Raw genomic sequence first — 72089 nt, forward strand, 5'->3', positions numbered from 1 at the left:
AACAGAGGAGAAAATTCACCCCAAAATCTGTAACGCAGGTTCTCCTGAGTACAACGGTACCTCATATGTGAGCATAAACCACTGTATGGGCACACAGCAGGGCTCAGAAGGAAGGGAGCGCCAATTAGCATTTTCAGTGCAGATTTTGCTGAAGAAGTTTCTGAGCGCCAGGTGCGTTTGCAGCGCCCCTGTAGCGCAAGCGGAGTAAAAAAAAACCCCATAAGTCCCGCCATTTTAGAAAGTGCACCCTTCAAAGAAGTCATCTTGGGGTGTGGTGAGCATTTTGACCCCACAGGTATTAGAGGAAAGTATTCAAAATTGGCCATTAAAAATGAAAAACTCGAATTTTTCCAATAATATGTTTGTTTAGTTTAAAATTTCTAAATTTCACGAGGAATAGGAGAAAAAAAAAATCACCCCAAAATCTGTAACGCAGATTCTCCTGAGTAGAACGGTACCCCATATGTGGGCATAAACCACTGTATGGGCACACAGCAGGGCTCAGAAGGAAGGGAGCGCCAAGAATAGCGCAGTTACTAAAATACAATAAAAAAATGAGATTACAGGTAATGCAGGGTGGTTTACGGGCAACCTGGGGTGGTGATGGGCAACGTGCGGTGGTCAGAGGCAACGTGGGGTGGTCATGGGCAACGTGCAGTGGTCAGAGGCGACGTGCGGTGGTAAGAGGCGACGTGCGGTGGTTAGAGGCGAGGTGCGGTGGTTAGAGGCAAGGTGCTGTCGTCAGAGGCAACGTGCGGTGGTTAGAGGCAACGTGCGGTGGTCAGAGGCAACGTGCGGTGGTCAGAGGCAAGGTGCGGTGGTTAGAGGCAACGTGCGGTGGTTAGAGGCGACATGCGGTGGTTAGAGGCGACGTGCAGTGGTTAGAGGCAGTGTGTGGTCGTTACGGTCAACGTGTGGTGATTACGGGCAACGTGCAGTGGTTGCCTGCAATCTGGGGCGGTTACGTGCAATCTGGCGTGATTACGGACAACCTGGGGCGGTTACAGGCAACCTGGGGCGGTTACGGGTAATCTGGGGGGTTAGGGGTAATCTGGGAGTAAACTGCAGTTATTACTATAATAAAAAAAAAGTGTGTTTTATTTTTTTGTGTGTTTGTCACTTTTTGTACTTTTAGACATTTGTTTCACTGTATTACTATGATTACTGTGATATTTTCTATCACAGTAATCATAGTTCAGTGACAGAGACCAAATTGGTCTCTGTCACTTTAAATTTTCAGAGTTGGCTGGTTGTGAAGCGCATGCGCACTTCATAACCAGCCAGGACGTCGAGGAGGAAGGAGCTCCAGGATCAGGTAACGTATAAGAGGTAGGGGGGGGGGGGTGACTGGGGGACAGGGGTGACAGGGGGGGTGGGGGGCGACTTGGGGGGTGGGGGGACATCACTTTTTATCCCCTGTCACCAATGATTTATGGTGACAGGGGATAAAAAGTGCTTCTTTGCACTTGGAACAGGCGATCGGCGGTATATAGTATATACCACCGATCGCCTGCTCCAGGACCACACAGGGGGGTCCCCGATCACTGCCCCATGCCCTCCGCTACCTCCGGTGGTGGAGAGCATGGGGCTTTGATCATTATGGATGGTGGTAACCATCTTGGATCTGATGGCCGCCCGGGTACGGTGATCTGGGGTCTGATCGGGGGGCTGATCTGGGGTCTGAGGGGACATTTTTCATCTCCCCCCACCGTGGATTCACGGTGGGGGGAGATGAAAGCTCTCGGCGGCGCCGGTAATTCCCGGTACCGGAGATCACCGCTATAACGGTAATAGCGGTGATCTCCGGTATCGGGGGACGAGGGGAGGGGGGTCGGGGGACATACTAGTTGTGGCGGTGGGGGGAGGCAACGTGCTGCAGCCTCCCCCCGCCGCCCGATTGCCGGCATATGACAAATCTCCCCATAGACGCTGCGGTCGCACTGACCGCGGCGTTTATGGGGTTAACTGCCCGGGGGGAGCGCGGCTCCCCTCCAGGCAGAGGCAGCAGGGGGATGCTGTGTGACACAGCCTCCTCCTGCTGCCCGATCTTACATAGGGACAGCGGGGGGAGGCATTCCTGGAACGTCATGTTGCGGGAACTACCTGCTTTACATGACGTTCCAGGAACGTCATTTTGCGGCAAGGGGTTAATCAACACCGCCTCTGAGTTGGCTAGATTTAGGCCTGCCTACATGGAAAATGGGACTCAAACGGGGCCATGACCTATCGGAACCTTGTCATACCCCCCGTCTGTTCATCAATGATTGGCAAAAAGGTTAAGCAAAGATTTTCAACTTTTTGCCAATCTATGCCAGGCACAGGGATGACAAATTCTCCCCATAATGTTTAAATATACCATATGAAAAAAACATTTACTAAAAAGTAAAAGAGATGATAATATGTACAGTAATTTCCTGCGTATAAGACTACTTTTTAAACCAGGAAAATCTTCACAAAAGTAAGGGGTCGTCTTATACGCTGCGTGTCGTCTTATAGGGCAGGTGCTAAAAAACTTCAGAACCGGACTGGAGAATCTGTGGTCACCGCATATGGCAGGGGGAGCTCACAAATGGCCGCATCCTCACTGCATGAAGCAACCTTATGAAGGGCAGAGTAAAATACAGGCGTCTAGGGTATGGAAAAGAAAGATACAGTGGGGCTGGGCCCAGAAAAACACACTACTTTCACCCATCTGGCCCACTCTTGTATCCTATCAGTATTACTGTACCTCCTTCTCTGCCTCTCAAATCTCGCTGCTGTTTGATGTTTTTTTATTAATTTTTATTTGGTGTGCGATGGAAGAGGGGTAGTCCTATATAGCGAGTGTATCCCAAACTCTGTATTTCAACTGGAAAAGTTGTGGGTTGTCTTATACCCCCAGTCATCTTATAAGCCGGAAAATACGGTAAGTCATTGTTCCCATCTGTGTCCGAAATTCTGTTTGGAGCTCCCATTGCAGAATGCATTTATATAGTTTTAATTTTGTCGTCCCATTAGAATCTTGTAAAATAATAAACATAAGTGGAAAACCCAATGGACATCATTAAAGTCAATGACAGAATAAGTGGCCGGACGCAATCTCTCTCCGGCTACATCTTCTCATCAGAGCGATGACATATCAAAAGTTATTTCTAGTGACATGTATGCTTTAAAGGAGCTATCCAGTGTTAAAAAAAACATGGCAATTTTCTTTTTGAGAAAAAAACACTCTGGTCTTAAGTTTGGGTGGGGTTTTGCAACCCAGTTCTATTAAAATGAATAGAGATTAATTGCAAACCAGAAAAGAGTTGTGTTGTCTCTGGGAAAAAAAAAAAGCCCTGTTTTTCTATTGCTGGATAACCCCTTTACGTTCTGTCTGTCTCCACTGCACAGCTGGCTGGCTGGCTCTGTATGCTAGCACCAAATGGAATGTACAATGTGTCAAATGGCGCCTCCTACACAGATATGAACCTAACCTGAGCCCATGCCCATAGCAATGTTTTAATTTTTTTTATTTTGCAGCCTACACCACAAAGATCTCTCACTTCTCGCCCAGAATCTTAAAGAATTTAACTGTGGTTTACTATATAAATATTTATTTTAGCATGTGCAGTCTATCTATAACCTGGACATAACATACACATATGAAATATAAATACAATAGCTATGATAGGAACAACTGATACATCAAGTTTGAGGCACCCTAGATATATTTATATATGCCAAACATTAGATTTTACATATAAAATGGCTTTTCTCACCTTTTATGTCTCCGTTCACATTACTGTAATGGCTGTTGTTCTTAGTGGGTCTGCCACTGGTATGACATATAATGGTTTGTTTTTTTGTTGACTCCAATGTGATGGATCTCATAGGGAATATTAGGTTTCATGTGTTCTTGACGGCAATAATAATGCTATTTTTACCATTAACAGTGGAAACCTGGCAGAACAGGACATAACACCAATGTGAACTGAACCTACATCTTACACAGCCAAAAATAAGTTTGTTACCTGGTTGGTTGAATGGTACATTCTACTCGTAATAAACCAGGGTCACAGAACTAATGAATATCTGTTTCAATAAACGGTGACAATTGACAACCTTAGCTCCAGTCTAAATGTCATTGTACATAATATTTCACATATATATGTTGCTGTAGGACAAATATATATATTTTTTGTAATAACACTTTTGTATATTTCTGTAGTAAAATGTTTTATTTTATTTGCTTTATTGTTATTATAAAGAATCTTGAATATAGAAAACACCCAAAGGCTGACATTCTGACAAATGGGCCAGTGATGCAAATCTACATTGAGTAAATATGAAATGTAGCAAAAATACATTTTTTTATCATGCAGTTCATTTAATTTCTATGTAAAGAAATTAAAGTCTATGGTAGCTAGCAAAGAGATCTCTAATTTATTATATACTCTGCATTTCAAGTCTGCTTGTTTGAAGCACAATTGTTTGCATGCCATTATTAAAATACTGCAAGAGATTAAGAAAAATAAAAAAAGAAAAAAAAATTAACAAAAATACATTTTGGTGCATGTGATATAGTTAAATGTAAACATTTCTTAAAAGATTTTTTTTTTATTATAATTATTAATGCTGTCAGTAGCTTTGTAACCATAACACCCAATATAACATTGTATTACAGGAGGTTCAAAATATTTGAAAATAAAAATCTGAATAAATCTAACAGTCCCACAATTTAAATCTGTCCATCGTCCGTCTTTAAATGAATATTCTCTCAACAAAACAATGATAAAACTTCTAAAATAGCTTCTCCAAAAATAAAATAATTCAGTTAATCCAGTAAGTAGACAGACTTGCTGCCTAAGCGTTTGAGTAAGCCAAACTAAATTGCCATAACCAAGCAATTACAGTACTGACATGCCATCAGCAGGAATAAGGATCTACCATAGCCAAAAATGAAGTGCACAGCTATTGTATATATATGTAAAAAAAAATAAAAATCTCATTTCATAAGATGGGCTATTTCAAAGTTTACTAATACAGTTTGGTTTCAATCATACATACAGTTACAATCAGATGTTTGTGACGGTTATCAATACGCATGACAACTGTTGACACTGCAGATCTTTGGATATTTGGCAAGCTCCATGTAAAACAGCATATTCCGGAACTTTGTGTGAATAAATCTCAGAGTGGATTTTTGCTATAAATTCATTTGTGCCTTAAATACTTGTGTTATCTAAATCCTCTTCTTCAGACTTAGCGAGTGACCTGGAGAGCATCAACAGTTTTTCTTTATTAGTGTACTGCTTTTGAAGATGTACTACATGTTCTGTGCTGGTATCCTCCAGGGGAATGTCTATGTCTATAGTCTTGGCATCTTCACAGTCCTCCTGGGTTTTATTGGCTGAGGTGTCTATAGACTCAAAGGAGGTTCCTGCCTCCTCCAGATGAACATAGCCCTTATTGCTTGATTGGTCAGACCCTGAGCTCTGTGAATCTCTTCGTATTAACGGTGCTGTTGTAAGAGAATCTACAAGAACTGCGGGTTTTGTTTTGCCATATGGAGAGGCTCTCACCAAAAGGCTACAGTCTAAATCTGTGCTACTTAAAGACTGGCTACCTAAGTCTGACAGTGGACCAGGTGACATAGGTCTCCTAAAGTCTGGCAGACAACTTGTGCTCTGGCGCCTTAAGGGTAGTTTTCTGTGGGTTTTGGGAATTTCCCAATTTAAGTCTACATGGCTAAATGTTTTCAAACTTAATTCAATTTCTCCTTTCTGTACTTCTTTGGCACTTTTACCTTCCCCACATTCTTCCTTCTTCTCCAAGAGACAGTTATCTAACTTCACAATGGGCAATGTAAATGCACTAAGGGAATGGCCAACAATTGAATTTGTGCTGTTTCTACCCCACCTCAAATCAGGAGATCCCGAAAGAGACTCATTCCCCCTCCCAGAAATTCTATCAAATGGCAAAGCAGAGTTAGACCTCTCCCTGTAAATACTGTATACTGCTTCATTCATGTTGAAGTTCTCTGCTGCATGACGATGGTCCTTTGGAGAAGACGTCCGTGTTTCCCTAGGATTTGGAGGAGAGAATGAAATTGTGCCACCAAGAGCAGAGTGCCAAGAGCTCTTGGCTAACATTGCAGCCCCAAAAGGATCTCCACCTTTCCCATCCATGCTCCGTGATTGCACATAATTTACAAAGCCATTGAGTGGAGCTCCATCCTTACATTTCATGCCATGAACATCAATCACTGTAGAGTATAGATCCCTCAGGTTGATAATCTTAGTTTTCTTGTCTCTGTTTTCATGAAGGACTGCATTTGCACAAATAAATAGAAATATTCCAATGCCCATTATTAGAGGACCAAAGACTTTAAGATTATCCGAGTGTAAGTATCCAGAGAAAAAACCTGCAAGAAAGCCAGAAGACCCAGTAGATGTTTTTTGCTGACGGCTTCTCAAATTTGTGTCATTTACTTTGAAGGTATTAGCTCCATGACTGTTGTGATGGCTCCAAGATAGGTTTTTATTAGCACTACTTATATTTGTATCCCCTGATGAAAATTTGGCTTTATTTGTCCCTAGATTTCCATGATAAACAGAATAACTTTTTGGCCAATATCCCATAACAGCCATGGCAACTCCAACAAGAAGTACTAAAATTCCACATAGCGCAATTAATCCAGAAATGGAACAAAGTTTAAGTTTGCCTTTTACTACCACCACATCATTCTTGCGCTTCTTTTTTGCTTTCCGCTTACGTTTTGGAGGTTGGCTTTTTGTTCTGAGAGGATCCTGTTTTCTTGCAGAGATCCTCAGCAGACCTCCAGTGGCGATCATGCCGACCTCAGATCTCCTGATTTGTTACTCCAGCTCCTATGGATCAAAAACATATATACAGTCATTAAACTTGGAAAATATAAAATGGCGCATGTAATATATTCTTGGAAAGTGTATTATAATACATATACATAGATTTTTGAATGCTACCTATATTGTACCAAGATCAAAAAGGCCAGAAACATTCCGCTCTGCCTTACCCATATGCTTTACTCTACTAAGCCAATATCCTATTAATATAGAGTAGCTCATTTCTTTAGGTTCTTCTTTATTTTTCTTATTTATTACAATTTCGTGCATGTGCATAGAGCCAGTGCTACTTGATTTTACTACTGGAGCCGTCTGTCTATAATTATTATTCTATTATTGTACATTGATCGACACATATTAAAGCTACAACAAACTATTGACTTGTTAGACAATATTGAACTAAATAGAAACTAATTGTTACTGTAAGTACTGTAGGATCTAAGACAGGGGTGGGGAACCTCCGGCCTAAAGGCCACATTAGGCCCCTGAGACCACCCGATGCGGCCTGCGGCTCCCTTGTGACATGCAGAGCTCTGGTGGGGCAGGAGCTGGCATACACAGCATCTGTGACGGTTGCCAGACACAGGAGGATGCTGTGAGTGCCATCCCCTGCCCCACCAGAGCGCCGCATGTCTTCCTTCTCCTGCAAGCCCCGCACGATGACGTCATTTCATCGCGCGTCGCCTGCAGTAGAAGACAGGCACAGACTAGAGGAGAGAGAAGAGGACCTGGGCAGCGTGGGAAGGTGAGTGGGATGTTTATTATTTTATTTGGGACAGGCACGGGGGTTAACTAGGCTACCAGGGACAGGTACTGGGGTTAACTAGGCTACCAGTGACAGGCACTGGGGTTAACTAGGTTACCAGGTACAGCCACTGGGGTTAACTAGGCTACCAGTGACAGGCACTGGGGTTAACTAGGCTACCAGGGACAGGTTCTGGGGTTAACTAGGCTACCAGTGACAGGCACTGGGGTTAACTAGGTTACCAGGGACAGGCACTGGGGTTAACTAGGCTACCAGGGACAGGCACTGGGGTTAACTTGGCTACCAGGGACAGGCACTGGGTGTTAACTAGGCTACCAGGGACAGGCACTGGGGTTAACTAGGCTACCAGGGACAGGCACTGGGGTTAACTAGGCTACCAGGGACAGGCACTGGGGTTAACTAGGCTACCAGGGACAGGCACTGGGGTTAACTAGGCTACCAGGGACAGGCACTGGGGGTTAACTAGGCTACCAGTGACAGGCACTGGGGTTAAACTAGGCTACCAGGGACATGAATGGGGGGGGGGGGGATAACTACTGTACCAGGGACATGACTGTGGGGGGTTAACTAGGCCTACCAGAAGCATCACTAGGGGTTAACTAGACTACAAGGGGCGTCACAGGGGGGGGGGGTAACTAGACTACCAGGGACATCAGTAAGGGGTTAACTACAGCTACCGGGGGTATCACTGGAGGTTAACTAAGGATTCACATCAGGTACAAGGGGCATCAAAGAGGGTTAACTACAATAGCAGGGGCACTAGGGGAATAATATTTTGCCTTGCCCCGGGTGCTGCAAACCCATGCTACTAACTGCCACGCACGGTATGCGGCCCTCGAATGATTTTATTAATACACGACCGGCTCTCGACATGGAAAAGGTTCCTCACCCCTGATCTAAGGCAATGACACCGGTGTCATGGAGACATATAACATGAGTTGTCAGTCCTAGCTGCCAGACAAATTTATTAATATCTAAAGGCCCTATTCCAAGGAACGATTATCGTTCATAAACTCGCTCCAACGACCGCTCGTTAACGATAATCGTTCTGTCGTTCGTAAAAAGGTTTTTTAAAAAAGTAGGTGTGTCATATGGTCATGATCACCCCGGCGAATGTTTTAAACGACCATGTGACAACCACAAAATAATCGTTACACTACAAATATTGATATAAATAAGATATAAAAGCTGAGTTGCCTCACACCCTCCACCATTTTTGTAGCCCGTCTTTGGACCCGTTCTATTTTATCAATGTCCTTTTTTAGGTGAGGTCTCCAGAACTGGACACAGTATTCCAGATGTGGCCTCACCAGAGCTCAATACAGCGGGATCACAATCTTCCGCTTTCTACTGGTTATACCTCTAGCTATACACCCCAGTATACGATTTGCTTTCCCCACCGCCTGGTTGCACTGGTGACTCATTTTAAGGCTGTCGGATATCACTACCCCTAAATCCTTCCCTTCTGAAGGATTTTCCAACACAGTACTGCCGATGTGATACTCGGGTAGAGGATTCCTCCTCCCCAAGTGCATTATTTTACATTTGGAAACGTTGAATTTCAATTTCCACTGTTTGGACCACTTATCTAGCAAAGCTAAATCGTTTTCCATATTACTGACACCTCCAGGAATATCAACCCTACTGCACACTTTTGTGTCGTCAGCAAACAGACAAACTTTACCTATCAACCCTTCTCCTATGTCACCTACAAACATATTAAAAAGAATAGGACCCAGAACAGACCCTTGTGGCACACCACTTGTAACCAGTCTCTGCTCGGAATATACACCATTAACAACAACCCTCTGATATCTATCCTTCAGCCAACCACAAATCCACTAAACTATCCAGGGATTAAGTCCAATCTTCTCCAACTTCTCTATCAGCTCTTTATGGGGAACTGTATCAAAAGCTTTGCTGAAGTCCAGATAGGTAATATCCACAGCACCACCTTCATCCAGCACTTTTGTGGCATAATCAAAGAAATCAATGAGATTAGTCTGACATGATCGGCTCTCAGTAAAGCCATGCTGGTTTGGATCCATCAAATTGTTGATTCTTAGTTGATCCATTATCTTCTTTTTTAGAAGAGTTTCCATCATTTTCACTACTACAGATGTCAGGCTCACTGGCCTGTAGTTACTGGGCTCTTCTCTACTCCCCTTCTTGTGGATTGGTATAACATTGGCCGTTCTCCAATCATCAGGGACATCTCCTGTTAGGATCACCTCCCCTAATATCGCGGCACTCCTGTCCCCGGTTCCCGGCCGCTTCCTGGTGCCTGACGCGGGCTTGAGACGTAACGTCTCAGTCCGCTCAGCCAGTCAGTGACAGAGGCGGGATCCGTTTCAAGTCTGCTCAGACCCCGCCTCTGTCACTGACTGGCTGAGCGGACTTGAGACGTCACGTCTCGAGCCCGCGTCAGACATCAGGAATCAGCTGGAAACCGAGGACCAGAGCGCATCGATGTGGACCCGCCGCTGGATCTGGGAAGGTGAGTGGACGTCTTTTCTCTCAGCTACCTCCTCCACGGCTAGATCCCAAAATAGGCCCCACACTGGAGTACCCCTTTAATAGGTGCAAATTTACTATTGCTAATGTGCTAGAATTGTGACAATTTGATAAAAAAAAATATATTACATCACGTGTACCACATCCCTTCAATAAGGAAATGGGGGGGGGGGTACGTTTAGATGTAACACTCTGCACCAAAATGCACAAGAATTCTCCAGCAAAAAGTTTCAAAAATCAAGCTACTAGGAATACACAATACACAGACTTTCCCAGACTCTTCATTTATGTTCCCCATCATCTAGAGCCGAGTTTGTTCCAATGTCACAATTCTCTTTAGTATTTTAGAAATTTACGATGGCTCCTGTGACATTTTAATAAATAAGACACAGACATAACTGAGATTGTTATAGAGTGCCAGAACTTGTCCCTGCAACATTGTAGAAAAATCTGTCATACTGTCTATAGTTGTACTGCCAACGCCTTTATATGAGCCAACAAGCAAAAATGAATGCTTTAGCAGTTATCTCACTGTCACTTCTATAGGAAAACTAATATCATCACATACCTATGCCCTGTGCCTTATTTGTGCTGCCATAGACACTTAGACAACATACATTAGGGCGATTGTACACTTTTTCTAAGAGTTTTTTCTTGTAGATCAGTCACAAACCACATGTAACACAAGGGTTTTTTGCAGGTCTATTTTTTTTTAACTCACTTAAGTTCTACCCCTTTAACACTGACACCCTATATACAGTTGTTCAGGTGCCTAGTAGCAAATATGGCCCAGTCTAGTGGTCAATTTCATACAAATGCTGTCTTGGAATTGAACAGCCTATTACTCCTAAGTTGCCTGTTAATGAAGATGGAAGATCATGGTAGGGGCCATATTAGATGGCACTAGCTGTGCTGTAAATGAGTGCTGATCCTGCAGATCGATTCTTGTTTACAGAGCCTTTTAAACAGCTTGGTCATGCCGGAATGATCACTAGATTGTTCATGTGGCCCTTTGCTGCCATTACTCATCACCCACACAGCCCCTTATAAATGTGAAATATGCATCCAAGTAGAGATGAGTGAACCTCGAGCATGCTCGAGTCCATCCGAACCCGATTGTTCGGCATTTGATTAGCGGTGGCGGCTGAAGTTGGATAAAGCTCTAAGGTTGTCTGGAAAACATGGATACAGCCAATGACTATATCCATGTTTTCCACATAGCCTTAGGGCTTTATCCAAGTTCAGCAGCCACCGCTAATCAAATGCTTGTGCACCATCTGACTGTTGGCAATAGTACAATATTGGTTTGTTTGGCCAATAAGCGCTCCACCCAATAGTTCCCTAAGTTACCGTCATTATTAAGAGAGATTTTCCACAATGCCCAATGAAAAGTTTTCTATTCCAGTAAAATCATTATTTGGCACCAGGGGAGTCTTTAGGTTACAAGCCATATTTTCTAGTCAGTTGCTTGATATTTGTTGATACATTATAATATTTGTGGTTAGCTTTAGGTTTCATTGTTGGGCTTTTAACAGCCATCCTTTCCCTGGTTGCCATAGCAACTAGAATCGACCTTTATATAAGTTCAAAAGCATCCAAAGTACATTACCGCTTAGTGTATTGTCTGTTTACAGCCTTCAGTTCTCTTTATTTTTGTTCGGTTACCAGATCTTGATCTGCTCTTAGCTTTAAATTCAAACTAACCATATTAAAATACCATTGTCTGCCGTGACCTTTATAAACTTTGCTGCTTTAAAAGAGAGTGAAAAGCTACCGAAAATTCTGTACATAACAACAACCAGAAAATATATGGTGTCTGACAGATATTACACAGTGAAATGTCACATAAAAGCTGCTATTCAAAGCAACAAATAAAGATACAAATAATAAAGCAACAAATTATTATTGCTGGCAAAACCCAAATATAAGAAGTATTGTGTCAGACAAAGAGCACAAATATATGTGGTTGTAGCACATGGCCATAACAGGGCTGCCACAGAGCTGAGTGAGGCCTCTCCTGAATCTCCATAGAATCATATATTATGTCATATGCACACACAGAAAGGCACAGATTTTCAGGGGGAGGCCTCTCTAAGACACAAAGTTAGCTTGGCATTTATTTATTTAAATGCCACAAATAAAGCCACAAAAATTGCCAGCACAGATCTGATATTAGGGATTTGAACAGTCGCAAAATTAGGTGGAAGCAGGGGGGGCTGCCACTCCGGGCCCACCCTGGCAGGGGGCCCACTGAGGTCTCCGGAGGTTATTGGCTATAGTGGCCCCCCTGCACCGTCCACCCCTGCACAGTGAGCGTTCATGCAAATATTATATGCATGACCGCTCACTGAACTACAGGAGCAGAGAGATCAGACATAGACTGATGCCTCTGCTCCTGTGTGCATATTCCGGGGCGTGCTACACTAATAGCGTACTGCTCATGGAATATACGTTCAGAAGCAGGGACTCTGGACTGATGCCGGACTCCCTGCTCTGCACTGCTCAGGCTCAGAGCAGAGGGACATCAGCTGTCTGCTCTGTGCCATTCACTTCTACAGCAGCGTGGGAACGATTGGTGAGGTGAGTAGCTGTTTTTTTTTTTTTTTACTTTACTTTAACTTTCCTAAAGAAATGTCCATCCAGGAGGAGGGGAATATGAGGTTATGGGGATATAGGGGGAATATGAGGTTATGGGGGATATAGGGGGAATATGAGGTGATGGGGATACAGGGGGAATATGGAGAGATGGGGACACAGGGGGGAAAATGAGGAGATGAAGGACATAGGAGGAGATTATAAAGTGATGGGGACACAGGAAGAGATTATGAGGTGAGGGGGATAGAGGGGGGATTATGAGGTGAAGGGGACACAGGGGGGAATATGAGGAGATGGGGGACACAGGAGCGAGGATTATGAAGAGATTGGGAGACACAGGTGGAGAGGATTATGAAGTGATAGGGCACACAGGAGGGGGATTATGAGGTCATAGGGCACACAGGGGGTGTTATGAGGAGATCGGGACACAGGGGGATTGGGGGACATAGGAGAAGGGGATTATGAGAAGATTGAGGGACACTGGAGGGATTATGAGAAGATGGGGACAGGGAGATTATGGGGGGACACAGGGAATTATGAAGAGATTAGGGACACAGGTGAGGGATTATGACTACATAGGGGCACAGGATGGAGGATTATGACAACATTACGAGACGGGGAGTTTATGAGGGGATGGGGGACAGGTTGGAATATGAGGAGATTAGGGATACAACCGGGGGGATTATGAGGAGATGGGGGACACAGGAAGGGGATTAGGACTACATCGGGGCATAGGATGGGGGACTATGACATGATGAGACAGGGGGATTATTACTTTACATCCTGGCAGGTAGTTCCTAATACCTAATCAACCCTAATCTTCTTCTCCTAGGTGTCCTAACCCACGTTCTAACAAATTCTAAGGCAGAATATACATTCCACTTGCAATAATACCTAATGAAGACCAGTAGTAGATAAGGCAGGGGGGATGACCAAGGTGGTATGACAAACATTGCTGCAATACAGAGTAGCTGTACTAACTCTGCTACTCCTGCTCTGTCAAGTTTGCCTCAGGTGGTGGAATTTGAAAATCACACCTGGAATAGAATGGGGCGTACAGCCATTTTTGTGCCAAATCCCTAAAATCTCCATTAGGGTGCCTCCACACGTACAGTATTGCATCGGATTTCACTCTGCCATTTCCATAGCAAAACCTGCTGTGATACTCTGTAGTGTCGTTCCTTATGGCTCTACATTCTTCACTGCGAGAATGTTGCCCCTGCCCACTTAACCCACCCGCTGCCAGGCTAATACATTACCTGTCTGCTCTCCAGTCTCCTTCTTTTGCTCCCGGGTCACTGGCGGCCCGCTCAGCCAATCAGTGGCTACAGCAGAACAGCGTACTGATTCGCTGAGTGAGGCACAGACAGGTAATGTATTAGTCCAGCAGCTGGTGGGTTAAGTGGCCAGGGGCTACATGAAAATCCACTTCAAGAATGTACAACCATAGGGAATGGCACTACATGCTGCGATTTTCTCTCAGTGAGATCCGTGCAAAACTAATTTCAAAGTGGCGCTCTAGTGGATTATAGATGTGTACAAATTAACTACTTATCTCCCAACATTATGCTTATCTGTTTCCGTTCCACTGGCGCACTCCTGCCTGCTTCTCTGGGTCCCCACACACTGACAGCCCACTCAGCCAATCGCTGCACTGTCCTGCCACCCCAGTGATTGGCTGAGAAGGTCATCACTGAGCAGGGACCTAGAGAAGCATGCGGGAGCGCACTGGTTGACTGTTAAGCATGATGTTAGGAGCTAAGCAGTTAATCTTTAGAAGGGTCATAGACTATAATGAAATCCGCTGCAAACTAGTTACATGTGAATGCATCGTTGACATAGGAAAATCCACCAGTATAAACAGAAGGGGAATAAGAGTTACCTACATAGGGGCAGCCACGTATACTGTTCTGTATAAAAAGTAGATCAATGATTGTGGAGACAAATGCATAGTCACGGCATCTATTTTTCCTAGGAAGAACATATGTAGACCTAGGTGCAGCCAGAGTTATATCTAAAGAATTCATTTAATTGATTCAATGCCTGTAGATGGAATGGCATGACGTTAAGTGAAGGTTAGAAGGGAAACAAGAATGCATTTGTCCTATAGCTTTCATTTAAAGATGACATCTGACATTGAGAGATATTGAACAATCTTTCAGCGCCTATAAACAATCTATAAATAGTCAGGAAGGTTAGGAAATAGTCACAGCCATAGTTACGCAAACATCATTCCTTCCTGACTAGTTAAATCCACTTTCCTTCATATTATAAATATAAATGCATGTTGTGGAGTCACCGCACTCCCCACCTCACTGCAGTCAAATGGATTCGGCTCACCTGGACACCTCCCGTGGTGGTGTTCAGCATACAGTACACAGAGAAAAGAGTTCATCATACGCCTGCAAGAATACATATGATGCGGCACTCGCTTTAATTCCACTTCACTTTATTGAGCCATACATGATACAACAATGCACATGACTAGAGTAGCCTACTGTACTCTATTCATGTGCATCGTTGTATCATGTAAGGCTAAATAAAGTGAAGTGGAATTAAAGCGAGTGCCGCATCATATGTATTCTTGCAGACGTATATTATAAATTATTTGTTTCTCTGAAAAAAAATATAAATGATTGCATCTGTGCAAAAATAAAATAAACCGTATTTAACTAATAAAGAAGAAAAACACATACATAATAAAGAGTACTGTGTCCTGACTAGAGAATAGTATAGGGAGGCTTACAGCAGGTTAGAGGAATCTAATCTACTGTTATATTTCCATAGGGGCAAGAGACACTGAGAAAAAAGGTAGTTTTATTACCATTTTATTTAAATCACTTCATATTCACTAATACATGTATCCAGGCCTTTTTTGAACTCTTATTGTGTTCCCCATGACCACTTCCTCTGGCAAAGAATTCCATGGTTTCAATACTCTCTTTTTAACTTTAAAATTCCAATCCCTTCTCAGCTCCACCATGTGTTATTGTACACTGGGGTCCAAACCTGTACACAATATTTTATGGGGCCTATGTATCATTCTTTCTGCACCATTATTCTGGCATATTTGTGTTTTTGTGCAGGGTGTAATATTTTGCCCATTATTTATAAAGCACTTTGCACTATTTTTTGAGCATTTTACGCCGGCTGTGGCATTTCTTTTTGTTTTTATTTTATTAGAGGGGCGTGGTTTAAGTAAGATATTTTTTAGTCAGATTTATCGTGCAGGATTTTTTATTTTGTGCAAAAACTACTGTTCAGCAGTAAAGGGGTTGTCCAGGCAGCAGACCCTTTAGCCATATGCCCCACTGACTGCATTGTACAGCTCCATTCGTACTGTTCTGCCTCCTCAGGGTTCTGGGGTCGTGCATGTCAGCAGCTGAAGCAGTGGTGTCCAGCCTCAGACGGTGATTGGCTGAGGGGCCTGCAATGTCACAACACAGAAGTAACTACACAGCAGAGACGGAATGGTACAAAATTGGAAGCAGTGCAGGAGCCTCCTCCTTCTCCTGACTTGCTTCCTCCTCCTGATATGCCGAGTTAAGGCCCTATTACACAAAGTAATTATCGGCCTTACGGATGATAATTATCTTGTGTAATAGAAGACAACGATCAGCCAACACGCACAATCTCGGCTCATCGTTGTCTTTTAATATGTTGAAACATCAGCGATCTAGATAGCAGCGATCTGCTGCTGCTTCTCCATGTAATAAGAGCAGCGGCAGCAGAGCACCACTATCTTCTATGGGCTGCTCGGCCGATCCAGCAATCACCTGGGAACCCCAGCTCCCTGTGGCCCTCCGGCTCTTACAGCAGGGAATGAGGAGCAAGCAAGCGCTGACGTGACAGGTGGGCACTCGTTTGCATCTCTGATTCACCCTGTGTAATAGGGGCTTTAGAGTGGTGGTTGGTAACCTAGACAGTGAGCAACCAACAAGGGGGGGGGGGGAAGCAGCATATGAGGAGAAGGAGGCAAGTTTGCTAATGGGCCTTAGAAGTATAAATATATTAGTTGAGATAGTAACACCCCTATAATTGTATGTTACAATGTGAGGCTGGGTTCACACACTGTAAGAACATCACAAAGGTACTGCAGTACCGTCCGGATGAACTTTATTTGTGCTGTATTGTGATGTGGACGCATCCGTGTGCGCCCGCACCCCAATTCACTATAGCACACAATGGAAAGCACACAATGCTGAAGGCAGCATTATGCCTGCGGCCACAAGAGGCTGCTTTCTCCCTCAGGGCCCCAAGCAGGAAGAAGAAGAGAAGCTCAAGGAGAGCAGTGCTGCAGCCAGGCTGCAGGTAAGCTTATTCCACGACTGAATATTCAAATGAGTAGGGTTCTCGGACATTGTTAACACTTCTTGATCACTATTTCCTGGTAGTAAAAACGGACACAGAACTGTGCATGACGCCTCACACATCAATGGCCTATGGATTGAACTTCTGTTTTCCACAAAACCTGAATATTAAATCTGAATCAATGTTGTCTCATTAAATAATTATTAAGCAACCTTCAAGTTAATCTAAATCCTCATCCTGTTTGGATTTCCCTAGATTGTGAATGTAAAACTATAAGAAAAATTATGCTAAAAACTAGAAATAAACCTACAGTACAGCAATGAAGTAGTTAAAAGAAAAACTGTAGAATGCAAATGTAACAAATATCACAAGTTTCTTGTGTTTATGTATATAATTACAATATTTGGCTGTTTCTATGTAGCTTCCTGTGTTTCACTCGATAACACATTACATTATATTAAGACCTCAATATGTTACCAGATACTTTAAATTACATTACAGCTTATTAAGAACAAATAGAGCTGCAAAAACATCTGCAGACCTATGAAATGCGTTGTGTACAGGCTAGAGATGGATTCCTGTCTGCACAACAAATTAGCAAGGTAAACATAGATACAATTGGTTATTACAGTAACAATATAAAGAATTTGTTTCTTTACAGCAAATGTGTTTCCAACACCAATGTTCTTAATGTCAGAAAACGACATTATTCTCCCTGCCCCACTTCTGTATAAAAGGGTAAAAGCTGCCAAAACAGAAAATGTGTGCTCTTGGATCCTTATGTAGAGTAACTGTCTGCAGTCCTTCTTTAGTTAGATCAGCCAAGTAGAAGCTTCCTGGCAGCCATATTAGCTCTCATGAGGCTCTAGCAAACAATAATTGTGACACAACCATCTTCCTCCTATTCCTCTATCTATGAAAAACATACCTCACAGTATCTACTGAAGGACCATGTAAAAGGAAGTATGATCATGCATCTTATTGTATTCATAGGGTACAAGGCTAAATAGGTATGACTGCAAGATGCCATAAAGATGAACTCAGCACCACTTTCTCTATGTTAGCAGAGACACCATTCATTACCCGAAATCCAAGAAGGTAGAAGGCAAATACCACACTTCACTTTAAAGACGACCTGTCACTTTTCCTGACATGTCACATAGCAAATGATAAATGTATTCTCCGTGGTATAGCAATTCTGAAGCAGCTTTTCTTAGAACTGTGTGCTGTTCAATGAACCATCTGCTGGTACATGCTTGGCAGTCCATGACTACTTTAAAGGGGTTATCTAGAGTTAGAAAAGAAATAGCAGCTTTCTTCCAGAAATGGCACCACACTTGCCCTCAGTTTGAAAGTGGTATTGCAGCTCTGTTCCTTTGAAGATAATAGAGCTGGTTTGTAATACCACACACAACATTAGGACTGATGTGGAGCCATTATAAACAAAAGTTCATCCTGCCTAACCCCCTTATGCCTTCTAGCCCTTTTATTGTGGAAATCTGTGTTCTAGGGTTATACCCCACTGGGTATTTAAAAAGCAAATTCAAACAAGAAATACAATACTCCCCAGGATCATAGCAGAAGAAGATAGGGGTCATCTCTTTATATTGGCAGCCGCACATAACGATCATGATCGTTATTAGTGGCCGTCAATATTAATAGATGGCTATGACCCCGTAGTGGCAATACAGCCTCTCTCTGTAATGTATCATTTCCATCCACATTGTCAACATACAAATTGCCAAACTGCTAACAGCTTTCCCTTTGCTGCTGCAGCATTTTGTGTAATAAGTACCATAATCGCTTCTTAGATATTTCTGGGAGGTAAGATACAACCGCTATATGAGTGTGGATTTATTATTGTTATTATTATTATTATTATTATTATGTTAATAGTATATGAGCAACATATACAATTTTAATCTGTGTTTTAACAACACAGACCTCAGCTTTTATGCTTGTTAAGCAGAACAATGTCTACCTTGCTATTAGTGGTATATATTGGTATAAGCTGAAATAAGTGGGACTGACAGGATGATATGAAAATAATACAGACATCATTTTGTTTCATTTCTGTCAATGTCACCAATAGAAAATATTACATAGCATATAGATCAGTAGCTCTTCAATCTGTACTATTTATTGATCATTTCAAATTAGAACACAGCAGGAACAGAAACTTATTAACTATGATATTTTTATTCAGGTGAGCTATTTCTAGAAAATCAATATACTCCACACTATACTCAGCATTAGTTACTACATGTTATTGTACACATAAAGAGTCCAGCCGGACTTACTTTTGGGGGGTGCCTTACTTTCAGGGGGTGCCTTAGTTTAGGGTGGCGGTGCCTTATTTTAGGCTTGTTGGTATGTTAGCTGGGGTGTCTTATTTTAGGAGGATGTCTTATTTTTGGGGAAACATGCAAGTAAACTCTTCTGCTGTGCCATTAGTCAGAGCAGAGGGGAAAGGGTTTCATATAACTGCTGAAAGCTCAGGACTAGGGATGGTCCGAACCCGCCGAGGTTCGGGTTCGGCTGAACCCGAACGCTCGGCATCGGATTCCCGCTGTCTGCCCACTCCGTGCAGCGGGCGGATACAGCGGGAGGACCGCCTGGAAAACTGGGATACAGCCTATGGCTATGGCTGTATCCCAGTTTTTCAGGCGTTCCTCCCGCTGGATCCGCCCGCTGCTCGGAGCGGGCAGACAGCGGTAATCATTACGGAGGGTTTGGGTTCGTGCGAACCCCGTCCGAACCAGGTTCGGACCATCCCTACTCAGGACATTTCACTGGTTAAGGAAACTTGTGTTGACTAGTTTTACTTATTACTTATTTATTTATTTATTTATCTAATTTAATTAAATGTAATAATGTTTTCTTTAAGAATGTCAACAGTTCTTAAATTGCCACAATAACACTATAGTATATTACCATACTATATTACTGTATAACCGCACTAAAAATCTTTGTCAGAAAAATAGAGTGTGGCTTTTAGGTTGTGTTCTATGCATTTTTGTGACCACTTTTTTTTTTATAACAGTGGCAGTGGCCTATACCAGGTACAACCTGTCACAGGCATCATAAGCTAGCACCAAATTGCTTAGTAAGAACATGCTCTTCTGTATATATCAGTAACATTACATGCTGATCTGTGCTGTTCACTACACTGAATCAGGCTTTTATGAAGTTTCTTTTCCTTGCTCCATGGAGAGACTGATCACTCCCTGCTGGTTGGAAAGCCCAGCATTTTAGTTAATATAGCATAACATGATTCAATGGCCATGAGTCATTATACTTTGCAGACCAGTGTAATTGGTCGGAGAGCTGGTGGAACACATAAAATACATAAAATGTTGCTTCTGAATTGTCTTACCATAATTAACCTTTTACACAGAAAAGGACTACCTAATAATAGGAAAGACTATCAGCACCTCTCATCTGCTGGTGTGTTGGTAAATGCAGGAGCAGTGGCACTCTATGGGCTATGTGTCTAGTATTGCATCAAAGCCCAATTTAAAGCGCACATGTCATTGAAACAAACTTCTGACTTACTGTATAATGGAGCCTATGGAACGTCTGGGAATTGTGTCTACCGGACGTTTCATAGGTTGCCACTATAATTTCATCCATTGCTTCATTAGCAGTGAAGATAAAGGGCCAGAGTGCGCTGCTGCTAAGTGCATCTGCCCCTTCGTTTTAGTTATCAGCGGGGGCCTCAGCACCCGGACCTCCACTGATACAAACTTGTAACATGTCAGAAGTTTGTTCAAATGATAGATTTTAAGTGACTGCTAGCTAGATGGCAGATCCTTTTTTATCATTTAGGATTCCAAGTTAATTTGCAAAGGGGATTACTTTACAACCCCCTACTCTAACAAAAAAATGTACTTGTGTCACTTTAATAAACATTTGTTATTGCCATGATGTTGTACATGCAATTATCTTTTGTACACCCATTACCTTTGTGCACCAATTAGCCTTTTGGTGTTATGGGCTGGTGGACTACACTATGTTACAGCCCTGCTGTATTGTGTTGCTGAGCGACTGTAGGGAGTGGGATGGTACGGTATCTCACAAAAGTGCATACACCCCTCACATTTTTGTAAATATTGTATTATATATTTTCATTGGACAACACTGAAGATGTGACACTTTGATACAATGTAAAGTAGTTAGCGTCTATAACAGTGTAAATGTAGGTGAGCCCTTAAAACAACTAAACAGATAGCCATAAATGTATAAACCCATGGCAACAAAAGTGAGTACACTCATAAGTGAAAATGGCCAAATAGAGCCCAATAAGCCATTTTCCCTCCCTGGTGCCTCGGGTGTGGATGGAGAGCAGTGTGGTATCACACTCTCTAATAGTAATGAGCGAATAGTGAGATATTCGATTATTCGATATTCGTACGAATATTCTGCGAATATTTGAATATTTGATCGAATATTCGATCCCATTAAAGTCTATGGGAACAAGTATTCGATTAGTGAAAAACATCTATTTGACCATTTGGAGGGTAAAACCGGAAGCTGGGGGATTTGAACGCTTATTGAATATTTATCGAATATGCGCGGGTTATTCGTACGAATTTCGAATATTCGAATATCTCACTATTCGATCGAACAGTATTCGCTCATCACTACTCTCTAATACTGGTCACTGGAAGTTCAACATGGCAAAGAACTTTCTGAGCACCTGAAAAAAAAGAAATTGTTGCTCTACACACAGATGGCCTAGGCTATAAGATAACAAACATCATGAAACTATGATGCAGCATGGTGGCCAAGACCATACAGCCATTTAAAGGGGTTGTCCGGCGATAAAAAATTATTCACAGAATAACACACATTACAAAGTTATACAACTTTGTAATGTATGTTATGTCTGTGAATGGCCCCCTTCCTCGTGTCCCACCACCCCCACCAGTGTACCCGGAAGTGTGGTGCGCTATACATTACCTGTCACGTGCCGACCACGGTCTCCGATCCTCAGCAGTGACGTCTTCTTCGGGAGGCCAGCGGATCTTCCCGAGTGCCGGCCGCCCTCTGCAGCGTCATCCGAAGCTCAGCCGCGATTGGCTGAGCATAACTGTGCTCAGCCAATCGCGGCTGAGCAGCTGATGACGTGGCCGCGTCATCAGCCGCTCAGCCGCGATTGGCTGAGCACAGTTATGCTCAGCCAATCGCGGCTGAGCTTCGGATGACGCTGCAGAGGGCGGCCGGCACTCGGGAAGATCCGCCGGACTCACGAAGAAGACGTCACTGCTGACGATCGGAGACCGTGGACGACACGACATGCGGTGAGTATAATGCACCACACTTCCGGGTCTAGCGTGGGTGGGGGGAAACACGGGGAAGGGGGCCATTCACAGACATAACATACATTCTGTGAATAATTTTTTATTGCCGGACAACCCCTTTAACAAGACTGATTTCACTCAGAACAGGCCTTGCCATGGTTTCAAAGAGTAGGAGAGCATGTGCTCAGCATCATATCCAAAAGTTGTATAAGTGCTGCTGGCATTGCTGCAGGGGTTAAAGGGGTGGGAGAGGGGGTTAGCAAACTACATCAAGGCTGTCATTCCAGAAGGAAGCCTCCTCAAAAGATAATGCATGCCATAAACATGCCATTATAAAGCCATAAACTATTTGCTATAGACAGGCAGAATAAGGACATGTAATACTGGAACAAGACAAGTGAGACTTGCCTAATAGTCAAGCATGGTGGTGGCAGTGTCATGGTTTAGAGCTGCATGAGTGCATATCCCAACATGTTAACCACGCCAAACACACCTCCGTGACCCCCACTGCCTTGCTAGAAAAACTAAGGGTAAAGGTGCAGTACTGACAAAGCATGTCTCCAGAACTAAGCCCTATTAAGCATTTGAGGGGCATCCTCAAACAGAAGGTAGAGAAGCACAGGGCCTCCAACATCCACCAGCTCTGATGTTGTCATGGAGGAGTAGAGAATGCCAGACATAGTGTATGACACACTATTGGACATAATGTATGACACACTATTGAAGCATACTTTAGCTTTGTGAGTAAAGTAGCTCCAGGTCCATTCAATGAGTAGGGCTGGGTAGAAACAAATATCTGAGAGCTTATGAAAAGGTGTTCAGCAAAGTCATGACATAAACTATGAGACTGGATTTGTGGGCTATAGACATTAACCCAAAGAGGGAAGGGTCAGAAAGGAACATCAATAAAGGGATCCTGGCGATCAGCTCTTGGTAACACAGTACTTTGGCTTGTGTAATAGGGCCCTAAATGCTAATGTAAAAAGTAACAGAGCAATAAAGAGAACAAATATCTATACAGGCCATAAATAATAGTGCTGTAAGGTGCTCTTGTAGTGTTCACTCCAAACACTTATCCATACAAGTATAAATGTGCAAACTCACATATACTCACAAGCTTCATACCCACTGCAGAGCAATATACTCATAGAAGTATCCATCAGCCACTTTAGAAAGCTCTGATGACTCCCAATACTTGCACATTATGATATGTAATAGTAGAACGTCTTCCTATATATGCAATTTCCAGAAGCAGTCAGGCCCATTTGTTAAAAGTGATTAATGGATCCTATTACCAGTTGGAATATGTTGTGGATGGGAATGGGATGAAGATGAGGATGATTAGAACTTGTGTTATTGTGAACCAAGGCTACCTTCTTTTCTTTCACTCATGTGTCATCTATATAATTTCAGTTTTTGATTTTTTTTTTATGTTTAATATAGACACATTAATAAAAAGACACTGAATGATGGTGTTCAACATAAAACAACTGTAAGCAACAAAGCAGGACATGATCTTAAATATTCAAACATTCAGCAGGTGTGAAACTAGGGATACACAATCATGCTTTATATAACCTTATTCCCCAGGCACTGAATCAAGAAGAAAGGCACCGTTCATAATAACAGGGTATTTAATATTATTCTATAACAATAATCAAACAAGGAAATTAAATTGTTCTATAGAGGTCTTACATTTCCATTAACAGCTAAATTATATACTCTTGACTTTTGTATTTGGCTGAAAAATAAATGTTTTCAGTATGAAACAGAGATCACAAGCAACTTTTTTTCTGAATAACCAGAAGCAATGTTAGGTTTTATCTTCTAATATCCTTAATACCTAGATGTTAAATTGCTAACAAGTAATTACAAAAAGGGTCAATATAATCCCACACATGTAGAACAGTAAACCCTCAGGATATATTACTAAGCAAGTAAAGATGGAGCCACATTGTGGTAGCAATAAAGTAAAAGACTATCACGCTGAAGCTTGCTATTAATAATATGTCATGGCTATAAAAACAAAGTTAATTCCTTAACGACCCATGACGTATCTTAAACGTCATGACAGCTGCAGTTAAAAGTCCTACATAGCGATCACTAGGTGTCTAGTGGCTGGATCTCCCTCCACCCCCGCACGCGAGCAATGCGATTGCGGAGGGGGGATCCCTTACCGGCCTGGGACTCTGCGTTAGAATGACTCTGATTCCAGCTCTGTATTCTATTGAGCACTGATATCTATGACCAGATGCAAATATTTTATTCGCAAAACGCGTCCATTTGCGAATAAATTTATTCGCATCTGGCCATTTTCCGCCGAAAAACACGCATTATTAACTTGATAAATGCCCCCCCCATGACTTTACTTTATCTAATCCAATTAACACAGTTACAGCCCTAATACCTGGGAGATTATCTGCCAAATCTGACAGATATCGGACCGTGTAATAGGCCAACGATCAGCCGATGAGCGAGCAAATGCTTAATTGTCAGCTGATCACTGTCTTTTAACGTGTGAAAAAATAAACCTGCAGCTGGCCACACATCTCTCTGTGTAATAAGAGATAGTCAGCTGACGGCTGATTACAGCAAAGGGCCTATTATCGGCCGTATTCGGCCAATGCTGACGGTTATGGCCAATAATCGCGTTGTGTAATAGAAGACAACGATCCGCCGACATGCATGATATCGGCTGATCGTTGTCTTTTAACACGTTGGCACTCACTTACTCCCTCTCATCGCTCAGTGTAATAGGGGCTTAAGGGGCTGCATGTACATCGCTAGTGATGTTCACACTGCAAATCTGTAGCAATTTACAGTGCAATGCAAATGCATTTTATGCAGATTTTCACTTTGCAGCTAAATCTGTGAACGAGTCCATGTCATCCATGCAGATCTTGTCACAGCTTCATGGCAAAATCCACGGTGCAATTATCAGCCATGCCTGGACTTACTCTAAGTGCACTAGTATAATACAAAGGGTTAAGTGCACTTATTTTTTTCTGACAGACGTCTACAAGATTGTTTTTAGAGCCTGCAGGCAGGAAGTCTTGCAGACCTATAAATCTAACAAACACATTAGATTTCTGTTGTTTTTATTTGTTTGTTTGTTTCATTCATTTCTAGATTTATGCTCCCTATAAATGTGCCACATATCTTTATTTTACATTTAACATTGATGATTTCCAAGACGCGCAGATCTATAAAATACAATAGATCATATAGCAAGTTGGTTGCAATAAATTACCAACAGTTTTTGTTTTCTATAGTATCTGGGGGGAAAAAACACTCCACATGAACAAGGAAATAGGAAACCAAGAAAATCAATAAAACACATCACCGCACCTAACAATACATTTCAATTATCTGATGTTAAATCTATAAAAAACACAAGCAGTGGGTCTAGAAAACCACTTTGCTGGTGATTGCTTCCTTTCATATTTTTGATCAGCCTAGGATAAATTATCAATTCGATCAACAGTAAACCCAAGTAACCATTGTTGCAGCTCTTTAACCCTTAAGAGACAGGGTTACTGGCATATTTTGGCATCCGGTTTATGCAAATAACGGACACAGTTTGAGCCAAAATGGCGGCAATATAACAAAAAACAGCTGTAAAAGCCCCCCAAAAAAGACATTGTGTTAACATAGCCTTAATATTCTCTGCATCAGTGTGGCAGAGCTGCAAGTCACTTAGAATACATGCAGTAATATGTCTGTGCACAGAAAATATACATCATTTATTAGCAACTGACATGCAAAAGTTCCATACAGGCCATAGATTCATACAGATAATGTCTAGGTGGAATAAAATTCTAATGCAACAGCAAAATTACAAAAATGAAGTAGGACGTTGCTTGATTTTGGATTACAACTGAGCGCTGCATAATTACCACGAATAGGAAGAGTTTACACTGTTTCTCTATCCAAATCGATGCTTAATGAACAGCGCCACAGATCTAGTTCTGGGCACTGTACCAACGCCAACAGTCCATTCACAGCTGAAACAAAGAAGCAGATGGTACCCATTCTCCCAAGTGTTTTGCAATCAATATCAAAACCACAAGTGGCTGGTCAGTTATCAGAACAGATTTGATGAAGGAAAATATACAAATGCAATTTCTTTTCTGATCTGACACAATCGTACATCACAATTTCTCCATATTCTTTGCATCATGCTAATTATAATTATTGATCACAATAAGAGGAAAAACAAAACTCGGTTCTGTTGTAGCCTTCTGTGTTCAGTTTCAGGATAGTTCAGTAACAATCTTTCTAAGACAATAATGATAACCAGTAACAACAGGGATCATGTGGATATAAGGGTCCTATTCCATGGGCCGGTGGGGGCCCGATCAATAATGCAAACGAGCGCTGATCTGCTAGATTGGCGCTCGTTTACTGGGCCTATTACACGGCCCGATAATCGTTTAATGAGGGCTGCAGGGACATCGTTAAGAACTGGGAACTAGAAATATACAATGAGTACTGGCTTTAAAAGCACAGTGCATGCATTCATAATCAGCAATAGGATAACAGAGGTAGTCATACACATTAAGACAGCTCCCAATTTCTATCCCCATTTGATACATTGATTGCCTTTTGGCAAAGTAGGTTGTCATTTTTCCTTTTTTTATTAGAAATGTTTTGCATTTTATAATCACAATAGGTTGGAAAAGGTTCAGATCAGGACATTCTAACTTCTCAGATAGTTGGCCATACATAGTGCATTATTTGCTCTATTATGGCATCAGGCAGGAATATTACACTGCATCTGGATAGCTATTTACTGGCTTTGCCTGAAAATGTATTTTCTTACAAAGTTCACTCTTCAAAAAAAAAAAAGGCTAGAAAAATGAAAATACTATGTCAGCTCCATTTTCAAACCACTCTATGGCTTAGTCACTAGTCTTTACAGCATTAAAAATTCAGTATCTGCTTTCCCTTGCTATTGTAATTTTAGATATCAGACTCTGTGTTTTCCCAGCATGATAAAAATTCATTAAAAAGGGTCTGTAATATGCAATAAGTATATATTACCGACACAGCATATACACAACTGTCTTAATAATTGTTTCTAGTCACGGCATGCACCTGAAAACACACTTAAGCTACATACTTATTATCCTGTACGCCCCGCTATGTTATCACTTAGTGTAACATTATTATTTTCTACAGTGACAAAGCGTTCACAAAGCATGCCGCTCCTCCCCAGATGCTGGGAAAAGATGGATCCAGTCCTGGGAAGCTGGGAGAAGTCTCCCAGCACCCGGGGAGGAGCGGCATGGAGCGGAGCAGACTTCAAAGCCTGCAGCCTGATGAGAAGAATGCAGATAGGAATGAATTTAAATTTAGTGCTCTGTCCATTAAGGCCATTTGGACCCCTGCCATCCCTTATACCTCCTCACCCTGCTCCATACAGTTTCCGTGCTTGTAAGTTGATCTTTGAGATAGTTATAGAAAGGAACTGAGCTGATGAGTGGAAGATACATTAGCTGAAGGCTTGATAACAGGAGAGGGGAGCCTTTTTGTCTGGTAAGATATATTGCATTCATTGGTGCTATATTCATTGGTGCCATTGCTCTATGCAAAGTTTGTTAAAACAACATTGCTCTTTTACAACATAAGACAGATCATGAAACACAGACACAAGAGAAAAAAATGGAAAGCCCACTGGTCACTTAACCTAATTTGCATACTAAAAAGACTTTTATTTTGTTAATAGAAAGGACTGGTGACATAACAAAGATGAGTCTGGAATCATAGTAGTTAGCTCTATCCAGCCAAGTGCATCCCTGTTTTACTACTGACAGGTCCACTTTAAATTTAATGTATTTTTATCTATAAACAGCCATTTTAGACTGGGAGAGGCTTGTTTCATTGCACATATTACAAATTTATGAGTAGTGATGAGCGAACATGTTCGTAAATGTTCGTATGTTCATGCAAACAGGACGCTAATTGTTTGTGTTCGCCGTTTACGAACAATTTGTTCAATTTTTAGAATGGTTATAAGGATTATTTTCGAACATATCTGAATAATGATTTTTTATGTTCGTCTTCAGATCTCGATGTTCGCTTATCACTAATTGTGAGACTGTACACTGCTATTGCAACTTTCATTGCACCTTTTTTAACTGGCAATATTTCTCAGCAGCATGTAATCGGCAGGGTAATGTTCACAGAATTTTTCAATTTTTTTATAATTTTTTTACATTAGTATACCAAGCTGCATACTGCTATATTACAGTATTCTACACGGTCAGATGCCAAATCACATTCAGAGCCACCATGTGAGGATTACAGGATTAGCATTTAGCAGCAACATAAAATAAAATAAATGGATCAAAAGCATCCCGGTACAAACAGAGAAAATATTCCTGTCAGTAATGCATGTTATATTTCTTATGATGAATACTTTTACTGTGCAATTCATCAATATTCATTTTCCACATAAAAGAACCATTATTATTTAAATAGCTAAATACAGAATGTGCCCTTCCAAATCTGAGGTCGGGGATTTAATATGCAATGAATGTAAACAAGGCGCAAATTGATCAACAAACTATCAACACTGTTTTTAATAGTCCTTTATTTTGTTGTCAAACTCGTAAAGTCAACTAACTTATAGGGCTGGGCGGTATACCGTAAAAATACAGATACCCTATCTGCGGTATTCCCCCCCTCCTCACCCGGCGGCCGCATGCTCTGCTCCCCTCAGTTAATCTTCCTCACGTCCCTGCTCCTATGCTGCCCGGCCAACTATTCTGCTGTCTGGAGGGGGAGGGGGTGACACTCGGTCCAGGACTAGTTAGCATCACTCTCACATTTCTACCTGCTACAACCACACTGAGCGCAGAGCACTGAGGATTCTGGTGCAGGGAAAGAGAGGGGTGCCAGGTGGAGAGGTGAGAGCTGGAAAGCTGATCCTCCGATTCACCTCCCGATCCCAACCAGGACGCACATATACTGGTTCAGGGCAAGGGATGGGATCCTGCTGCGGGGGGGCTTAAGAGGAAGGCTGGAGATGTGACAGGCTGCATCCAGGCGGCAGCTCCCCCTCCAGTGTGTGCTCAGCGCTGCTGCTGCCGGGCAGCTCACTCACTTCTAGCTTCTCTGGAAGCTGCACGGTGTGCCCTGCCCCCCTCTCCCACACACACAGTGGCTGCAGGGGGAGAGGTATAGGTCGGCACATCCTCTCTCCACTGGAGACCACACTGTGTACTGCACAGGAATCCTCGGCACCCGTTATCTTTTGTCAGTGCTGGAAGCAGCCAGGACGCAGATATATGTGCAACACCGACACTGAGTGACAGGGGCAGAGGATTCCTGTGTGGGAGAGAGAGGGGTGCCCGGTGGAGCTGACCCCAACTGTATGTGCGGGGAAGGGGGGCAGAAAAGCATGTGAAAGAGTGACTGGGGGTAGATTTTAGATAGATAGATAGATAGATAGATAGATAGATAGATAGATAGATAGATAGGAGATAGATAGATAAATAGATAGATAGATAGATAGATAGATAGATAGATAGATAGATAATAGATAGATAGATAATGTCCACAATAGAGCGCACTCCCAGTTTCAGTGCTGGAGTGCCTAGCAACGGAGATTGGATTAAATCTCTAACTAAATAAATCCAAGAATTTTGCGGCACATCCGTATAGTGAAAAAAGTTGTGATATTTATTGGTACATCAAAAAGCAAGTGCAACGTTTCAGTCTCATCTCGAGACCTTTCTCGAGACTATACGGATGTGCCGCAAAATTCTTGGATTGATTTAGATAGATAGATAGATAGATAGATAGATAGGAGATAGGAGTAAAAAATACTGTGCAGCACTCTGATGGTAATACAAACGGGGATTTATTCCATATAACAATGTGCAGCAAACTTCACAAGTAATATACGATGTTTCAGCGTCTCCTACTCCATTTACAAGTGGCATTTGAAAATGGCATAGGAGATGACAAAACGTTGTGTATTATTTGTGAAGTTTGCTGCACATTGTTATATGGAATAAATTCACGTTTGTATTACCATCAGAAAATGGGGTTTTCAAAAGGGGTGTGGCTTTTAAAAGGGGCATGTCATAATGATCAATTTATCGTTACCGCGGCTACATGTACGATAAACCGCGATATTGATTTCGGCCAATATCGCCCAGCCCTACTAACTAAAGGGATGTTCAACATGCAAAAGGGGAATTTGGTTGATTTAACAGATAACAATGAGTAGTGGTGGTGATAGTCATGGGGAATAGCAGAGCTATATGATGATTCAAGACCCCCTGTAATTGCAAATAATACACAAACATCCCAATAATGTATTATTACAATGGATATAGAATGGTGGGTTACATTGTTCTCCTAATGTCTTTCTGCAATCTTCTGTTCTCCTCCTTACAAAAATGGCTAGGTCTCTTTATTCTTTAAGAAGGCCGCCCGCTCCATAGTGTACACTGACAGGGTTTTCTGCAGCCGCTATTCAATGAATAGCAGCCACAGAAAACTGACATGTCAGTCGTTTGCGGCGCCGCTAGGGATCCCGGCAGGAGTGTATACTATGTATAAAAAGAAAAGTCTTAAAAGAAAAGATTTGGTTGTACATCTGCATTGTATCATTGATAGTCAAGAGGACGTGAACTAAGACTGATAATCTCTACATCTTGGAGGATTGGGTGCAGTGTAGCAGCAAAATAAAAGCAGCAAAGAAATCATGTATCAGGCCAACATAAAATATTTTTACAAAGTAAAAAAAAAGATTGTTTAAACTGACTACAGGTCTTTTTTAAACCTGTATCAGTAGTACATTGCATGTTTTTAGTCCTGTTTTTTTTTCTATATGATGTTTTTTTTTCATATGATGTAATATGTAAATCCTGTAATAACTTAAGATTCATTCTCTGATCCCTGCTTTGGATTTTTACACTGAATTAATAGCATTCACATTTGGATGTACTTGCATTTTATATTCTATTCATGTTTTTTTTTGGCAACTTATTTCTTCAAATTGCTTTCTGGTATATAACTATGGTATGTAATATATTTATTGTAACACCATGTATCCCATGATTCCTCTTCAATTTGTTGCTGTTTTCATCTATAGTTATCCTGATCTTCATGAATAATAAACATTATTTTTTTTTAGATTTAGTATGTTTACTGATATGCATTGGCAGTGTCCCCTATATCTCGCTGGCATCTGTGATTACTTTTTTTTTTTATGTTTTGGTTGTTTACACTCTTGCTGCTATTTTTGTGTATATACTTCTTATCAGTGACAGCAGCTGCAAAGAGTAGCTTTTGCTATGGTACTCTTGGTGTGACAATGTACAGTAATACAAAAAGCAAAGCGTGCACACCCAATGTTTTCCTGGAAAAAACAACTGATGTTTTTAGTACTTAGACTCACATTGATTATCTGCTAGAAACTCTCAAGTATAAACTGTTTCATCTATTATTCTGTCAATAAGCATCAATTGGAAGTGCCTTTTTGATAGCTGTATACACATGGATCAATGATTGTCATGAACACAGTTCATAAAGTTGCCATGAGTACAAATGAGTACAACTCGGATGGTGTGTCACTTCGACAAAACAATAAAACAAAGTTTATAGTTGAAATAACAAAAATATATTGCCCCCATCCCTTAACCAGCATACAGCCCATCCCCCTGCCCAGTCTCTTCACCAGCACACCACCCCAGTCCCCCTGCCCCTTTCCTAAACCAACACAAACACCACAGTGCCCCAGAACCCATCCCTTCACCAGCATACACCCCGAGTCCCCTTGCCCCCTTCCCTTCACTAGAACATACTCCCTGTCACCCTGTCCCCATCCCTTCACTAGAACATACTCCCCAGTCCCCCGTCCCCATCCCTTCACCAGCAAACACACCCCTGTCCCTCTGCCCCCCCATCCCTTCATCCCGAAACCTCTCCCCCACCCCCGCATACTGACTGACTTGTAGAAAGGTCTCGTCTAATCCATTCTTTAGGATGGAACGCTCTGCTTGTGTACGCGTGCACGAGTGTGGCACCGCTGTTCCGTACACAACCAATCGGTGAATAGTGACGGGTGACGCAGAGCACGTGTCCAGGGGTATGTGGGGCAAGCCACGCCAGGGAACACTGCCAGAGGCTGCAGCTGCTGTCACTGTGGCGCCGCCAGGGCTGTGGTAGAGTCCTTCTTGGCACGTTGCAACATACTTTTGGCACAGTTCTGACACGTATCATAGGTTCGCATCACGGATCTAAGTGAATTTAGTTCAGCTATTGGGGCTGTCAAACTTGTCCTGCCCATGTTTTAAGGGAAATTAGCAATAAAAAAATGTCTTTTATGGCGTTTGGGGAAGCACAATGTAAAAAATAAAAACTTTAAAAGACCTATATAAGAACTATATAAGAAAAAAACGAAATAAAATGATCAAAGGCACCATTAGCTCACACCATTGCTTCTAGCCAATCCCATGTATACATTCCCTATATAAAAATAACTGTAATGGGAAGGGGACACAATTCAAAAATGTATTGTTAGGGGAACCCAGCAACTTGCTATGATGTTAACAGGGCTGGATGTGAGCGGGATACAGGACAGACCTCCCAATTGGAGTGCAGACACCAGGCTAATCAGACCCGGCGCCCATTTCCCAACTCTCTATTTAAAATAGCAGTTGGATCTTACCTATGCCCTTGATAGGTCTTACAAGTCTTCACTAGCATTTCCCTAATAAGAATTTCCCTGGATCCTGGCTGTCTGCCTCATTTTCTGACCCTGCCTGCTGAATTGGACCTGACCTGGTTTGACTGTTTACTGGCACTGATTTTGAACACTGGTTTTGTACTATTATGGTTCTCCTGGTTTTGACCCTCTGTTTGTTTTCTGACTACACTCTTAGGGTACTATTACAGGGGTTGATGAAGGCCCGATCAGTATTATATTCTGATCCTATTACACGGCCCAATAATCGTTTAGGATTGTTAGCGATGTCAGTGCAGCCCTAGTTGACTCTATTACATGGAGCAACAATCGCCTCAATTCGGCTGATCATCGCTCCATGTTATAGGGCCCTTAGGACTCTTTCTGTCTCTAATGTGTCTGTCTGGTTTGACCCAGTCTGTCTGACTTTACCTGTACAGTGTAAGCCCTATGCACCTAGTCAGTGTAGGTTCTATGCCCAGTTGGGGGCGGCCAATTAGCACATTGTCCAACTAGTCAGGGACAGTGGTTGAAGTGAGAGCAGTGCTGCACTGTTCTCTTACCTATCGTGACAGAATCACAGAAAAGGATGCATAAATGATTTAATATCACGCCCCCACCTTAATCTATGTGCGGTTCTCCACACCATCCACAGGCCTAAATGCTGTGAACAATATATACCTGTACATACCTGTGTCTTGTTTCTGCTCTAAAGTCGCTTCATTACATCAGTGGACAGTGTCCCCTAGGTGGAGCTCTGCAGCAATTAGGCCTCCCCTCCCCAGCCAGAAGATTGGGGCCCAACTGTAGTGAAGCCCCACCTGGGTGACACTGTCCACCAATGAAATGAAGCAAAAGTAAGGGTGGGGTGACAATATCACTTAAAAAATGTGTCTGGTCATAAATGGTCTGGTCTTGAACTTAAAAGGGTTATCTGGAAAGCCGAAAAGGTCCTACCTGTTCTGTTGCTATATTTATTCCGACCTGCCCCCTCCCCGTCTCATCTCAAAAGTTATCACGCAAAACAGCCAGAGGGAGGAAGTGCAGTTCAGGAGAGAGCAGAACAGGTAGGACCTTTTCGGCTCTCCAGGTAACCCCTTTAAGGACTAAGTTGTGTTAACTGTACAGTATGCTTTGCAGTTATCAGTTATGTAGCATTTGACTGAATCTGGTCAGAAAGCATAGCTATATACACAGAATTCATCCTGCTAGATGTTGTTGGCAATTAAACAATGGCCATTCTTGCCTTAAAATAGTGCACTGCATTGAAGTGTAAAAGGAACAACGGTTGTTGTTCACACACTGTATTGAAAAATGGCCGGTTTAAAACAGCCGCGAAAAAAATTGACATTTCGTGTATAATAACTAATGACGAGCGTGCAGTTTGGCAACAGTCTCCAAACCTGAATGCTCAGCATTTGACTCCCAGTGGCTGGAGAAGTTGGATGCCGCCCTAGGGAGTCCTGGAAAACATGAATACTGCAATAGGCTGCAGTCCTTTGCCTCTTTTATTCATTGGCGGCTGAATGAGGATTTGTAAACAGGTCTTATTCGTCGGCTTACCCTGTGTAATATTGCCTTACCTGGCATCTATATTAGGCTGTTTGTCTCCTGTATTTTCTGATGAAAAGTGAGTCTAAGCCCCCTAGTGCCCGTCATATTGTGCTCCCTCACTGCTAAGCTTCTCACATGAGTTCCTAGTTCCCATCCTTAGCTGCTAACCAGGGCCGGGACAAGAAGTTTTGGTGCCCTAGGCAGAGAAGGCAAATGGCGCCCCCCCCCCCCCGATCCCAGTGTTATCAGAATTGGTGCGCCACAGACAGTATAATGCCCTGAAAGTGCCCCCACACTGTATTATGAGCCCCAATACACACAGTAGTATTTGCAGTGGGTATCCAGAACCTGTAACCTTGGTGTCTGAACACCTTAATACAACCTGACAGTTCTCCCCCCGATTTTCTGAAAGCAATGTTCCAGCACCGAACAAAACTTCAGAGGGAAATGTGTTTCGAATACCAAGGTGTTACTCTATATACAAGAGCATAGTCACATATATTACTGTATATACAATAGCAGTCACCTATATTACTGTATATACAATAGCATAGTCACCTATATAACTGTATATACACTAGCATAGTCACCTATATTACTGTATATACAATAGCATAGTCACCTAATATAGGTGACTGTGCTACTATTGTATATACAGTAATAAGTGACTATGCTATTGTATATACAGTAATAAGTGACCATGCTATTGTATATACAGTAATATAGGTGACTGCTATTGTATAAACAGTAATATAGGTGACTATGCTATTGTATATACACTAATATAGGTGACTATGCTATTGTATATACATTAATATAGGTGACTATGCTAGTGTATATACAGTAGCATATATGACTATGCTATTGTATATACACTTTATATACAGTAGCATAGTCACTTATTACTGTACATACAATAGCATAGTCACCTATATTACTGTATATACAATAGTAGCACAGTCACCTATATTACTGTATATACACTAGCATAGTCACCTACGCTTTTCTATTCAAACTGTGAAACATTGAACACAAAATGCAGTGTGAACCTGAGCTTATACATACCTTCCAGTAATATACATAGACAAAAAACTACATACTGTATACAGACATGTTTATGTATATACACACAGACACACACATTTATGTATACACACTTATGTATGCGCATACATTTATGCATATACATACACTTTTATGTACAGTATATATACACACACAGGCACACATATATGTATACAGACAGGCAGTATATATACATGTATACAGGCACACACTTATGTATATACACACACACACAGATACACACATTTATGTACAATATATATTTATATATATATATATACACACACACACACACACACACACACACACACACACAAAACAGCTACCTCCCATCTTGGTGTGTGGCGCTTGCACCTTCTTCCCATTCTGGGACTGTCATGGAGGGGTCTGCTGGTGATGAAGACAACAATGCAGATGAGAGGCCCAGGACAGACAGAGCTGCAGACACTTCCTGGTCACCATGTGCTGTGTCTGCAGGCTGCCATTCTTCACCTCCTCCTCTCTGGCCCGACAGCTGAGCAGCTCCCACAGGCAGGCGGATGTGCAGCAGGGGATGAGCAATGCTGCACATTCCCCCATGCTGCCCTCCTGCACCAGGTCAGACGCCTCCTGGGAGTGGGAGCTCAGCCACAGCAGTGTCCTCAGCAGGAGGCCGCCCCTCCCCCCTCCTATGTACATCAGCAGCAGCTGAAGACTCACACAGGCTGTGAATCTCCCGGCAGGGGGCTGATGTAATCAGCTCCTGTATACTGCTTCCGGGTTCGGCCTGGTGGCGCCCCCTGCTGTTTGGCGCCCTAGGCCATCGCCTACCCCTGCCTACTCTTTGTCCCAGCCCTGCTGCTAACACCTTATTCCCTATAACTTCTAGTGCTGCCTTTGAGCATACCCAACTGTAGGCAACTAAATCTAAACAAAATCACATTTTGGGCCAGTAAGTGGTGAGTAATTGTGTGATTTAAATGATTTAAAGGCAAAACGACTGGCAAAAACGACTAATGCATGATGCTGCGGAGGACATAACAGTGTCATATACTTATCTCTACCATTCCACCAGTTCCCTGAACGCTGTCATTTTTTTAACAAAATCTGCTGATATCTTTTTCACAACATCTGTTCCCACAGGAAACGGACACTCAGCATAGACTATGCTATGCACTGTGCTGGGCGTCTATATCCTTAGGGAACAGCATGACAGTGGATGTTGTGAAAAGATGAAAGCAGTGGACAGTGGGCAGCCCAGGAAAAGGTACGCATTCAGCAATGTTATTTCCCCCACATCCCTGGCAGCATCTTACATTAGTCGTTTATGCCAGGCAACCCCTTTAACAGATTGAGCATTTAACTTTATGCTACTTTATACTACGTACCTTTGAAGGGAATCTGGCAGGAAGGAGTTAAATACCAGTGGATTTAAACATGGATATACATACAGTAAGGTCCATTATCTGTATTTAATTTTTATGCTTTGGGCTGTTTCCCTATTAACCCAAATAGGCTTGCAGGCTATGAAGCACAAGATATGGCACTCCTGTGGCTAGAATTATTCCAATGCCAATACTTGGCCTCTTTGTGTACCATATCAAGCATTACACTGCTAGAGAGCAGGGATCCTGGTCACCTATTTCCGCATAACAGATTTATATTTCTTACACAGTACACAATATATTTTGTCAATGCAGCAGAACATTATAATGTACCAAAACAGGGCTCAGCACAATTACATACGCTCAATGTGATGAAGGAGATCGCCCATGTTCTACTATGGCTGCCTGGTTTTTATGAGCGTTTCTTCTGTCAGTGTTGTAATTTTACTCAGTAATTAGAAATCCCTTGCCTTTACTGGTACACAGGGAACGTGAACAGACTGGAGGATCATATAAGGAGCAACATATGAAGAATATGCAATATGATGCCTGGGAAAATATCCCCTCTATTGGCCAGAAACTGCAGGTAATAGAGCAGTGACTCCATTCAGTTGTGTGTAAACTGCCCTATAAATTCAATAATAATAAGCATTGATCCTATGGTCATTAACTATATAGGTTATGTCTATTAAATCCAATCCAATTGCTTCTTATCAATGAAAATTTGCTCCATGATATAATCCAAACCTTATAAATGCACAACAGCAGATATAACAGGGTTTATCATTTGCATATCTACATGCAGTAGTACTTTATGTATAAATCACATTATGAATGAGCACAGCACTTCACAGATCATGTATCATCTGTACATTTTTTTTCTGTTAAAAACCAAATCCCCAACAGAAGCATGGATAAGCAGACACCGCATGCAGACATGTGTATGACCATCTGTATACCACATTTTGTGCCAAAACTATAACAGGTTAGACCAGTCTTCCCCAACCAGCGGCTCACAAGCCACACATGGCACAGTTCTTGGGTCCCCTACATGTGGCTTCCAGCTGGTGGTAGTTCTAAATACCAATTATGGAAACAGGGATGTCATTTTATTACTGAAACTTTCCCTTAAGGTCAAAATCCTATTACTGCCGTAAGAGCTATTAATACATTTTCCCTTTTAAGACCATGTTAGCAACCATTCTTCCAGACTCATTTTGAGTCATCAATGGTTGACATTGTACCAAATACAGAAAGTTTTTTTTCCCCTTTTGTGAAGTCTTTTCAGCCATTTGTATCTCAAAATAAGGCTCATAAATGGTGTGTGAACACAGCCTGAGACCACTTTTATATGGCAGTATTTCAGTTGGTATTGTCAATCAATATTTGTAAAAGAGGCCTTTTGTCAGGACAGAGATAAAAATGTGCAGGGTCAGTACTAGGAGGTCTCATCAAGTCAGTGTAAATCAGTACACAGATGGATGTTAGAAGTGTTCATTTAACTCCAACTTGCAAGACAGAAGGGGTAATCTGGGTCACAAGCAAGGTATGAAAAACAGAGCAATCTATGCAGAACGCTCACAGGTGGTTGTCACCAGCAGCCACCTGTTTAAATAACCCACCTTCAGTTGGCTGGCCCTGCTCCCTGATAGGCTGACCCTGCTCCCTGATAGGCTGGCCCTGCTCCCTGATAGGCTGGCCCTGCTCCCTGATAGGCTGACCCTGCTCCCTGATAGGCTGGCCCTGCTCCCTGATAGGCTGACCCTGCTCCCTGATAGGCTGACCCTGCTCCCTGATAGGCTGGCCCTGCTCCCTGATAGGCTGGCCCTGCTCCCTGATAGGCTGGCCCTGCTCCCTGATAGGCTGACTTTGCTCCCTGATAGGCTGGCCCTGCTCCCTGATAGGCTGACCCTGCTCCCTGATAGGCTGGCCCTGCTCCCTGATAGGCTGGCCCTGCTCCCTGATAGGCTGACCCTGCTCCCTGATAGGCTGGCCCTGCTCCCTGATAGGCTGACCCTGCTCCCTGATAGGCTGGCCCTGCTCCCTGATAGGCTGACCCTGCTCCCTGATAGGCTGACCCTGCTCCCTGATAGGCTGGCCCTGCTCCCTAATAGGCTGGCCCTGCTCCCTGATAGGCTGGCCCTGCTCCCTGATAGGCTGGCCCTGCTCCCTGATAGGCTGACTTTGCTCCCTGATAGGCTGGCCCTGCTCCCTGATAGGCTGACCCTGCTCCCTGATAGGCTGGCCCTGCTCCCTGATAGGCTGGCCCTGCTCCCTGATAGGCTGACCCTGCTCCCTGATAGGCTGACCCTGCTCCCTGATAGGCTGGCCCTGCTCCCTGATAGGCTGACTTTGCTCCCTGATAGGTTGACCCTGCTCCCTGCTCGTCTGACCCCGGCCCCACTCTTAGAAGGGTCAATCACCACAGCACGAGGGATGCTAACAATGCTGCCACAGAGAAGCCGAGCTCACCACAATAAAAGTGTTAGGGTACATGTACATACAGTATTTTGATCCTTCCAGAGGTAGCAAGGTTACCAATCACCATCATGCTGTAATACCCTGATATCATAGCGTACCATGCAATTAGAGCATTGTACGTTACTAATATTATAACCTTGAAACTTTCTGTCCAAAACGTAGATAAAGGTGCTATTTTTCAATTATCGTTTTTCTTTGTCAGTTCCACTCCTGGTTTGGTCCCCCCCAAAATTACCAAAATATTCTGTGTGGATATATCCTTAAATGACGTCTCGGGTACACATACAAAATGTGCGCATGTGCGGTCATGATACTTATAAAATTGTATATAACACTTTGATGACAAAAACCAATATAATTTGTTTGATAATATTATTCAGATTGATACGTTCTAAATTATATTTCAAAAACACAAGTAAACTCCAATATACAGTATAAGGCTTACAGAGATCCATGTCCTTGCCACAAAAACAACCTTATTAAGATGAATGAAACAACAGCCCTGTGTGAATATATACCCTAAATATTATCCCTGTCATTCAGCGACACGACACAACAGACACCTAGAGATTGAACACTGCTGGAAAAACTCACTGGGCCACATGGAGCTTGTGTGCACGTGGAGGTCTGTGTGTGCTGATTGTGAAGATACAGTAGATTAATACATTTAACCCTTACATGGCATAAGGGACAATACCCTTACCAATACCTGACAGAACACAGAAGCATGCAGTCATTGGATATAACATACATTTCACATGTATTACATTTATCTTATTGTAGGTCAGAATTTAATTACTGGTGTTAATATACATTACAGCCAGAAGTATAGTGGTAATCAATGGAGCCAGTCATTGACCTTTTCTAGTCACTAAAGCATTGACTGCTTACACGTTAGTACAATACAGCAGAGGGTGGTGAGGAATGGTGTTTACATAGTAGAGCCCATAAAATGACCCTGCCTGTCTGCTTCATGTCTTAGATGGGAAACAGTTCCATAGGAGCGATTACACCAGCACTTGTCACCCTTATATAACACATCTGTCAGTACTAACAACATGCCTAGAAAGATGCCTATGTAGTATATGCTATGAATCCGTGCTTCAATGCACATCCATTACCAAATGAAAGGGAAACAGAAAGCTATTTATTGAATCATTATTACACGTTTCTATGTCTCTTCTAATCGGAAAATCACAATGTAGCTGAGCGGCTAATACCAAGAATGCATGAAAGAATACCCTAAGGTTAGGAAGCAGGATGCAGACTATGGTCCCTGGCACTGCCCCCGCTATTACCGCGCCAGCTAAGCCTACTCACCCCTAGTGACATAGTCTCCCAGTCCTTGAAACTCGCAGGAGCACATCAGAAGCTCTGGAACCTGCAGAACTGCTCCCAGCTGCAAGCCTCTGTGTATATGTCACGTGGGCTCATCTACGCGTTGCCATAGTGATTCTACATAGATACAAATGTATTCATGCAGCAGAAGAGCCCCGGCTCAATGAGAGCGCTCAGATGTCACTGAGACAAACACAGTGCATGGAGGAATAGAGCGACCTCCAGCATACAGCCACTTGGTGCACTTACCACATGCATCTTGGTGCCCCCTGCAGGCTGGGTATATACAATATGCCCAAACACATAGAGGAACCCTTGATGCTATTAGTATATCCAAAAAAGCATGAACAAGCATGTAGCGGGCATCTCTCCCATCAATGGCAAATTAATATAGAGCTAGAACTTGTCCTTGAAGCATTATCTATAAATCTGCTCCAGAATGCATTACACTCAACAGTCCCAGAGGCTTGCAATCTATTTTCCTACATTGTGGGGAATTTCTTGGAAAACCAATTAACCTTGAGTGTAGCAGCCATTTCAGGCTGGGGAGAAGCTGACTACATTTTTACTGACTATAAGGATTTATTGACAAGAAGTCCAGAAAAAAGCATCTGCCCCCCCCCATCACTGATTATATCCAGCTCTAGAAACCTTCATATACACAGGTGTATGTATCAGTTGTAGATGTTTTTTACTTTTCTCACCCTGGCACTTTTGATTTGCTACACCTTTAAATAGAAGACAATAACAAAAGACCATTGTAGCCTATTTATGGTCAGCCTTTGATACAAAAGGGTTTAGGTGGAATCCTTAAGGGGGCTCTGCCATTAAAGCTATCATTAGGACACAAAGTGTTCATCTATGTATTTTACATAGGAAGCAAACTCCAACCTTTGTGCTGAAGCTCTTAAGACTAGAAGCTGTACAAAAAGCCAGTCCTGATCCTCCCCAGACTGGGATCAATGGTACAGGGAGTGATGCCAGAACAGCAGCACATTCACTGACAGGCTGGAATTGTGGGGCTTCTATCTCCACTACTATGCAAGTAACATTTTGACTTTGGGATAAAAAAGCTATTTTTTTGCAGTAGCAGCAGCTGATGGAGGAGACAACATGTTCTGGCTGATGGGAGAGAAATCCATTATTGCACTCACCAGTTTGCTGTGCAGAGAATTAATGCCTGGTGACAGCACAGGCACTAGATCCTGAGACCTTCCTGGAATCGGATGTTCATCATGTTCCTCCATTGAGCGCCTCCTGGCACTATCGATCCGGCTCACATGCTTGTGGGGCTGTCGCCTGGGCTGATGCTCTGCCTGGAGCTTCCTTCCTTCCTTCTGTCGGCTGCTCAGTGCTGCGACGAGCCCAGGCTGGAGAATGTCTCTGCCTGCAGTACTCCTCTCCTGCCTGCAGGGGCCGCCACTGAGCTTTCTGCTTCATCCACATTCTATTCTTACCTGAGCTACACCAGCTTAGTACAAAGGATTCTTCCCAGACACAACTTTTATACAATAGATGAACCACAATAATCTGCTTTGATCACTTACACAGATTTCACACTTTTTCAGTTTGTATAAGCATTTTATTTACTCATGCAGCAACAGCAACATGAAACCGAGGGGGTTAAAGTAGCCCCCAGTATGTCAGTATCACATATGAAAAGGGGTCTCTTTGCTATGTATGTGTATACATGTAACATATTTAAAGGGTAACCCCAATAAGTAATAGATTAGGAGTGTCAAACTCATTTCCATGGAGTCCGCATCATCCTTATGGTTTCCTTAAAAGGACTGCCTGCAAATCTATAACTGTATTAGGCCGATCTTTGAGGGTAAGACATTGGGCGATATCAGCCTGTTCTGCCAATTATACCCAGTGCCTAAAATTTTAACAGGTCTTGAAAGTCTGCAGCTTTTAGGGCCTGCTGGGACTTGTAGTTCTTTCACACAGGGACAGAGGAAAGCAGTGTTGAGAATTGGATATGTATGGATTGTATATGTGACCATATGACAATATTAATACTGTTTATTTTGGAGCTGGTTGGGGTGGGTGGACTGAGACATGCTGCACTGCTGGAAAGTCATGACTGACGAAGATCTGGGCAAATTCTGTCTGTCTAGATGTGGTGGGAGGTGTGTGTGTGTGTGTGTGTGTGTTTGTGTTTTATATTGGATTTCTTGGAATTCTGACCTCTTTTCCCATCCTATTCACTTTTGCCTGCTGTTTTTGTACTATTTTGCTATCTCTATTTTGACCTGTATCTGCCTGACAATTCTTTATAGCATTTATCACCTTACCCAGCATAGGGACCGATGCCAAGGTTTCGCCTGCGGCCTGGCGCAAGACTGGAAAGTAAGCAGGGACAGTACTGGAGGGTCCTAGTGCTAGGGTTTACACTGTCTTTCTGACCTTGTCTACTATCCAGGTCCTGGGGGTCCCTAACAACTTTCCCCAGCGTGCTGGTTAAGTTGCGACTAAGCCAGAATACCCCGCTGAACCTTTTCTCAATCTCCTTGGGTAATCTTGAGGGATTAGCTCCACCCGGATTTCCAAGCCTTGGACCCTGGTATTCTAATGTCTTCCGGCAAGATGTGGTGTATATACCAAACTACTAGTACAGGTATTCTCCTTATCAAAAATCTGTACTGTCTAGACAGGTTCCTAGGTAGCCCCCTTGTCACCAGTATAAGTCAACCTACCCCCCAAAAAAAACAACTAAGACACTAAAGTATCCTCATCTAAAGCCTTAACTATTAAGCCACTATCACCAGTCTATCTACTAAAACACTGGCAATCATTCTAGAGTGTAAAAGGTTGTATCTGAACTTGTGCCTAAGATCCGAACTGTAAGATCCGAACTGTAATGTCAATTCGAAAACTTTTCAGGCAAAGTTATTAAAGTGTTTAAGAACCTGGACTCTGTGCTTATTCAAACGCACCACACTATAAGGGACACCAGGGACTACAATTGCTCCTATACCTATAAAGGGCATGGGGGAGGGGATATATCATTCAGAGCCCTGTGACAAATGCCGCAGTAGTATTGCCACACCTGCCCTTGCAAGCAACACCTAGCACCCCTGGGATACCACACGATACACTGTATTACTGAGCTATTCTCTCATAGAGGCAATGTTGTTAGAGAAGACAATTTCCTGAGGATCTGAGGAGCACGAAACATGAGGTAATTGTCACAATCACAGGACAATATAACTCAATCAACACAATCAAATTTATCTAACACTTTAAGAGGCGCTGTTACTTGAATGTTTCTGGAATATATAACGATAACAAAAGTATGTGTACATATAAATCTAACTCATACAAACAGGAATAACTCTACAAACTCCATGCAGAAATTGGCCTTGGTTAGATTTTAACCAAGTGCAATGCAACAATACTATTTACACAAGAGAGTGTTATGCTAATATTAGCCCTCATTCTTGCAATTTACAGACTACTACATAGAAGATGGGATCATGGCCCTGTATGGACAGGTGAACGTGGCCATTGAAATCTATTGGTCCTTTGTTTTGCCTGCAATTGTGGGTTTGCATGTGTGGACAGAACTACAGACATGTGAATAGGACCGTACATTTGCAGTGTGTGTACACCAGACACATACCCCAAATATGATGCGGAGAGGGGCTTAGGTCAAAGCCAACTCTAAATCCACTGTTTTAAAGAGGTATTCTGCTCAAGTTAAACTTTTAGTGGGCCGCTGCCCTTGGGGAAAACATATTCTTATCTTGCAGCACTGTCCCTTCTGCTTTGTCATCTTTAGGTCCTGATCTCGGTGGTGACATTCGCTCAGCCAAATGTAGTGTTTCAGCACAGGGTGCTGGTCTTTTTCACCTGAGTAAGTAAGTCCCTCAGATTCACACAAGTGGAAGATGGTGTAACTGTACTTGTATTTTCTATGTATACTGTGTATGTGGAGAGTCAGCTGAAGGTACAAAAGGTTAAGTATTTTATGTCACATGTTATGTATTGTCCATTCACAGATGCAGGTGCTTTTCCCTCTGATTCTGTCCTATCCTCTTTCTCCACACACACACACAGCCCCTGAAGGAGGAGTTAGTTCTTGGTGGGAGGAAGTGGTCAGTCTTACCCTATTGTTCAGTGTGTGAGGATCAGCTCAGTCACAAAGTTCTTCATGTGAGCCCTAAAACAACTATGCAGTGTTAAGTCTTACAGAGAGGAGAGAAGTCAAACAGGGACCACCTTGCCCACGCCAGGAACCTCTCTTAAAGTGCAGGGCAGTTACCTCAGAAGCCATAGGAAATGACCCCAGTGGGACAAAGGTACGGAACGTCTATATATCCCACTGTGCTGTGCAAGACAACTAGGAAGTCTTGGGAGTCTGCTTAACCCAGGTAACAAAGGACTGGGGCTCATATTACCCACCTAGGATGGGTAGCTCGCAACAAAGGGCCATAAGGCGGTCAGGACTAAATGTCATCCGTCAGTACGAGTATTCTCGTTCACTTCTATTCACTTCTTCTGTTTGGGCAGAGCACACTGCTACCTTCGCAAGGCCCCTTTGGCAACTCCTCTGTCTAAACTGTTACCACGTGTACTGTTCTTGGTGTGCACTACTTTGTTCCAAAGTAAAAGTACTCCTGGAGCTGGTCCCGGGACGGAGATATCCTTGCCGGAATCCCGGCGCACGCGCTGCAGAGATGAGTCCTGCGCCCATAGAGAATGACGGCTCCATTCATTCTCTATGGGCATCTGACTCATCTATGCAGCGTGCGCTTCGGGCTGCAGCTCAAGTAGCAGGACTTGGCAAGATGGGGTAAGTATCCGGGGCTCTAGCGGTTGGTCAAGCGGCCTTCACCTCATCACGAGGGGTGACAGGTTCCCTTGAATCTCTTTTTGTGCTGGTGAGGTGCCAATTGTCCGGGGTAGGTCCAAGACCACTCCTGGCTACCGTCACAAGTGCCCACGTAACCCTAAACCCACTCAGCTACCATACCACCATACCAGCTGAGCCGGCAGGGAAAACCACCAATCCCCCGTGCCTTCCCACACAATTACTGGCCTCAGTGCTATTCCATCTAAGTCACTGAGTGGGCTTTCATCCCTGAGATGAGTTTGTCTTGTAAGTGGAGGTGGGATTGTTCAGCCGGGACCCAAAGATGATGTTGGAGCATTGCGAAGCAAAGGCAAGAATAGACGGTTTGTTATGTTGTCCCTAAGGGTAACAGCATATTGAAAGTTTAATTTGAGCGGAATACCCCGTTAATTAGTCATTGTGTTATGTTCGTTATGTAAATGCTGAATTCAGCATTTACATGATACATATAACCAGGAACTTTAGCTGGAATATAGCAGTTTTAAATTAATGTACAGAATGGACACTAATTACTTTTTATTTGATATCAACCCTGTAAAATCTATCTTTTTTGCAGTACATCTACATTTCCGGGGCATTGAAGCAGCATGCCCTCTCATTGCACTAAGTAACTGCACAAAGCAACACAGCTCTGTTGCTTTGGACTTTTTTCTAAACCATCAAGACACCTCTGATGTTACACAGTTTATTCTGTAGAATATAGATATTCTGTAAAGATTCCAGAACATTTCTTAAAGACTGAATGTACTGATCACTGAATGTATACTCCAGCCAATTTTATCTTTGTAATGTAATATAATTACTTGTTAATACAGTAATCTGTCATTTTTAATCAGATTTTACAGACTTTAAATCAGAAGAAACTATCCTTGGGATTGCACATATGATCTCATTAGCATTTTACAGATTCACTGATATTCATTCATTTTTTAGTGAAATAAAGGGGATGAGTCCCAATAGATGGGGAAATGGATGATTTACTTCCTGCTAAAATATGGAGCTCTAAAATACTAGTGTGACTAGTGAGGCATAAAACGAATTATGTATACAGAAAGGTTTAGGGGGAAATTTATCGTTTTGCGATCACGCGCCCGCAGCCCGGCCCCCGCTCGCAGCCCGGCCCCCCGCTCATCTGCAGCTTGGCCCCACGGTCAACCGCAGCCCCCTGCGCTGCCCCGATCGGCACTCCCGTTGCTCCGAACGCCACCCCCGCCGCCGCTCTGATCGCCACCCCCGCTGTCTCCACTCCGATCCCCCCCCCCCCCGCCGCCGCCGCTCCGATCGAAATCCCCAGCTCCCCTCTTCAGTGCATCGATTGGCTGAATAGCTGAGCCGGGAATTTCAAACGGCTCCTCTTCAGCCAATCAGTGCTCCTCTTCAGCACTGATTGGCTGAAGAGATGCCGTTTGAAATTCCCGGCTCCCCCTCTTCAGCCAATCAATGCACGGCAGCACTGATTGGCTGAAGAGGGGAGCCGGGAATTTCAAACGGCCCCTCTTCAGCGGCGGCGGGGGGCGGGGGTGGCGAGGGGGCGATCGGTCCGGCAGCGGGGGTGGCGATCGGGGCGGCGGGGGTGGCAATCGGAGTAGCGGCGGTGGGGTTGGCGATCGGGGCGGCGGGGTGGCGATCAGGGCGGCGGGGGTGGCGATCAGGGCGGCGGGGGTGGCGATCGGGGCAGCGCAGGGGCTGCGGATGAGCGGGGGGCCAGGCTGCGGATGAGCAGGGGGCGGCCGGACTTTCGCGTGACGACTGTTTACACCAAACAATTTTTTTGCGAACGACGAACAGCGATTTAAGAGCAAGATAAAAGATCAAAATTAACGATTTCTCACTCGTTCGATTGTTCGCTGCGTTTACACGTACGATTATCGTTCAAATTTGATCGCTATCGTGCAAATTCGAACGATAATCGTTCCGTGTAAACCCAGCATTAGGGTCCATTTACACAGAAAGAGTATCTGACAGATTATCTGCCAAAGATTTGAAGCCAAAGCCAGGAATAGACTATAATAGACTATAATAGACTAGATTAAGTCATTAAGGAAAGCCTGAGATTTCTCCTCTTTTCAAATCCATTCCTGGTTTTGGCTTCAAATCTTTGGCAGATAATCTGTCAGATAATCTTTCTGTGTAAATGGAACCTAAAATATACACTGGTGGCAACTGCCCACAGCAACAAATTATGCTGGTTTCACACAGAGCTGTTTGTTGCCATTGCAGTTTTTGTGCCCAAACCAGAAATGGATCCAACAAAAATCCACCTTTTCCATCCCATTTGAATCCACTTCTAGCTTTGGCACAAAAACTGCAGTGGCAGTTTTCAAAAAACGACAGCGTGTGAAACCAGCCTTAGGCTATGTTCACACAATGTCAAAAATGGAGAAAAGGCATCCAATTTTGATATTTAAAAAAAATGATTTAACTGACTGCAATGGTAATACATTGAAGTCAGTGGAAAGAAGGACTTCCAATGCGCACAATGTATTGAATAATGGAACTTTTTACCGCGGTCGGCAAAATAATTTTCGGACGTCTTTTGCAAACAGCGGACGTTTTTTATTAGTTGCTCACACACAGTTTTTCTTTTGTCACCGTTATTTCCCTGTTTTTACTATTAAATTCAATGGACTTTTCAATTAGGCTGCACCCAAAGGGCAATTAGTAATCCCAAACTAGAATAATGTACAAACACCAGTCATTGCACTAAGGGGAGGCTAGACAGCTAAATGATGTCTGTTATTTTAGACTCAAAATAACGGACGTCATTTTAAACGGAGCTGAAAAAAACGTGTTTTTTTTTACACAGACAGATTTATCAGACAGATTTTTGAAGCCAAAGCCAGGAATGGATTTGAAAAGAGGATAGATCCCAGTCTTTCCTTTTATGAGCCTTTCTATGTTTGTATTCTTATGTGTAGAGCAATGGAGCCCCGGCACTATCCCCCCACCGCACAGCAGTCAAATGGATGCGGCTCACCTGGACACAGTCAGTGGATTAGGCGGTGCTCACCATGTAATGGAAATAGACGTCACCATCTGCAGTAGTAAGAATACACACGATGCGGCACTCGCTCCAGTTTCCACTTACTTTATTCAGCCATAGACATGACAAGGATGCACATGAATGTGGTAGGCGACGATCGTTTCACGCTTTACATCGCTGTGACGAAGCGCTGTAAAGCGTGAAACGATCGTCGCCTACCACATTCATGTGCATCCTTGTCATGTCTATGGCTGAATAAAGTAAGTGGAAACTGAAGCGAGTGCCGCATCGTGTGTATTCTGATTGTATTCTGTTCCTGGCTTTTGCTTTGGTGTAAATAATCCGTCTATCTCACTACTTACTCAACTATGACTTTATAACAGATTACTTTAAGGGTACAAACCCACTTGCCGGATCTGCAGCGAGACTCGCTGCAGATCCCAGCCCTATACTTTCATTAGCAGAGAAACTCGCAGCAGAGATGTACATCCCTGCTGCGATTTTGTCTGCAGCCCTCCCCATTAGCCCTCCCCCTAGCCCGATTATGTGGCCAAGGGGTGCGGGGGGCGATCATGCGGCCAGGGGCTGGGGGCGATCGGGGCTGCAGGGGGGGGCGGGCAGGATATACATTACCAGGTCCCCGCTCCTGCTTGCTTCGGCGGCTCCCGGCACGTTCTGCCCGGCCAATCAGTGCGCTGCCCTGCCGCAGCGCACTGATTGGCCGGGTGGGCCGTGAAGACACCGGGAGCCCCGAAGCAAGCAGGAACGGGGACCCGGTAATGTATAATGTCCGGCGGCTAGGGGGTTAATGGGGAGGGCTGCAGATAAAATCGCAGCAGGGATGTACATCCCTGCTGCAAGTTTCTCTGCTAATGAAAGTATAGGGCTGGGATCTGCAGCGAGTCTCGCTGCAAAAACGCAGCAAGGAGACTCGCTGCAGATCCGGCAAGTGGGTTTGTACCCTAAAGCCAGAATTTGCTCACAGTGATAGAAGGAGGTTGTGTAAAATCATACTTTGTGATGTCTTATGTTTTTGGCCATAAGGAAAACATCACTGTCATGTTATGTGGAATTGATCTCAAAGATACTCTTTTCCAGCCTTACACTTCAAGATAGCAATAGTTCTGCCTCTACATTAAATTCTGTGCAAAAAATCAAAAGAGCCACAAAGAGAACAAAAGGGTTGAGGGCGCAAGAGCTATGTTTTATGAAGCCTGGGTGTCACCATGACAAATAATAGTTACACAGCAGCCTAAAAGTGATTGCTACACCAAAGGCATTTCCTGAGTCTAGTTACACTATGAGGAACATAACTGTCTGGCAGAAGACTAAGAAAGGTATGGTAATAAAACAAGACTTCTTAGTGCAGAGGACCAAATAATTCAAATTGCAGCTCCACTACCTCTGCTACTTCTCTAGCATGTTTGTGTGACATGGCAATAGGTTTGGTTACAAAATGTACTGAAAAAGTCTTACTGCAAAAAGTCTTAAAGTGACACTGTCACCCCCTATTTGCATATTGACTTCTCTACACAGATGTACAGGGTAAATTTTGCAGTTTTCATATCTTATTTTATATCATATGTCATGGTGCGTGTTCCAGTTAAAGGTACAAACACACAGGCCGGATCCGTAGCAGATTTCTAGCTGCGAATTTGCAGCAACATCCGCTGCGGATCCCTTGCCTTTAGTTTCTATGAGAAGACATACTTCCTCCAGCAGGATTGACATCTCGCTGCGAGTATGTAAGGAGATCGCCCCATTAACCCCCCGCCAGCAAGGGGTTAATGGGGCGGTCTACTTACATGCTCACAGCGAGATGACCACACCCCCTCTAGGCCACACTCCTTTACCAATGGCCACCGAGGGGCGGGGTCCATCAGATGATGTCACAGAGGGACGGGCCTACAGTGGAGTTGTGGGCGGGGCTTAGTGGTGCTGTGCCCGTGAATCCTCACCAAGTTAGCAAAATCCGCAGATGATAAAATATTACTTTTCACTGGAACAAGCACCATGATGTATGATATAAAATAAGGTATGAAAACTGCAACATTTACCCTTTACACCAGTGAAGAGAAGTCATAATGCTAAAAGAGGGTGACAGTGTCACTTTAAGGTACATTCACTCAACAAAAAATCTTAAACAAGTGTCAAAATGTCCCCCCCCCCCCCCCCCCCAACCAAGCCCCAGATAACACAGGTTTTTTTTTTTGTTTTTTTTGGCTCCAATTGGGGAATTTTTAAAACTTGATAATGTAATATGGTGAACAGTATGAAAACAGCACTGAAAAAACATGCAACCCATTTCAGAATGGATCCAGTTGGCAGCTTACGTTGAAAGCAAAGGCAGCTTAAAAACGCCTTTACTTTATATTACAGTTTTCTGGATTTAAGCTGAGGCCCAGGCAGGTAAGGAGACGTTTTCCCCCACTAGACCACCACTAAGGGGCATCGTAGGGCATTTAAGTGCAGCTGTCATGTTTGACAGATGCATTTAAATGGCCTAATTAAAGTGAGCTGCGATTGGCAGCACCTGCTTATAGCTGCGGTCCCACCCGTTTAGAGTGGTGTCAAGGCACGGCCCCTTGCTGAACTCCCCTAACGGTGCCATGGAGTACGAGGTACGTCATGTGTCGTTAAGAGTTTAGTTTTACCCCTGACTCCATGTTCTGACACTGCTTACATCCTGTTGATGCCCATGTGAACTCTGCACATAAGACTGTGATCAGTATTACCAGGTGCATCAGACTCTCCATAAATCAAGGATATTACAGAGCATGAATCTGCGAGTTGCATCATAAATTTCCGTTATCATGTATCATTATGATGCTGGGAGCTGTGAACCTGTTTAAATCTGTATATAAACCTTTGTTTGCAATTACAGAGGTTTCTTGTACTTCTTGACCATGTTTGCATGAGTCTCAAACACACAAAAGCACGGAGAAATGCAACAGCTCACCGCAATGGCAAGATATAGACCCAATACAAATATGAAAGTCCCCAAAAGCAGCCCCCCAACTGCCAAAAAAAAAAAAAAAACTGCATAAAAGTAATGAGGCTCTTGGTTACCATTTGCAAATAGTGTAAACCATCCCACCAACGATAAGGTGGCCTCATACTGGGATGGACCTACACTGTACTAGCCTCTCCATGGCATATAATAAGCCTATGCTCTGGGCATTCAGGATCCAACATTGAGTCTCAACTCCATTCAAAGATTTTCTGTTGGGTTCAGGTACTGTATGGATAATGGCTAGGCAACGCCAGGACCTTGCAATGCTTCCTACGGAGCCACTCTGTAGTTTTTCTGAATACTGTATGTTTTGGGTCATTGTCATGCTGGAAGAGGCAGTTACGATCTATCTTCAATGCTCTTACTGAGGGAACAAAGCTGTTAGCCAAATTCTTGGGAATTGTGGCCCCATCCATCCACCCTTTAAAGTAATGCAGTCATACTGTCCCCTTCGCAGCAAAGCAGGAAAGTATGAAGCTTCCACCTCCATTCTTCATGGTTAGGTCTTTATTCTTGGGCTTGTACTCATCCTTCTTCTTCCTCTAAACACAGCGAGTGGAGTTGATTCGAAAATTTCTCTTTTGGTTTCATCTAACCACATAATCTCCCATGCCACCTCTGGATCATCCAGATGCTCAGATTGGCAAACTTCAAGTGGGCCTGGATGACCTGTGCTGGCGTAAACAGGGGAAGCTTGCATGCCATGATTTTGAGCCAATTTTCATTTTTGCACTTTCATTTTTTTCCTCCTCGTGTTTAAAGAGTAGTGCAACGGTAAAAAATTATTCACAGAATAACACACATTACAAAGTTATACAACTTTGTAATGTATGTTATGTCTGTGAATGGCCCCCTTCCCCGTGTCCCACCACCCCCACCCGTGTACCCGGAAGTGTAGATTAACCCCCCCCCCCCCCGACATGATCGCGGAGGAGCGATTCCCGCATCTGAAGCCGGACGGGGTCTGCACTGTAGTGGCGCTGATCCCGGCTAGGCATTCTATTGCTTTTGACTGCAGCAGCCAAAAGCAATAGAGCCCAGATCTCATTGAACTATGCAGTATAACTATACTGCATAGATCACAATGAGAGATCAGACCAGTCACACTAGAAGACCCCCAAGGGGAATAACCCTAACTCCAGGAGGACTTCTAGTATGTGTGTAAAAAAAAAAATTTTTTTTTTTTTTTTTTATTAATACAAAATCCTTTCCCCTAATAAAAGTCAGAATCACCCCCCTTTCCCCATTTAATAAATAAAAAAATAAACATGTTTGGTATCGCCGCTTGCGTAATTGCCTGGAATATTAAATTATCACATTCCTGATATCGCACGGTAAACTGCGTAAGCGAAAAAAAATCAAAAATGCTAAATTGCACATTTTTGGTCACATCAAATCTAGAAAAACTGTAATAAAAATGCGCTACGGCCTTATATACACAAGGAGGAAATAACAAAAGCGCAAAAATGAAAATTGGCAGTGTCCCCTAAGGGTTAATAATGTAGGCGATTATGCACACGGCAATACCAAATATGGTTATTTATTTTTATTTATAAAAATGGAAAAAGGGGGGTGGATTCAGGCTTTTATTAGAGGAGAGGATTTTTTTGTATTAATAAAACCCCTTTTTTTTCCTTTTTCACATAAATTAATTAGAAGCCCTCTGGGGGACTTCTATATACACAGCATAATTCTGGGCTGCAGCAGACCAGATACATGTATTGGCGAGTCAGGATCAGCATCTTTTGGCCAGTATAATGTACCCCTGCTTCGCGATCGCATCGCAGGGGGAAGATCTGGCCACTAGACAACTGGGAGAGGGGCTGCAAAGGACTTGCAGCTGTCATGTTTGGCAGTGGGATTTAACTGTCCTAAATAGCGGGTGTGGCAATCGGCTGCACCTGCTAATAGCCATGGTCCCGGACTGCAGAAAGCAGCCGGGATCACGGTGGTTCAGAGCGGTGTCGGGACGCGGCCCCTCTCTGAACCTCCCCACCCACCGCAGGATGTAACGCTTCGTCCTGCGGAGGGAATGGGTTAAAAAATGGAAAAAGGAGGATAAGTACATTTTTTTTATAAAGTAGGAGATTTTTTTTCATATTAAAAAACTTTTTCTTTTTTGCTCATTTATTTGTTGCCCCCCTAGGGGACTCCTATAAGCAATACTATGATTGCTCAAAGAGATTAATGTAGTACATAAGTACTGCATTGCTCGGTCCTATCTTCACTCGAATGTTACAAGCTGCTGAAAGCAACCTGTAGCAATCCCAGAGCCACGGCAGGCTGAATGGCCTAGCAGAGGCCTAAGTTTGTCTGTGGAACAGATGGATACCCCTACTGGACCACTAATGAAGGCACTTACAGGACATTTAAATGCTGCAATCAGTTTTGACAGTGGCATCTAAATGGCCAATTAGCTGGCACAGCCAAAAAGCCCTTGTCCCCGGTTGCTGATCGCAGAAAGGAGGCTCTGTGTATGGACCAGGCTCACAGTAAAATAGACACAGACAGTAAAATGGACACATCCCCTTTAAATAAATGTTTACATTCGTTAATATTTTATAACATACAAAGGTATATATTGTTACTTCTCAATTTAGAAAGTATACGTGTTAGGAACCAGACAGCAGGACAAGACAAGACAGTGAGCCCTAAGCTCAGCCCCGCCCACTGTCCTCTACCTACTTGCCACTATCCGCCCTAAGATGGCGGCGAGCAACTGGGCGGCAGTCCCTGCACTGGCTAGGTGGAACACAAATACAAAACAGACAGACAAACACAATGAAGAAAAGTCCACAATCCGGGTCACAACAGTCGGGCAGCAAAGGTACAAAATCAGGATCCAAAAGAGTAATCAGAAAACAGGCAATAAGGTCGGGGGCAGGCAGCAAGCAAGCGAGGTCAAAAGAAACTAAGCAGGAGTCAGGAGAAACCAGAAAACAGAACACACAAGCAGGCAGAGACTAAGTCAATAACCAGCAATGAGTGCAGAGACTGAGGTAGTTATATAGGAGGCCAGGGTTCTGATCAAGAACATAATTGGACCATCCCCCTGAACTCCAAGCACAGACACCTGAGAACAAAACAGATCCACTGGCAGGAAGACCTGTCAGTCACAGCAGAACCAAAACACAGATTAACCCAGACATGGCCAGACAGAACTCAGCAGGTGAAGTCGGGTGTGTCTCCCAACATATAAACCAGTGTTCACACATTGCAAACAAAAACACAGAAACCGAAGACAAGAATATCAGCGCCTTCTCGGCCGCACAGCACGAGCCGAGGGGCGCATAATGCTCTGCAAAGATACCATCCTGACAATACGGTTATTGGTGTTATTAGCCTTTTTTTATTCACACTTTATTAATAAATAAATGTTTGTAGTTTCCATTCTGACAACTAAGCCCAATAATAAGCTGACGCTGTTCTGTAGAGATCACTTTTCAACAGCTTTCCCCAGCTTTGTCCTTTTCTCTAACACTAGGGGTGATATTTGTAGATGTCATTCCCCTATTGCCTTTGTTTTGAATTCAATGAACCGGTTCACCAGTTGGCAAACAATATTGTACGGTTTTAAACGGTAACTATATCTATAAATACCAGTAAACCAACATGAAGGAGAATGAATCTTCCATCATTTAGACACAGTTATTCCGATTTATTGGGTACTAATTGCAGCTATTTTTTTACTCTCCTCAAAGAGCTCATTTATGTCAAAACTGAAATGCTGTAGAAGGCAGCTGAACACATTAATATTCTGAATCGTATTGCAGTTTATGTCACTCAAATAATTACTCGAGTTTGGAGATAGCCTCTGGTTACAGCATGCTGAATGTACAATATTTTTGGTACAAAATGTAATATATTATTGTGGCATTAAACTGCTATGCAAATGGGAGAAGACAATGCAGTCTTTCAAGAAACATAACTTTAAACTTTTAAATTCTATCAAATGAATTCATAGATAAAGTGCAATAATATATTGTACTATGATGAAAAGGTATTTGTAATGTAAATGATTCCTTTAACCTCTTAATGACGCAGGATGAGTATGCTCATTCTACCGCCATTAAGGGGGAGCAAAGAAGTCTCACGGCGTTGGCCCTCTCTGCAGCATGCGGCACCTACCAGCAGCTGGGGATCACATGTATAAGTCTGACTAATTAGCTAATTAGATGCAATTGCTGTTACAGCCCATCCCTGGTGTCTAGTGGGAGAGATCCCTTCTTCCCACCCGGCCAGCCTCAGCGTCTGAATGACGCTAAACTCGGCTCAGTAATAGATTGCTCCGGGCTCCAGCAGCCCTAAGCAATCTATCACTAATCTCATAGATCTATGTATTATCTATGAGAGATTTGTGAAGTAATAATAAAAGTCTCCTTGGGGGACTAAAAGTTAAAGTATGAAAATAAAAAAAATATTCTTCACCAATAAAAAAATGGTATGGCCGCGTGCGTAATCACCTGAACTATTAAATAATGGCATTCCCAATCAAACACATCAAAAGCACATTACAGCAAAAACCCGCCAAAGTGCAAAATTGCTTACATTTTGTCCTGGAAAATTGTAATAAAATGTCATTTTTTCTGCCAAATATATTTCGATAGCTTATATGTTTCTTCTTATGATGCCATTTTACATTGTTAAAAAATTTCCAAAATGCTTGTGCATACTGCATATGTAAAAGACAATAGCAATAATAACATTGTTTTTTTAACACAATAAATTGGTACAGTATTGAGTGATGAAGAAAATGTGTATCTTATATTCAATATAATATACAATGACGGCTGCAAAATCCTGCAGTGTGGAAATTTTGTTCAGATGCCAGGAGTTTAATGTGTTTGTGACAACAATCTGGTTGGACCCAAAAGATTTTCCAATGTTCGCTCATCACTAATCATAAACATTATTTGTGGCCATTGTTATCAATAGATGGATGTCTTTTGGCACTAAAATTGTTATATATATAAAGCTAGTGGGCACCACTAATAATCATGGAGTGCTAAACCAATGCATATAAGTAGTACATTATCCTCTCAAAAGAAAAAAAGCATATGCACAAAAAATGGTAGCACATCACAAAAATCTTTATTATAACACTGACATAGATACAAAGTACCACATAAATAAGTGAATGTACAGGAGTAGTAAAATGAGGGAGACAACACCCCAAATACTGCTCTACATTAAAAACACTAAAATGTCACCAAAAGTCCTGCTGGTGTTCCAGCCGGGACTAATCAACCACTCTGACTCTGGACCGTATATACAATAACAAAAATCCAACATCTCTACCTAGACAGAGGCCCAGTAAAACAAAATATAACCACAAATAATGGAGCATAGGGAAAAAAAAGGAAATTGGAAAAGATCACCATATACAGTCCAACAGAATGAGAGTCAGATGGGATAAGGAATCACCCCACACGTTCCGCCGTCTAGCGGCTTCCTCAGGGATGTGGGCAGTAGAGTGAGGGGCATAGTATATATACCTATACAACATGTGAAAGCAATTACAGATTAGATGAAAAAATTATATCATACCATGTGCAGGAGAATCAAACATCTCAAACATGTCCGGCGCCATCTTTGAAGAGCTGCACATGTGCAGTAGCATCAAGAAGCTGCCACTAGAGGCAGAAGTGTATGGGCTTCAAGAATATGGCAGCCGCATATATGAGTATAAAAGCGACTGAGAAGCCGGCACCATTTTGGAGTAGTCACGCATGTGCAGTAGCTTTGGAAGACATTGTCACTACAGGTAAAGGTAACCAGACATGAATATGGCAGTCACTATACATATATAGAGAAGTCGGCGCCATCTTGGAGTAGTCACACATGTTTAGTAGCATTGGAAGACATTGTCACTAGAGGTAAAGGTAACCAGGCATGTTTGGAGGCTTTTATATTATCTAGTGATGAGCGAATAGTGAAATATTTGAATATTCGATATTCGTACGAATATCTCCCGAATATTTGATCGAATATTCGATCCCATTAAAGTCTATGGGAGCAAGTATTCGATTATTGAAAAACATCTATTCGACCACTTGGAGGTAAAAAAACGGAAGCTAGGGGATTTGAACGCTTATCGAATATTTATCGAATATTCTGCGAACTATTTGATAATATTCGATAGATCGAATACCTTACTATTCGATCGAATATCTATTTGATCGAACAGTATTCGCTCATCACTAATATTATCCTTAGAGTTTGGAGGCTTTATATTATCCTTACAATTTGGAGGCTTTTACATTATCTTTACAGTTTGGAGGCTTTATATTATCCTTAAAGTTTGGAGGCTCTTATATTATCCTTACAATTTGGAGGCTTTTACATTATCTTTACAGTTTGGAGGCTCTTATATTATCCTTACAATTTGGAGGCTTTTACATTATCTTTACAGTTTGGAGGCCTTTATATTTTCCTTACAGTTTTGCTGTTGCTAACAGAAGTCATCTTGCTTGCAGTTTTGGCCCATAGCAGAATACATGAAAATCCAAACAATGCTTGAGTATTGTGATTCCAGATGTGTGCAGTTGTAACCTGTCTTTTGCAGACTATTCTTGCTCCTTTGCTGGATTTACTTTCACATTTCATCCATCCTTCAATCGGTTTTTCTAAAGGCCATTTAACCCAGCTCTTTGCTGTGCTCTGCTTATTTCCTTTAGTCCCTTGGATTCCAGCAGTGCTTCATCAGTATTATAACAATGAAACAGCAGGAACATGTGTGGACGCTCAGTGGGCACGTTTGGCTTATTATTTTCAGAGTAGCCACTACAGGATTGCCTTTTATTTTTGCCTTTAAAACAAACCAGATAGTGCCACAAATCAGATAGTGCCACAATACAACAAAGAAAATTACAATGATAATAGTTCTAATTGATGCTTAGCTGGAAGTCTTATCGTGATTCAGGTGTCACTAGAGATGAAGGAATAATTTTGGAACAAATCAAAGTCATTACAAATTTGTAAGGAGCAGAGAGACTCCAGGCCCAGTAGAAGCATGCCCCTCGGAGGCAAGTTGCATTGCTGTAAGCTTTGCCGCTTACTCTCTGACACTCCCTGGGTTGGGTTCTCTTTGCCCGGCCCAATGAGTGTTCACTGAGCAGGAGACATACAGTGTATGCCTCCTGCTCAGCACATAGTTTCCATGGAGCCCTAGTGTAGTGTGGAGGAGTGGAGGGCTCCTGTCATTTTTACAGGAGCCTCTGCTGCTGTATACTGGGAAGCAAGGCATACACTCTATACCTGCTGCTCAATATATATTCATTGGAATGGAGGATCTTTGTGAATCAAGCATCCCTAGCTTACTGAACTGTACGTGTGGCAGAGATTCCATGTGTTGGATGCAGTGCAAACCACATAGAACTGTGTACTGTGTGTGCATTAGGCATGCCCTACCAAAATATTGCTCCAACATGAACTGTTCAACACGGAATATGTCTATACAATATAAAATGTAAACCTTTAACATTAATACTGTATTTTACTGCTGTTGTGTAAGCAGTTATGTGTGTGCACATAAACAGTAGCATTATTTCAGGCCTTTATATAACTTGTATATGAGATCATCAGTATATTTCCTAGGCACATCCTCAGATGCAGCAGCACATGTAGAATTAATAATTAGGATGAGAGATTTATTAAATCTTTCAGGGCTTCTCTGTGTGTATCTCACTCTGCAGTCATTAGTCTCCAAGGTGTGACTGCAGCTTCACCCCTACGTACTTTAATGGGTCCTGAGCTGCAGTTACACATTGCCACTGTTACACAATAAAGTGAGAACAAGTCCATTCACATGTATCAGTATGGAAGCCAAGTGTTAACACCCCACCAATCAGTTATTAGTACAATTTGCCCTGAAAACCCCAGAACCGGTGAATTGTTTCACCAAGGAATAGCTATGGGCAGCACTGGAAAATTTTCTTACCTCCTATCAGGAGACTGACTATTTGTTGACTATTGGTTGACTATTTGTAGCCTCTTTCACTTTACTGATCCACACACTCACCCCTGCCTCTGTTGCTCTGAGCCCTTCTCTGTATGCAGCCGCGTAGCTCATCCATCTATAATTGGTTGCTGATAGAGGAGTATGTGAGGATTCACATCACTGTGTCTCCTCCATAGCACTACACTGTGCTCAACCATGGAGGGAAGACACTCCATTTAATAAACATTTTGGCTGTGACTGGTAAAATCATTTCAGTGCTTCCTTGCTGACAAGAGTAGTCTGAATATTACTGTTAATTTTAGATTTTCAATTGACTATATTTACATTGTGTAGCATTTTCAGTTAGATTACTTATGGAAGTGTTACCTGACCAATGTATGGCACTAATATTTCGATGCCATATTGTATGGCGCTTATCATTATACTTTCATTGATACGATTATTAGTGAACTGCATAACAATACACTTTATTAGCTGCAAACAGAAACTAATGGACAGGACAATGTCCACCATGGGGGATATTTATGAAGATACGCCTAGGCCTTGGAAAAGGGGGCAGAATCAATGGGCACAGCAAGTTGGGGTGGAGGCTTGGTCTTATCTTGTGCCTGATTTATCATGATTTATGCCAGCTTGCAGGTGTAAATTATGGTTCAAATCCACATCTACTCCCGAGCAGGTGTAGATTTGTTATGAAATGCCTACACCAGGCAAAGGGCTGGCCAGATTTACCAAAAAGTGTGAGCCTCTTAGCAAATCAGTCTGGCAAACTGGGGGCGGGGCTTCATTTATGACTGACATGCTCACACACCAGTTTTAATAAATGTCCCCCCATGTCTTTCCAACAATACCTTTTCTTATTTATGAATAACAATAAGTTTATTTCAACTGAAGGTCAGACAAATAACTAAAACCTCTTATAGCTACTAGAGCACATATTTAACAGGAATACCTTAGCACTTATCTACTGAACACAACATTATGTTCCCTCAGGCGACTCTCTAAGCAGGTGATTAATTGATTTACAATTATTTACAAGCATTATAATAATTTTAATATGATTGTGTAAAATAAATGAAAGTGGTTCAATAGGTATACAAGGGACTGCAAACAAGGAATCAGAACAAAGGAAAACAGAGAGACTAAGAACTGCAGATATTAGCTAAGTAATGAGGCAAAAGAAACCCAGTTCTTTAAAGCTTAGCATGGCTGAACCCCACATATACATTTGTCTTCCTGAATGAAAAGCTTATTTCATTTATGAGCAAATTACAGAAACAAACAATTGACTAAGAAACATAAGAAGTGTTCTACATGAGTCTGCTTATCAGGGATAATACTTGAATGAGTTTCACTGTGGTACATAAAGAGGTGTTAGCTGTTAAGAAAATTGTGAATAAGAAAGGCTTTGTTTAACGGCATAAAAATGTTCTTTGTGTATTAAGAGTATGTTTGCATTCTTTCAAATAAAAATTTGGGGTATTTTTATAATCACACATGTGGTTACTGTGCAGGAGTTTAATAAAAGACAATCCACAATTCATCTTCATAAATATAGTACCAATAACCTGTAGTATTATTCTTCATTCACTATCTGTGACTATAACAAATGAAAGAAATGCTGTTCTGTTTATCTGTTAGAGTGGACTTACATAGAGTTGGCTTAGTGATGAGTGAACATGGTCGTAAATGTTCATATGTTCGTACGAACATGACGTTAATTGTTCTTGTTCGTCAATCACAAACAACCTTTTTGAAGATCGGAACAAGAACGGTTATAATGATAATTTTCGACCATATTCAAACTTCTGAACGTATGCAAGTGCATAATTTACTCTTTGAACCTAATAATCTCTGCTCAACTGCATACGCTACTGTGAACACAAATGTGTACGCAAGTGCGTAATTTACATTTTGCACCTCATAATCTGTATGCATGTGCGTAGACTAAAACGTACGCTTCTACTGTACGTTAGTTAATTGTTCATAAATGTTCGGTGAACATGAACATGAACCAAGCACAATATTTTTTTTTGTATGTTTGTGTTTTGTGCTTATCATTACTTACAGACATCATGAAGCTTGCACGCTAGCTGAGCACCATCGGTTTCTCAGTTACTACTAGAGATGAGCGAACCTCGAGCATGCTTGAGTCCATCCGAACCCGAACGTTCGGCATTTGATTAGTCGTGGCTGTTTAAGTTGGATAAAGCCCTAAGGCTATGTGGAAAACATGGATATAGTCATTGGCTGTATCCATGTTTTCCAGACAACCTTAGAGCTTTATCCAAGTTCAGCAGCCCCAGCTAATCAAATGCCGAACGTTTGGGTTCTGATGGACTCGAGCCCGAACCCGGTTCTCTCATCTCTAGTTATTACCCATTTCCATAGAGCTTACTATAGATAACCCCCACATTCACATGGACTGAGTTGCTGCTCTATCTATGGGAATTATAGTTTTGCAACAGCTGGAGGGCTGCAGATTCCCTATCCCTGGGACAAATACTTCCTATTAATTTCCTGTTCCTTTTGAATCCACTCCTGGTAAAAAAAAAAAGAAAGAAACTGCCATAAAAATAGCATCTTTTTTTTGTAAAAATACTGTGCAAGACACCAGCCTAAAATAGTATTAACAAATGATGAACACATGGTAAATGTTAATTATTAACTAATTTGGTATTTTTCCAGTTTTGCTGTTTTTCACAAATAAAAAATGTATCAACCCAAATTTACAACTTGTAACTTAAAGAAATAGAAAGTGGCACGTCAGACTTGTACTGTGCTGCGACAAGGCAAAAAATTGCTGCATCTTTAGGGAAGAAATTACAGAATAAAATCAGTGCAATGTCAAAATAATAATAATAATAATAATAATAATAATAATAATAATAATAATGATAGAAACTAGAGATGAGAGAATTTACAGTATTAGCTAAGTGTTTTGCTAAACTCAGCCATCAGCCAGCTGCCTTTGAACTCCGCTCCTCTTCTTCCAGGACTGCATCCAGCTTTTCCAGGCACTGGAGTGGAGTTCTAAGAAAGTTGACTGACAAGCCAACAGCCAAGCTTAGCAAATCACTTCACTTTGCTAATATTGTAAATTTGCTCATCTCTAATAATAATAATACCAATAATAACTATGATGTATTATTATTATTATTATTATTATTATTATTATTATTATTTATATAGCACTGACAGATTCCACAGCACTTTACAGAAAATTCTTCTTGCATTTGTATTTCTCTCTTCTGAATCATTTTTGAAATAAATTAAGATTGTGAGACATCCATTACTTTAGGAATATCAAAGTGAAGTGAGTATCACAGCTGCTTTGTTCAACAACTCATCAATAATGCAGCCACACCATCACACAGCACTTGATTTCAAGGGAAATGAGAAATTATATTTAAAACTCATGGTCAGTGAAGGATAAGTAAGCGATAAGAACAGTTGAAAGATTTGTTAAAAGTACTGTGGAAATGTCAGAAAATGAAGAAAATAAAGAAAGAGGGTATTTACTGAACTCGTAAACAATCAATGTTTTGTTGCAATATACAGATAGATAGATAGATAGATAGATAGATAGATAGATAGATAGATAGATAGATCCAAAACTGCACTGTGGTCTTTTATGGGGTAGTTTCTGCATAATATAAGGTGGACTGAAAAATCAAACACATAAGTTCTGGTCTGGATAAGGGGGCTGCCTCCTTAAATAAGTGTCCGTTTGAAGAACTTTCACTGTTAATTACTTACAAATTCTTCCCACAGTGGATCAGATTTATCAAACTGTGTAAGACATAACCTGGTATAAATTGCCCACACCAACCAATCACAGCTCAGTTACATGCTACCAGATTTGAAGCTGAGCTGCAATTGGTCATAATGAGCGGTTTCTGTTTTACCCTTTGAAAAATCTTGGCCAGGGTTTATTTATTTACTTGTAACTTAACCCCTTAAGGACAGAGCCTGAAATGGGCTTAAGGACAGGGACAATTATCACTTTTGCGTTTTCGTTTTTTCCTCCTCTCCTTCTAAGACCTATAACGCTTTCATTTTTCCACCTACCGGGCCATGTGAGGGCTTGTTTTTTTTCAGGAGCAGGTGTACTTTGTAATGGCATCTTTCAATCTGCCATTAAATGAATGACAGAACCCCCAAAATATCATTTATGGGGTTAACTTGGGTCAAAAAATGCGATTCGGCAAATTTTGGGGGGCTTCCATGTTTACGTTATCCACTTTGCGGTAAAACTGGCATTTTTCTTTTATTCTATAGGTCGGTCTGAACACGGTGACATGCAGGTTTACTAGGTTTTCTTACGTTTTACTATTTTTATTAGCGGTAAAACTTTTTTTTGCAAATAGGCATATTTAAAATGGTCCTATTGTGACTCCTATAGCGCATTTATTTTTTCACCTACGGGGTCGTATGGGGTGTCATTTTTTGCGTCATGATCTCTAGTTTTTATTAGGAACATTTTTTTCTATATCAAATGTATTGATCGCTTTTTGTAAAAATTTTTATACAAAAAATGTCATTAAAAAAAGCAATCTCTGCGTATTTTTACAGCTTTTTTTTCATGCCGTTCACCGTGCGGGAAAAGTACTGTTTTATTTTAATAAATCGGACGCACGCTGCAGTATATAATATGTTAATTAACTTTATTACTTTTTTTGTGTTTTATGTATGCAATGGGAAGGGGGGGTGGTGATTTACCCTTTTATTGGGGGAAGGGCTTTGGGGCACTTTGTAAAACTTTTATTTATTTATTTTTTACACTTTTATAGTTCCCTTAGGGGTAACACTGATCCCTGCTATGCCATAGCATTGCAGGGATCAGTGTTATCTGTGAACTTCTGATTCAGCCTGCCTGTGGCAGGCTGAATCAGATCACCGATCCGAGGACTGCACGGAGAAAGGTAAGAGACCTCCGGCAGTCAGGAAAAGTGGGGGTCCCGATCGTTAAGTGACCGGAGATGCTCCGTTCACTTATACTTAAATGCCGCGGTCGTTTAAGGCGTTCATTGCGGCGGCCCGCCATTGAGGGTGAGGGCCTAGCTGCAGATAGCAGCAGGTCCTCACCCGGTATGGGGCGGGCTTAGCTCGTGAGCCCGCTCCATAGCCTGTCCTCCTGCGTTAAGTTCCAGGCAGTGAGGGTGTAAATGTACTCCTGTTGTTGTTAAGGGGTTAAAAAGCTGTAAAAAAATCCTATTTTGAAGTACAGTACAGTGGTACCTTGGTTTAAGAGTAACTTAGTTTAAGAGCGTTTTGGTTTAAGAGCTCACAGTTTTTCAAAATTGTGACTTGGCTTAAGAGCTTGGCTTTGGTTTAAGAGCTCTCTGTACTGGGTGGGAGCGGGAGTGGAGGAGGGGCATGGCCTGCACAGCGGGGTCTACAGCACTGTACTCTGACCCAGAAAGTCTCCCTCACCTTTCAAATCATAGCAGATCCACTTCAGGCTGGGGCTTGCATCAGGGGACAAGACTGTGGAGGTAATCTCTTCATAGCTGTAACCCCTCTCTTTCCAGACAGAGTGCTGCATGTATGTGCCCACATCTGCCCTGCTCATTCCTTTATGCTCCCTGCAGTCTCTGTCAGCCCTTGTGTTTTCCATCCTCTCCATTACTGTACAGTAACTTATAATATCACATATTCTGCTGTTTCTGAATGTTTGTTTCATTAGTTTTACATGTTATTCAGAATAATAAATCATTATTTTTGGGGTGTGGAACCAATTGTCTGCATTTCTATGATTTCTTATGGGAAAATATGCTTTGGTTTAAGAGTGGATTTGGATTACAAGCACGGTCCTGCAACAAATTATGCTCGTAATCCAAGGCTGTATTTTTATGGGTTTATGTGTGGGATTTACTGCTGTTTTATGTCAGTTTGTTCAATCATTTTCCTGGTGTTTTTGAAAAAATTTTTTTAGAAGACTTGAGAAAAAGACAGGTAAAAGTCAAAAATAGATCTTGCTGTGACAGGTAAATGCCAACTTATATGTTGGCTATGCCAATAGACTTTAACATCCAAACTTACTGATAAAGGTGATTAGTTTACTCTTTGATAAAGGACTGTACTTTTTTTGTATATTGCTTTCAGTTGAGTACATTTGGCGGAACCATTTCAAGCAGTCCAGCTGAACATAGAATGCCAGATAATGTCACAGAATTTATTTTATTTTTTTCTGGCTACTTATTAGGTATCCTTAGATCAAATTTACCGATAGGATACTTTTACACTTCTTTATTGGATTGCACGATTATTTCCCATTTATGTTAGGCTAGGTTCACATTGTTTCTTTGCTGTTTGTTTAATTTATACAGGATTAAAAAAAAAAAAACGGATGCAAAAACGGATGGTAAAAATGGATGCTGTAGTATACCATCCTGCAGGTGGAAGAATACACTTGGTGGTTGTCAATGTTTTTCTGTATGTTAAAATTAAACGTACTGTAGCGGATACAGTAAAATGAATGCATAAATGCAGTGTGAACCTATGCTTACCTGACAAGTATAATCTTTGTGTTTTGTGCAGTCACAAGTTACATTATCTTCAGAACCTTTTCACACAATGATATTACAGCAAAGTCTACAAATTGAAACGACTGCTAGACTGCATACCTAATGTAAAACCTTGGAAACTGGCCATGATAACCTACTAAAAGGCCTGTCCATTTTATTACTACTTATCTTCAAATGTTACTGGACCCAGTAATGTGAGATAATAAGACCACACTGAGTCACTCTGTTAAGCATGAACATAATGCAATGTTTTCCAAAGATCGTATGTTAATGAGGCAAGATAAAATGGACAAGATTGGATACAGTAATACTTACATTACAGCATATTCTGTTTAAATTGCTTCGTGTCTACAAAGCCACATATTGCCTTGAAAATAATGGTGAGTTTACAGTTCAGCTATATGTCTACCTACTCTGAATTAATTTAATTTAATGTGCCAACATTCATTGAAACTAGAAATAGGAAACTTGGCTTCTTTTTATGTGAATAAAAAGAGTATTTTCAATAACAATTGAACTGATTTTACAAAAGACGCAGAGAATTGATATAATGTATTCTGCATCCTTTATGCACTGTATTTTATGCATGTTGTGTAAAGAACTAATATTTCAATACTGTTACAAAAAAATTATGTGCACAGACCAATAGCCTCCCATATAGCAGTATCTACTAGCAATGCAGACCATATATGTAATTACTGTGCAAATACACCCAGTTACACCAAGTCTTCTCTAATCACAGTCATTCTGTTTCCTTTTTCTTCCCTATCTAAGACCACTATGATGTCTTTTCTTCAGAATCTGACAAAAAAAACATCTAAGGTTCTTTACTTTTCCACCATCATCCTCAGTAAAATCTCCCCATTTATAGTCCCTCAGACTGTAATGATCTCCTCTTGGTGCCCTGCACAATAAGGCTATGTTCACACACCATTAAAATGATGGGCATCAATATACAAATAACATCCATTATTATAAAATAATAGCTGTAATTTGCCATGAAATGACAATGGGCCAATATAAACAGCCATCATTTGACAGTGTGAACATAGCCTCAAAGTAGTTAAGTAGGTCCAGTATTAGGCCATGTTCACATAGGTTAATAGGTTTCCCAATAAGTGCAGCAGTTAGGAAGTCTCCCACAAGCAGTTATTACCCCCTAATTAGGCAGGTAGTCCATGACCAATCAGGTATGTCGCCCAGTAGGACTGCAGTTCCCTTAGTAGACAGGCATTTCCTCCTATCAGCCAGGTAGTTTCCTCATTAGCCTCATATGGCCTCCAAATAGACAAGTAGTCCCCTCAATTGGCCGATAAGTCCACCCATTTAACAGGTATGTTCTTCCAGGTTGGCAGGCCCCCCCCCCCCCCCCCCCCCCCCCGGGTCATAGGAAAATATGTTCCTCTATCCTTAATTTAGATACCTCATTAGCCAGGTGTGCCCTCCCAGTAGGAAGGTATGTCTCCTCAATAGGCAGGTAGTTTCTGCACTAGCCAGACAGTTTCCCCTGTGAGCAAAGAAACTGGACTGCTTCCTTCTTCCTCTGCAGTGTAGGCACCAATAATTGACTGCCTGTGTTATATCCTGACAGCTTTCAACTGTAAGCGATTTGGTGTCCACAATTAGCGAGCACCAAAGTGGATGAAAAAGTGGACAATTTGGGCTCCTGTCTGAGATGGAAGCCTCCCAGAGAGCTCATGACCATGATTAGATTAGGATCTGCTGGGTAGATCAGGAAGTAGGGTCGCTTGGTTCCTGACTGGGCCACCTTGTGTGCCAGGCCCCATAGAAACTGCCTACCCTGCCCCCATGGCAGGTACACCATTCAGATGAGGATATACTACAGTTATATACCTCTCCTTAGGCTGTGTTCACATTTGTTTGTGATTTTGTTGTGATTTTTCCAAAACAGCATTATTTTACTGTGATAAGGTTGGTCGTATTAGCTGATCTGCAGTCGTAACAGACTCCAGGCTCTTAATGTATGCACCATTAGAAAATCATTGCAGTCTAGAAATGCAGATATAGCTGAAAATCCACATCACTGCCACATCAGCATATAAGCATGTTGAATGCTTTTCAAAGAGTTTTTTTTACAGAATGTATCTCGTTGTCCCTATCCCCTTTAAGAGTCACTGACACCTCACGCTTTCCCTCCCTTCTTAAAGTCCATTACCTTGTACTCCCACCTTATTTCTCACTCTCTAGAGAGCCTGTAACTTGGTACAACCCCTCCTCTCCTTTCTTTACATTTTTGCCACTTTTTGTTCTCCTGACTGTTCCCACCAAAGGCCTTTTATTACTCCTTGCCTCTAAACGACATTATACCCAGAAGCCATTTTGCCAACAGAATGCCCCTCTGATAATAGTACAGGATGAATTAAAATGTCTTTATTTTTATACCCTCCATTATTAATAGTGCAACTAAAACTACATTGGCATACAAGCCAGGGCTATTTTCTAATTGACCTTAGCTACAAGCAGTTTTATTGTAAATGGCTGCATGACATTGCAGTTAAGGGCCCTATTCCACCGGACGATTATCATTCAGATTATTGTTAAATCGTTTGAATCTAAACGATAATCGTTCGATTGAAATGCAGTTAACGATTAACGACCGAACAAGAAATCATTGATCGCTTTGTAAGACCTGGACCTATTTTTATTGTTGCTCGTTCGCGAAACGTTCGCATATCGTTCGCCTTGAATAAGACATCGTTCGGTTGTTCGCAATAGATACGAACGCAATAGCGAATAAATAGCGAAGAAAAAACGATCGCAATTACGATCATAAGTAACGATTATCGTTCCATGGAAATGAGTAAACGTTTTCAGGTCTTTCGCAATAGCGGTCGTTTGAGATCGTTAATCGTTAACGATTATGCAAACGATAATCGTCTGGTGGAATAGGGCCCTAAGAATCAGTTTACCAAATGGCCACATCAGTTTACCACGTGGCCAATAGCCCTGTGGCTATAAACATTCCAACTGCTGATGCTCCATACAGTTGAAATGTATATATGCGTTGCCAGTGTGGTGGGGAATTTGATGTGTGCTGCACTGCTTTTGTATAAGACACACTTTCCTGTTTGATAGCTCTTTCCACAAGTGCCAGCAGCCGGTACAATGATGGACACCAGTGATCGCACTAGATCCTGCCAATAACCCCTTAAATGCCATGATCTATAGCAATTAGGGATGAGCGAACCGAACCGTTACGAACCAGATTCGTTACGAACTTTGCAAAAGGTACCGGTCCGAACCGAACTTTCAAAAGGTTTGTGCCGAAGTTCGTTAAAACCGCAACAGCGTTGCAAAACTGTATTGTTTTCACAGAATGGAAGAAGATATAAGGAATTATTACTCCTATAATCCCTTTTATCCTGTTATTATGTGAATATCAAGGTGTGTGACGTCACTACAGGAACAGGAAGTGCCTGAGCGTCCATGCTCTTTCTCATTGTGTGTCTAGACTGCAGAGAGAGAGGAGCTCCGTGCTAGTTAGGGAGGGAAAGCACAAAGATAGATAGGCAAACAAGTAGATATTTACAGGGAGGTAGAGAGAGGGAGAGAGAGATAGGCAGAGATAGGAAGTAAAAAAACTTGTGATATCCAGAAAATAGTCAAACACTGATATATCACAAAATATCTTTATTACATGCTCGAAATAGTATAAAGCACAGGATAGTGGTTGAGGGGGGGGGGGGGGGGGGCAGAGGCTGTGTGACCACTAATCACAATCATTTATGCCAACAACAACCTTAGTATAAGAGGGAGTGCAGGCAGGCCGCCCACAATTTATTCTTTAACGTCAAGCCAGATGTTCGTCTCCCTGCCCAGGCTCCACAGGGCCCTCTTGGCCTCTTGGTGGTGGAGTCATGGTGCGTGCCTCCGTCAGATGAGGTTCTTCATTCTCTTCATCTGATGAGGCCTCTGCTGTTTTTTGAGCTTCTTCATCTCTGCTGACAAATGAACAGTGGTCAAAATCTGTTATTACAAACATGTTAGCAACATTGTAACAATTCTCAAGAACCAATATGCATCCAATGCAGGATTTTACTTAGGCTTTTTGTGTCCTTTTTTATCCAGTATGTCCAATGTGTTAGCCAGGGGCGTAACTACCACTATAGCAGCCATAGCGGCTGCTATGGGGCCCGCCGCATCAGGGGGCCCCATGGCCTGCTCCTGCAATACACTGGGCCCCCTGAGCCGTCATCATTTGCAGCACCGGGTGGCCCTGCTGGTCTCCTGGGTTTTGCAAATGTCCCTTTAACTGCAAGCACTCCTGACCAGAGCTAGCAGTTATGTAGTTATGACTTCACTTGACCGTTTAGTGGTCAGTCGGGGGGGGGGAAGCCCAATCAAAAGTTTGCTATGGGGCCCAGCCATTTCTAGTTACGCCCCTGGTGTTAGCCTTACCTTTGCGCATAATCTAGACTATTGATCAACATTCACACACTGCTCCCCAAAAATGATGCTCAGGGAAAATAATATGTCTGCAAAGAAATAGTAATTTATTCTCACATCTTGCGCTAATTAGCCCTTGGCTCCCTAAAAATCTCACTTGAGAAATGAGTGGGACATTGTTAGGTCATATGTAATCATTGGGGCACATTTGTCGCCATTTATCCTGTCCGTGCTTTGTAGCTAAATCGAACTCCAGTTAGGTCTTACATCATCGGCTTATTAAACAATTTTTAGTATCCAGTTAGGGCACGCTGCATTTATAAAGAATATTGAGTGTGCAGCAGGGGGAGCATTATTGTTAGTAACTTTATTATTATCCAGTTCCAGAAATATATAGGTCCCCCTGCAGGAAGCTCGATGTATATAATCTGTCTACGTAACACATGTCTATATGTCTGCACACATAACAGACTGAACTAATACTGACATCATCTGATCCTAGCATGGACAGATGCAATTAAGACACACACTTACTGGCGCCGTCTGCTGGCATACAAAATGAAACGCAGCATTGGGGCAAAACACAGAGAGCCGAGTTCTTCTTGTGAGGCCCCACGCCTCATCAGCTGCCGTCGCTCCCTGATGAATCTGTCCCTCACACTGGACCATCTGGTCTCCACATGTTTGGCTGAAAGCAAAAAATTTACAGACATTAGTAATATATGAGCGTCAGGTGACCATAACAGTAGAGTTTCTTGTTTGACATAGTGGGTAAATAACTTACCAATGATCAACTTCTGTAATCTACTATGCTTGTCCCAACCTGGGTACACAATCCGGGCAACCTCCCTCCATGGGGCACTCCGCCTTACCCGGCTTGTGTACCCAGGCGCAGGGCCGTCCCATAGCAATGGCCGAGCATGGACCTTAATAAAAAGATAAATAAATAATATAAACCTCTTGCAAACAATGCTCGCTTGGTAAGGTAATAGCTAGTCGAGGCTTTTTCCTTGTTAGGGTACAAACACACACACCGTATACGCAGCAGATACGCAGCAAATACGCAGCAGATCTGCAGCAGATTTGGTGGTGCAGATTTGATGCTGTGTTCAGTTATTTAGATCTAATCTGCTGCGTATTTGTTGCGTATTTGCTGCGTATCGCAGCAGTAAAAAGGCTGCGTACACGATGTGTGTGTTTGTACCCTTAGGGTACAAACACACACGGCAGATACACAGCAGATACAGATGTAGCCAGGGTTAACTTGATCACAATGACGCATTTAACTCGACACTCTAATTGACTTAGAATAGCTCCCTGACACAATTGTTGAGTCAGGGATCATGTTAACCCTGGCTACATCTGTACGCAGCAGATACGCAGCAGATTAGATCTAAATAACTGAACACAGCATCAAATCTGCTGCGTATCTGCTGTGTGTGTTTGCACCCTTAGAGCAGTGCCGTTTTAATACATTGGTGGGCCCAGTGCACAGCCCTC

General features: G+C 42.3%; 1 protein-coding gene across 2 annotated transcripts; it reads right to left on the minus strand.

The window, feature by feature from the left end:
- Positions 1–4230: 4230 nt before the first annotated feature.
- Positions 4231–42160, minus strand: TMEM200C (transmembrane protein 200C). Of its 2 annotated transcripts, none has more exons than XM_069960092.1 (2): positions 41993–42160; positions 4231–6851 (listed from the first exon to the last, which is right to left on the minus strand). In XM_069960092.1, exon 2 carries the CDS (start codon positions 6813–6815, stop codon positions 5187–5189), a length of 1629 nt encoding a protein of 542 aa, XP_069816193.1. In that variant the 5' UTR covers positions 6816–6851; positions 41993–42160; the 3' UTR covers positions 4231–5186. The 2 variants fall into 2 exon arrangements, with proteins under 2 accessions (XP_069816193.1, XP_069816194.1); XM_069960093.1 differs by lacking the exon at positions 41993–42160 and adding an exon at positions 40821–40899.
- Positions 42161–72089: the final 29929 nt, after the last annotated feature.

The sequence above is a fragment of the Dendropsophus ebraccatus genome, chromosome 2, assembly GCF_027789765.1.
Source record: "Dendropsophus ebraccatus isolate aDenEbr1 chromosome 2, aDenEbr1.pat, whole genome shotgun sequence".
Classification (NCBI taxonomy): domain Eukaryota; kingdom Metazoa; phylum Chordata; class Amphibia; order Anura; family Hylidae; genus Dendropsophus; species Dendropsophus ebraccatus.

What these genes read in the sequence shown, in the direction of transcription:
- TMEM200C (XM_069960092.1), bottom strand. Translation starts at nt 6,815, where the DNA reads ATGATCGCCACTGGAGGTCTGCTGAGGATCTCTGCAAGAAAACAGGAT.